General features: G+C 46.2%; 1 protein-coding gene, 2 long non-coding RNA genes and 1 other non-coding gene across 4 annotated transcripts, besides 6 other annotated features; all 4 read left to right on the top strand.

Annotated features, from left to right (window-relative positions):
- The first annotated feature begins 28,919 nt into the window (after nucleotides 1-28,919).
- On the top strand, nucleotides 28,920-49,501 carry LOC101927098 (uncharacterized). Its single transcript, NR_187686.1, has 5 exons — nucleotides 28,920-29,292; nucleotides 29,383-29,452; nucleotides 31,918-32,038; nucleotides 35,354-35,585; nucleotides 48,228-49,501. It is a non-coding gene; the product is annotated as an uncharacterized LOC101927098 (long non-coding RNA).
- Nucleotides 31,727-31,778, top strand: SNORD154 (small nucleolar RNA, C/D box 154). Its single transcript, NR_145814.1, has one exon. It is a non-coding gene; the product is annotated as a small nucleolar RNA, C/D box 154 (small nucleolar RNA).
- Nucleotides 39,931-40,808: an enhancer, noted in NCBI's record as "VISTA enhancer hs1086". NCBI's record gives its function as "enhancer in: hindbrain (rhombencephalon)[5/8]" and the evidence as "EXISTENCE:transgenic organism evidence [ECO:0001131][PMID:17130149]".
- Nucleotides 54,948-55,923: an enhancer, noted in NCBI's record as "H3K4me1 hESC enhancer chr20:39319067-39320042 (GRCh37/hg19 assembly coordinates)". NCBI's record gives its function as "activates a minimal SCP1, AML or CMV promoter by ChIP-STARR-seq in naive H9 embryonic stem cells {active_cell/tissue: H9 hESC(naive)}" and the evidence as "EXISTENCE:reporter gene assay evidence [ECO:0000049][PMID:30033119]".
- Nucleotides 55,924-56,901: an enhancer, noted in NCBI's record as "H3K4me1 hESC enhancer chr20:39318089-39319066 (GRCh37/hg19 assembly coordinates)". NCBI's record gives its function as "activates a minimal SCP1, AML or CMV promoter by ChIP-STARR-seq in naive and primed H9 embryonic stem cells {active_cell/tissue: H9 hESC(naive and primed)}" and the evidence as "EXISTENCE:reporter gene assay evidence [ECO:0000049][PMID:30033119]".
- Nucleotides 56,852-57,161: a silencer, noted in NCBI's record as "silent region_12910". NCBI's record gives its function as "represses an Ori minimal core promoter by ATAC-STARR-seq in GM12878 lymphoblastoid cells {active_cell/tissue: GM12878}" and the evidence as "EXISTENCE:reporter gene assay evidence [ECO:0000049][PMID:35858748]".
- MAFB (MAF bZIP transcription factor B) lies at nucleotides 57,114-60,502 on the top strand. The gene has a single exon (NM_005461.5). It carries the CDS (start codon nucleotides 57,500-57,502, stop codon nucleotides 58,469-58,471), a length of 972 nt encoding a protein of 323 aa, NP_005452.2. The 5' UTR covers nucleotides 57,114-57,499; the 3' UTR covers nucleotides 58,472-60,502.
- Nucleotides 57,182-57,251: a silencer, noted in NCBI's record as "silent region_12909". NCBI's record gives its function as "represses an Ori minimal core promoter by ATAC-STARR-seq in GM12878 lymphoblastoid cells {active_cell/tissue: GM12878}" and the evidence as "EXISTENCE:reporter gene assay evidence [ECO:0000049][PMID:35858748]".
- Nucleotides 65,684-65,743: an enhancer, noted in NCBI's record as "active region_17880". NCBI's record gives its function as "activates an Ori minimal core promoter by ATAC-STARR-seq in GM12878 lymphoblastoid cells {active_cell/tissue: GM12878}" and the evidence as "EXISTENCE:reporter gene assay evidence [ECO:0000049][PMID:35858748]".
- Nucleotides 67,611-69,118, top strand: LOC105372620 (uncharacterized). The gene is made up of 2 exons (XR_936721.2): nucleotides 67,611-67,937; nucleotides 69,068-69,118. It is a non-coding gene; the product is annotated as an uncharacterized LOC105372620 (long non-coding RNA).
- Nucleotides 69,119-70,628: the final 1,510 nt, after the last annotated feature.

Here is a 70,628-nt window from a genome sequence, read left to right as displayed (position 1 = left end):
CTGGGGTTCATATCCTCCAGCTCCCAGAGGAAATCAGAGTTCTGGAAAGAGAAATCTGGGATGGGGCTCAACTCACTGACTTGCTCTGTTATTAGGGTTGAACATGTTTGCAGAGGGCTGTTTGAGAACCATCTTGAAATCAGCCCACAGCCTTCTCAGCTGCAGGCTGATGCCCTCAGTTTATACCAGGTTTGATGCTTTGCTGACAAGTTTGGCCACATTTGCAGAAGGCTGCCTGAGAAACATCTGCTTGAGAAGCTCAGTTTTTTTCCTCTTTGGGCTAGAGATTCTCAACCTGCACTAGCTTTGCCTGAGGTCTGAATCCTAATTAGTGGGCTATAATTAGCATTGATTATTGCTACAGTGCCAGGCATGGTACATGGCACATTACGTCTTGTGTTGCAAGTTGTCATAACAACTCCAGGAGATTGGTGCATTACTGTCTCCATTTTACAGATGAAGAAAGTGGGGCTACCAGCTGTATGATTTGGTCCCAGGTCTGTGTAAATTCTAAGCTCGTGCGGTTTAATGCTGACTAGGGAAGCTGTACATCGGGTCCCTTCTGGAAGGATGTGGAGGATGCACTTGGCATTTTTGCCAGACTCATTTCTGTGGGCTGAGATACACATGTGCAAGGTTAGACAGCTGGACCCCAGGAGGTGTCACTGCACCTAGCTCTTCCTCCCAGCCCGCTCTTGGAATCTGCGGGCTCTACTCTGGGCCCTTTTTTCCTGCCCTAGTTGCCTTCCTCTTCTCTGTGAAGTCCTGGAGCCTCTCACCCAGCAGAGCTGACCTGCCTGTGATAAATACCATTTAATTACAGAACAAGCTTTTCTGCCATTTCTCTTAGCACGGCTTCTATTGCTGAAGATTAAACTTCATTCCCACACCACTGAATTACCTTTTTAAACCTATTATTTCAATGTGATTAACTTCACTTCTTTCATTTAGCTGTAAGCAAAATCTTGTTTACAAGGCAAAAAAAGTCTTTGCTTAATATCGGCAATAATAATACAAACGAACATTGCAAGAAAATAATTTATGTGAAAAACAGGAAAAAATGGCAGTGATACACGAGGTTCCTCTTTGATTAATAAAAAGGAGGAAATATTTAAAAACAATTTATCAAAGAAATATATGCAGTTCATACATCATGCATTTGTAAAGAATATACTAATATTCATTCCACAAATAGCTGTGTGACCCTGAATTCTAATTCTTTTGTGTGTGACAAAATTTGGGTTGTGGTTAAAATCCAGAGCTGGGTTTGGTTAACAGAGTGCCAAGACTGGCCAGGCTACTGATGGAGAAAGAGGCCTGTGTTCGCCAGACACCTGCCATGTTCTCTCTTTTGAATGTGGCCAAAGTGCATCGGAGGTTTTTAGAAAAGGTTATTACTGCAAGCCTGGGTGAGCAACCTGAAACCTAGGTTGGTTTTAAAGGCAGATTTGCATCATGTCAGTTGTGCCTCTTCTTTTCAGGATTGAAATCCAAACCTCTAGAAACCGTAATTTTATTAAAAATTGCAAAAGAGAGAAATGCTTGGTGATTTTTTGAATTGTTTTTATTGGAAGCAAACCCTGGCAGAATGTTTCCCAAAAGTTGTCAAGGCCGGGTGGCTGTGGGGAAGTGGTGGCATCTGTCACTGCAGTTATGCAAATCCTCTCCTGTTAGGGCCAGAGCTTGGAGGGGGGACACACGGCTGCGTGTTGGCAAAACAGACACCGTATGCTACCACCCGCGTTTCTCCCTAATTTATTTTTACCATTTTCTTTTATGGTCTTCCACTAGACACACTTCCCAGGGAGTTCCTTTACAGGGCATTGCAGAGAAATTAGCATTTACATCATATTTAACAGTTTACAATGAGTTCCTCCACCCACACATAAAACAACGTGCTTTTATAAGGAAAACATCAATGTGAGAATGAATATTTCCACATATGGGGTACTCATTTAGCTGACGTTTAGACTCCTTCATGGTTTAAGAGGAAAAATGGAGTTGGCAAAAGGCTTTCCAGCTCAAGCCAGGGTGCCCAGCCCTCTGCGCCCAGCCACGGAGATGCTTTTGGGAGAAGTGGGCTGAGCTCGATTTGCAGAGGCAGGGCTGGGGCAGCGGGAAGCTCCGACCCTGGATCACCTCTTCCACCTCTTCCTTCTGGTCTGTCTCTTTGTTGCTTACCCCTTATACCCCTCATCACATTTTCTTGACTTCTCCCTTCCCTCCCCGCTTTTCTCACTCCTTTCTTCTCTTGTCTGATTAACCGTGTCTACTGAGCACCTACATTGATCCAGGCTATGACCTGGGAGCTGGCATGACAGAGGAGAGTCAGACACTCTAAGCTTTTCTAACTCATGACTTTCAGGCATATAAAATATGCCCATACATACACAACCAGATGGACTGACTTTTCCCTCTTAAACTACGTAATGTTGAAATCATTCAGGAACCCCCGGTGATGGTGACCTGTAATGGCCCAGATGAGGGACAACAGACACTGACCTGGAGTCTAGCTCTGCCATCACCATGGTTAAGGCATCCTCTCTTTTCCCTGTTAGCTCTCGGTCTTGTTCTACCCAGAAGTTGTTGAGTACTGATTGTCAGGAACTTTGTTTACATATTCTCGTCTCATCCTCAAAACAACTCATATTATCGGGGAGAGAGGCAGAGCGGGAGTAGAAGCAGGTTTGGTCGCTTGCCACGCAGGCACTGGCCTGCTCCATGCTGGGATTTGCTTCACTGCAGCCCATGCAGACCTTCCCAGAGCTGCTCACTGTGTCTGTGGGGACTGCTGGGTTTACACCCTACTTCCTGTCTCAGAGAGGGGCTGTGTTAGAGGGGTGGGAGGCAGCAAAGCAGACAGAGCTATCAGTCCCTGAGAACGGGGGACCACTTTCTGAGGAAGCCACATCCAGGGATGCCCCAGTTTGCCCTCCAGTGGGTACCAGTAACTGAAAACCCAGAGAGTGCTGGCTTCTTCCAGGGTGGGGACACAGTCTCAGAAAGGCTGGGGGAAGTGCCAGAAACCATCAGGGCAGGTTGACAGATGTGTTTCTAGCATCTGCCTCGCTCCTGGTGCTTGGCAGATGGGGTGCAGGGACCAGGCAGCTGAAAACCTGGATCCATTTCAAACAGCTCCATTTCCCAGGCTCAGAGCAGAGCATTTCTGCAGGGCAGCCACGAAACCAGTGCCACAGGGTCTCCCCAACCAGAGAAAGTTTCACTAGAATGCAGCATAAGCCTGGTTTTGTTGAGAGGGAATTGTGGGGTCCAGTGAGCACTCTCTGGCTTATGAAATCCCTTGCTTCTGCACCTGTCCATGTAGCTCTGCAAGTCACATTTGGAGCCTTCAGACACCTGACAACTTTGAGATATGCCCACTTATCAGATGAGACTGTCAAGGTGAAGGCTGACTTGACCTTCCAGAGCCATGCTGTCCAATTAAGTAGCCACTATCCCCAAGCTATTCAGAACTGACTTATATTGTCAGTATATTTTAAATACTCACTGCATTTTGAAAAAAAGAAATAAAGTATCTCAACAATATTTTTATATTGATTACATGTTGAAGTAATATTTTGGATATATTGGGTTAAATAAAATTTATTATTAACATTAATTTCACCTGTTTTTACTGTAAGAAAATGTGGCCACCAGAAAATTTAAAATGACATACAGAGGTTGCATTCTATTTCTTTTGCACTGTGCCGTCCTAGAGGGCAGGCCTTGTAGCATCATCCTCAAAGACATTGTGCCTGTGTCACCAGCAAAATTTGCCCAGGAGCCCCTTATTGCGGATATTGCTAGGTCCTGGAGGCATGGGCCATCCCTTCCCCTGTTGCCCAGAATGTGAGAACTGTGTCCTCAGGGACCCTGGTCAGCTGTTTCTGAAGAGCAGTGACTGCAGATGCAACTTTGGTTACTCCTGGAAGTTTCTGCTGATCTGCTACCCCTGGCACCTAGATACAGCCCCTGTGCTGGGTCCCAAGGCTCATGGCTGCTCCCTCTAGACCCAAAGACAGGCTCCAGAGGAGCCTCTTGGGGGCATCCAGGGGCCTCTCTTCCTGTTCCTTATGGTGGCTGGGCTTGTTCCTGGCCGACCCACAGGAACCGGGCTGCCCTACCTCTCCTGCCTTGTACCTCCTCTGCCTTGATGGGCTGCCAGGTTTTAGGCAGGTGACCCTGGAAGCCGAAGCAACTTTGGGAAGCACAGAGGAGGTGACGTCTTACTGTAGCCACCTCCATCCTGAGTAAACCTAACCGCCCCCCCACCCCGCCCACCACCCACCACCACAAGGGGCACTTTTTCAGCTATGGGCAACATAAAACATCCTTAGGGCTACGGGAGAAGTGGGGACAGGGTGCTATCACTTTGTTCAGTGTCTCAGCCCAAACTCTCCCTTTAAAGATGAACTCATCCCTTTAGTTAAAGGTGCATCCTCTTTGGACCCTCCAAGGGCCCCCAGAATTCCCCACTTTCCAGGAAAAGCTCACCATTTTGGAGGTGGGTGAAGACGAGCTTCATCTGCATCCCCCTCCTTGAGTAGATATTTATGGAGCACCTATCTCCTGGCAGGCACCCTACAAGCACTGGCCACACAGTAGCAAACAAAAGCAGCTGCACCCTGGCCTCTCAGAGCTCCCTCTAGTGGGGGAGACACGTGCTGATCTAGAAATCACACCCAAGTCTCCTTACAAACACTAAGAGCTGCTTGCAAAGGATGTGAGAAACGGATCCAGTCTTGAGTGGAGGTGGTTGGGGTCAGGGAAGCCTTCCCTGAAGATGCAATATTTCAGCTGACATTGTATTTTGAAAGCTTTGGTTTTCTTCCCATACCACTCCTAGGAAAGGGTCTTGAGGATCGGATGAGGCTGGAGAACAACTACCAGGGTGGCCTGAGGCAGAATTTTCTGGAAGGAAAACTTTAATGAGAACAGAGAAAGAGATCCAGAAAATCAGCACATCTTAGCATTAAGCCTTAAGAGTAAGATCAGGCTGCAGCTGGGAAAGGAAGGGAGGGCTGAAATTCACAGTGGATTGAGGCAAGAGGTTCAAGGCCAAGGGGGGTGAATGGTGATGGGGTATGGGCCTCCCTCCCAGGTAGAGCTCCTGCTGTTGCAGTGATGGCTTAACAGATCTGTGCAGGGTTGCACATTGCGTATTTGGTGTTTTGATGGAGCCTCTGTTTTACTGGGTCTCATAAAAGCTTCCAATGATAGAGTATGCCTGATGCAGAACCCAATGCTGGAAAGAGCCCTGAACCACGAGACCTGGTTCCAACCCTGATTTTGCCCCCTACCCACTGTGTCACCTTGGGTGAGCCCTCTCCCCTCGCTGGAATACAACCTCCTCATCTATAAAATAAGGGGGCTGGACTGGGTGACCTACAAGCCCACATGCACATCTCGGGTTCAGGACTCTGGGAGTCAATGACGTGCTTGGCTGAGCCGTTCCCAGTTGTAGCCAAGATGTCGAGGTTCAAGCCTGTTATGAAGCTGCCGCTTAGATGCTGCCACTTCTGATATTAATTTCTTTTCTCCCCATGAGACATGGAGGGCTTTATGAATGACTCCAAGAATTGCCTCTGGCCTTGGGGACGGAAGCTGGCCCTGAAAGCCAGTGGAGCTGAAACCCTAGAGCACCTGTACCCCAGGCTTTTGGTGAATTGACCCAAATCATTTCTCCTATGAGCAAGCTGTGACTGAACTCTCGAGAACAGGGAGCTGGTGACAAACTTTCATTCTGATTGTCCCCAGAGCCATGCTCTGCTTCATTTGAACCTGGAGCAGAGAAAGCCCTGATTTTATTGGAAGTACAAAGTAATGGATGTAGGGTTGTTCTGTTGTGAGTTAGAATCCTGTAACCAGTGGACTAACTCTGGGTTACCTCCATGAGCCTTAGTTTCTTTATCCATAAAATGGAGACAAACAAGTCACCTATCTTCACCAAATTATAAGGAGATGAAAACGATCTTGTTATCTTATATCATATGCAAGCACCTGGTAAAATTTAAAGCTATATGAAGATTATCATTATTATAAAATAAAAAACAACATTAAAAATATCCCTTCCAGATTAAAAAAATGTATCTCTAGAGCTTAGAGATGTTAATGCTAATAAAGGTATCCTTCCTTTGCACAGTACTTTAGCTAATAAAGCAACACTCTATGTTCATTATCTCATTTTATTCTCACCAGGACTATGAGGCAGGTGTCATCACTGCTATGTTTCAGATGGGCAATAGCTCATAAAGGAGAAGTAGAATGCCTGAAGTCACAGCTACCTGGAGGGATATCAACCCTAATCTGATTGCCTCTAAGTGGGGTGTTTTCTCACCATCTGTGTTCTTTGGACTGGACATACAACTCCAGCATTGCCTCTCCCTTGCAGTTCTTGGCAAGGCCACTGTCCTTTACTGGTAGATGTTGGTCACTCAGACCTGTGACCCTTTGCCTAGAGGGGCTTTGAGAGTAGACACGCACCCCTCTTTTTACATGGTCAGGAGGAGCTGGCTTAGAATAGCTTTGTGGGAGACTGTTGTCCAGGAAGCTACATGTTAGCTTCAGGCTCAGGTGAGTGATGGCCAGAGCCAGGAAAGACTCTTCTGTGCCCTGCCTGGCCTGAAAGGCAGGTGTGGAGGGAGGCGGGCAGCCTGCAAAGGTGAGAAACTCTATGGAAGGATATCAATCACAGGCTGATGTTTCAACAAGAGGAAGATCCTCAAACAGGCCCCAATGCCACCCGACAGATTCTCCCTTATGTCTTCCTGCCATTCCCCAGGCCAAGGGCCATGCACTAATTCATGCTAAAACTTCAGCTCTGCTCTTTAGAAGCTCACAGTCATAGTATGGAAAAGCTGTCTGGGTGGCTACTGGAGATCTGCTAGCATTAAAGTTTCTGATTCCTTTCCAGCTAAAAATGAAAATGTCTTTTTAGGGGGAAAAATAAATAAATCCCTGGAAACAACACCTTATCAGAATAATAAAAATAAATTATAACAGGGCTGTCAGCGACACAATATCTGAGGGTGACAAGATGTAATCTCAGTAAAAACATTGGATCTGTCTGTTTATAGATCTAATAAATTATGTTAGAATTGTGCTCTTATAAATCCAGGCTGTCGAGGAAACCCAACAACTAATTTATCAGTTGCTCATCGAGAGGTCTGCTTCTCCGTTTCAATTGCTCACCATGTAGATAACAAGGAGCCTTACAGACTGGCTGGTTAAATGTCATTTGTTTCAGAGCTGTAACATGGCACGGATCATTGCTCACACATCGTCACCCAATTATATTAACCTGTGCAGCAATACGGTGTAATGACATGACATTAACGCAGCCACTTCAGAGGGGCGACAACTTCCCTCCTCACAGAGGCTGAAGCTGCCGGCTTCTCCCCAATCTCTCCCTTGTCATTTAAATGCAAAACAAAAGCTCTTGAATGGAAGGAGCAGAAAGTCAGTTCTCTCTGGATGAAATTTAAAATATTCTATGCTTCATCCTCTGTGAGCTATGAGGGGCTTGCCTGCTGAGTTTTTTGTTCAGCAGCTCAATTTTCCCAAAGGACGAGGTTTCCACCCTCCTCCTGAAATTCACAATTTTTTTTGTCTTCACGGGCAGTTCTGAGATTGCCCCCAAAATAAGAAATAAGGAGATGACTGAATTGGGGGATGAAAGGCACAGAGAGAGCCCTATTTACAGAGGTAAATTACAAGGCGCAGAACCCTTCTTGGATTATGGCATTTTGGGGTATCTAGTTTCTTTTTTCTTTCCTTCTTTCTTTTTTTTTTTTTTTTTTTTTTTTGAGACAGAGTCTGGCTCTGTCATCCAGGCTGGAGTGCAGTGGCATGATCTCGGCTCACTGCAACCTCTGCCTCCTGGGTTCAAGCATTTCTCCTGCCTCAGCCTCCTGGGGCATGCACCACCACCCCGGTCTAATTTTTATATTTTTAGTAGAGATGGGGTTTCACCACGTTGGCCAGGATGGTCTCGATCTCTTGACTTCGTGATCCCCCCATGTCAGCCTCCCAAAGTGCTGGGATTACAGGCGTGAGCCACCGTGCCGGGTTGGGATATCTGGTTTCTTTTGTCTTCTCAGAGATATAAGGAGAAGACGAACATGCCAGCTGATTTCAGAGCCTTGTGTTTCTCATTCTTGGCACTACTGACACTTGGATTACCGTTTGTCGTGGGGGTCTGTCCTGTGTTGTGGGATGCCTAGCAGCATCCCTGGTCTCTACCCACTAGATGTCAGTAACATTTCCCCACCAGTTGTGAAAACCAAAAATGTCTCTAGACATTGCCAATTGTCTGCTCGGGGGCAGAATCGCACCCTGTTGAGAATCATTGATCTAGGGCAAAACTTTTTACTCTATAAATCTCCAATAAATATTTACAGAGCACCAGATCCATGCTGGGTTTGGGACCCTTTAAGTTGCCTAGAAATTTCTTCATAAAAGAGAGGCCTGTCTCAGAACTCCCAAAGTCTCTCTCCTCTGCAGACAGAGAGGTGGCTATGCCCTTCAGGTTTTTCATGTTGAATCCCATCTCCGTTTAATAGCCCTGAAACTTTAGGACTCTTGCTTCATCTGTACAATGGGGATAATAACAGCACTGACATCATTGACCTGTTGTGAGAGTTAAAAGATTTATGCAGGCAAAGTACTGAAGGCCTGGCACATAGGAAGCCTTTGGTACTTGGTTTAATTTTCGTTAAAGTTCACTCATCAAGGATCCTGTGGATCCTGGGGACAAGGAGTTAGCCCAAACCTCGAGGACAGAACCTAGCCAGGGGTTAGGGACAGGCAAAGCAGGTCTCCATAAGCAGAGCTCCAATCTCAGTAAAGGAAATCAAGGAAGTAGCCCATGAGGACAGACTATGCATGCCTAGAAGAGGCTCGTAGGTACCAGTGCTGACCCTTTTAAATTAATCAATCATTTAATCAACCAATAGCATTTTTATGTGCCATGTGCTGTTATTAGTACTTCTCAAATATTATATCACTTACACCTCACAATAACTATCAGAGAGATTATATCATTTTACAGATGGGAAAACTGAGGCACAGAAAGATTTAGTAACTTGCTCAGTGTGGACCTTAGATTTGTACCCAGGCAGCCTACTTCCAGAGTCCACACTTTCAGCATCCATCTTTTTTATTTTTTTGAAGACGGGGGCTCACTCTTGCCCAGGTGGAAATGTAGTGGTTACGATCATGGCTCACTTCAGCCTTGACCTCCCCAAGCTCAGGTGATCCTCTTACCTCAGCCTCCCAAGTAGGTGGGACTATGGGGGCATGCCACTACACCCAGCTAGTTTTTGTATTTTTTGTAGAGACGGGGTTTCACTGTGTTACCCAGGTTGGTCTCAAACTCCTGGACTCAGGTGATCTGTCCACCTTGACCTCTCAAAGTGCTGAAATTACAGGTGTGAGCCACTGTGTCTGGCCCAGCACACATCTGTGATGGGGATAAGAGAGTCCCTGCTCTGCTCAGGGTTAACTTAGGGGTAAGACAAGTGACATGGTTTGGCTGTGTTCCCACCCAAATCTCATCTTGAATTGTAGTTCCCATAATTCCCGTGTGTCGTGGGAGGGACCTGGTGGGAAGTAACTGAATCATGGGAGTGGTTTCCTCCATGCTATTCTTGTGAGTAAGTTCTCATGAGATCTGATGGTTTTATTAGGGGCTTCCCCCTTCGCTTGGCTCTTATTCTTCTCTCTCCTGCTGCCATGTGAAGATGGATGTGTTTGCTTCCCCTTCCGCCATGATTGTAAGTTTCCTGAGGCCTCCCAAGCCCTGCCAAACTGTGAGTCAATGAAACCTCTTTTCTTTATAAATTACCCACTTTTGTGTATGTCTTTTTAGTAGCATGAGAATGGACTAATACAGCAAGGTCAGAGGTCTGGGAAGACTGAGGCAGAGAGCTGCCCATCCCCTATTGTAAGCTTGTCTCCCTGTTTCTCTTTAAGTTGGTCACCCCTGTTTTGTCTTCCCTTCCTTTCCACTGAAATGTTTATGGAAACACACAAATACTGACATGTTTAATAGCACCAGGATCCTGGAATAGTAATCTGTGATATGCATCTAATTTCCTTCAACCAAAACAGATGAAGTATTGAGGCAGAGGGTGGGGCCAAATAGGGAAAAGGCAAAAGGCAGCCTCAGTCTCCCCAACCCCAACCTGTATCTATATCTCTAAATGAGTCCTTCAGAGAGAAGGAAGCATTCCTCACCCCTACTCTGTGGGAATTATGTTCTGAGGAGGCCAGGGTTCTAGATTCCCTCACTCCACCCTAGCAATGCTCTTCCAGCAGTTCAGTGACCAGCACTCTAATGTCACTGGGGTGGAAGTGCATACAATAGGTAATGGCCATGTTGGGATGTGGGTCTGGCTTTGGGAAGGAGCTAATCTTGAGACAGTCACAGGCATTCAGGGGTTGGAGTTTGAATTTACTGTTCACACAGATTCTTCAGGAGTATGTGGCCTTCTTATAGTAACATGATCAGCCGGCTGGTTTCTGAGACAGCCTCACTCCCTGTGAACCATCGAAGTTATAGTAAATATTAGACTAAAAACACTGGAAGTTGTAGAGAGATTTGGAGGCTGTCACATGCGCCAGCTCTCTGGCATAATTTCTGGGCTTAAGGATTCAAATAGCACCCAGATGGCCAGCAAAGAAGAACCGAAGAAAGTCTTATTTTTCATTTAATTTTTTTTTTAGCAGAAAAGTCCTATGTCTAGGCAGACTTGTCTTTATTTTCTTTCTTTTGTTGGATCAGAAATGAGTAAATAGATGAAAAAAAGAAGCTCATGAGGCTTTACAGAAAATCTGCCTCATAAAACAGAGAACACGGTACTCACAACGTAGAGGAAGAACTTACTTTTAAAAAAGATTGATGATAGTAAACTGAAGAACATTTTAGAACACATCTGACTTGTCCTTTCTGCAAAATTCATGGAAATATGTAGTTTATGATTCAAGAAATAAAAATAAGATGATGATACGTCAATGGATGACATGAAGGGAGCAAGCTGAGAGGAGTTAGAAATAAAATAAGGTAAATGAAATTCATAAAGATGAAATATAAATAAGCAAAGTTAAAATCAATGTTAGATGCAGCACAGAGCAGAATTGGCAAGGTAGAAAATAGTCAATAATCACTTAATGTGTATGCCTCTATGCCTCAATGTCATCATCTGTTCAGTGGTGATAACCGCGGTGCCTGCTCACGGAGCTGTTTGAGTAGTAAATGACATAAAGCATGTAAAGCTCTTAGCAGAGTATCTGGGATGAGGTATGATTTTAATAAATATTAGATATTATTTTTATAATTAAAAACAATATAAAAAACTAATGTGATCACAAAAAAGTGAGTTTTTAGAGATTTTAAGTGTGCATTTGAACTAATAATAGTGAAGTGGGCATTGGACTTGGAATCATAAATCTTGGATAAACTTGAAAAACTCTAGCAGACTATAGGAGAAACAATAGCAAAGAGATTAGGTACATAGAGAACAGAGAATGGCACTTAATAGAGTGCCAGCATAGAGATCACTGCTGTTCCTAAAAAGGAGACCAGTGTGTATATTCTTTTGTGTATAATAAATACTTTAAAATATTTCCCTCCAAAATTTCAAAATAAAAACAAAATTTTAAAAGAGATCAGAACAACAAAAGAAGTAACAGTGGAAGGTGAACTAGGAGAGAACTTTCACAACCTTAAGAAAAATTTTAATATTTTATTGAAAGGTCAGTCATACATTAGGAAAAATAAAAAAAAGAGATCAATGTTTAGCAAAACGAGTGTTCTACAAGTATTTTATCCTGCTTTATTTTTCATTCATAGCATTTATCTCACATACATAGGGGTGTGTGGTTTGTTATCCACACATTGATGAAAATTCCATGAGGGCAGGGACTTTGTTTTGTTCATCATTGTATCCTCCATGCCAGATCAGTGCCTGCCATATAGTAGGTGCTCAATAAATATTTGTTGAGTTCATGGGTGAATGAATACTGACAGGTCTACTATAACGGGATTCCATAGACAATTTAATTTGGGAAGCTTTGCTTATCATAGCTCACTCTTGGAAAGTAGCAATGCTCAATGTGTGTTTTCCCTGGAACCCCAGCTTGGGAAAGGCTGACCTGTGTACACATTGGTTAACAAGATTCTCCATGATCTGATCCTCCATTATAACTCTCATCTCATCAGTTTCTTCTTTCTCTCTTGCTCATTCCTACTCCAGCCACAGTGGCCTCCCCATTATTCCTTGAACATATCAGGCAAGCCCTCAGTTCAGGATCTCTGCATATGCTCTTCCCTCTGCCTGGAATGCTCTTCACCAGAAAGCCACATGGCTCACTCCTCAGTTCCTTCAGGTTTTTATCGGAATGTTACCTTATTAAGTGTTCCCTTAGGACCCTATTTAAATGGTCATGTGTCCAACTCCTTATGCCTTTCTTCAGCTTTAACCTTCCTAACATGTGTTATCATCAGAAATTCCCTATAATAGATAGTCCACGTCATATTTATTCATTTTGTTTATCGCCTCTCTCCCCCGCTAGCCTGAGAGGTCCCTGAAGGCAGATCTTTTTCTCTGCTTTAATTCTCTGTTCTTTCTCTCTGCCTTGATTCTCTGTTCTTCATTCTCTCTGTTCCATTCATTGCTGTGTCTAGGTCAGTGCTTTGCACACAGTAGGTGCTTGACAAATATTTGTTGAATACCTGTATTAATAAATGAATGACCTCTACAGGCATCTAGGAAGGAAACGATTTTCCCATAAAGGACAAAGATGAGATTGCTTTCAGACTTTGCCACAATTCTGAAAACTGCAAGATGATGGGACGATGTCTACAGAATTTTGAGAGGAAAAGGTTATGACTCAATAGCATACAATTCCCAGTCAAGTTGTTCAATTGTGAAGATAACAGAAAGATATATATGCAAAGTATATCATTTATGAGCCCATCCTAAAATACAAAAAGCCAAGCAAATAAAATTCTTGAGGCTATATTACACATGAATGAAATGAATCAAAGTTGAGGACAGAGAAATGGGTAAATCAACATAAAAGTCAGAACAGTGAACATTAAGATCAGTTAAACATATCTATTATTTTAATAACCATAAATAAGGTTACCTAGCAATGCAATTATCTGAGAAACAATTCCTGGAATAGTGGAACATAATATAAACAAACATAAAATTAAATATTAATAATCTGGGTCTAAAAATTCTAGATTATATTAATGAAAACATGTAAGTGGGTTAGGAATGGATTGGGGTAAATTTAAAAATGCTTTTTTACTCCTTTTACAGAAGAGTCATCAACAAAAATGATTTAATTCATTACATTAATGAACAGAAAAATACAGGTTCAAGTACAGTTTTTACCAGGAAAAGACAATCATTTATGGGAATATAAGAAGGTTTTATACACTGCAATCAGCCAGAGAAGAAAAAAATCAAAGAGAACAGAGTTTATGGGAATATTTTTGTATATTATTTCTAGTGCTTTTTATATTTCAAACTTTTTCAAAATTTAGAAAAACAGTCATAGTCTTGATGAAAAACAAAACTAATAGCAAACAAGCACAAGAACAGTATAAAATAACAATGCAGCAAGATCTAGAACTCTGGGTTTTTGTTTATTTTTATTTTTTATTTCATTTTTTTTTTTTTTCTGTAGACCTCCTCTGTGGACCTGGGTCTTTAAATAGAATAAAATTTAATGCAAATTATAAAGACTTTCAAATTGGATTAAAGTAAGCAAGCAAGAGAGTGAGCAAGCAAGCAAACAGAAACCACCTACAAACATTGTACATGATTTAGACCTAAGTCAAAATGGCATACAAGGACAAGATAGACTCCAACGTAAAAGACATTTTTTTTTTTTTTGAGGCGGAGTCTCGCTCTGTCGCCCAGGCTGGAGTGCAATGGCGCTATCTTACTCACTGCAAGCTCCGCCTCCTGGGTTCATGTCATTTGCCTGCCTCAGCCTCCCGAGTAGCTGGGACTACAGGCACCCGCCACCATGCCCGGCTAATTTGTTTTTGTGTTTTTAGTAGAGACGGGGTTTCACCATGTTAGCCAGGATGCTCTCGATCTCCTGACCTCACGATCCGCCCGCCTCAGCCTCCCAAAGTGCTAAAGAAGGCAATTTGGCCAGTCACAGTGGCTCACACCTGTAATCCTAGCACTTTGGGAGGCCAAGGCAGGCTAATTGCTTGAGCCCAGGAGTTCAAGACCAGCTTGGGCAATATGGCAAAAATTCATCTCTATAAAAAATAAAAAAAATTAGCTGGGTATGGGACATGTGCCTGTAGTCCAGCCACTTAGGTGGCTGAGATGGGAGGATTACTTGAGGCTCCGAGGTTGAGGAAGCAGTAAGCCATGATTGTACCACTGCACTACAGCCTGGACAACAGAGTGAGACCTTGTCTTAAAAAAAAAAAAAAAAAAGAAAAAGAAAAAGAAAAAAAGAAGATAATTTTACTTTGATAAGGAAGCAATCCATAAGAAAAATAATAGTCATCTCCTAATGCTATCCGTCCCCCCTCCCCCACCCCACAACAGGCCCCAGTGTGTGATGTTCCCCTTCCTGTATCCATGTGTTCTCATTGTTCAATTCCCACCTATGAGTGAGAACATGCAGTGTTTGGTTTTTTGTCCTTGTGATAGTTTGCTGAGATATACCTAATGTTAAATGGAGAGTTAAGGGGTGTAGCATGCCAACATGGCACATGTATACATATGTAACAAACCTGCACGTTGTGCACATGTACCCTAAAACTTAAAGTATAATAAAAAAAAGGGGGAGGGGAAAAAGAAAAATAATAGTCAGGAATCTTGATGTGCCAAATAACATAACATTAGGAAAAAAGTGATGAAACACAATAATAGCAGAGCAATTTAACACAGACCAAAAATATAAATAAGGATACTTAGGAGTTCAGCAATATGTACTTTGACCCTTGGAAATTTAGGCAAAATTTTTCCAATTTACTCCCACTTCCATGGCTCAGGGCTGTCAAATGCTCCCTAAAACCTCCTGACCTCACCTTCTCCTGCTTCTCTTGACTTCCTTTTTGTTTCTGTGATGTTTAAATAGGAGGTAGAGTCTGGTCCCACTGTTTTGGTAGATTATTTTCAGCCTAGCAGTCCCTATGAATCCAAATTAGTTTCCCTGCTTTCCTTAGAATTCTGATAAACAAAGGCTTTCTATCTCTTTAGGAAATTATTGTTGATAATGCAATTTTTTCCAAACTTTTTTGAATGTGAATCCCAATATGTAGAACATTTTGAGCATAGAGTTTAAATATAAATATATTTGTTAATTATTTAGACATACCACTGAATTAAAATATTGACTTCTGTGCTTTTTAGACTGATAGTCTCTATCACTTTCACTATGCACTTCTCTGTTTAAAACCTTTTCAAGTATATGCTCCCAATAGTGCATATTATTAATAATATTAATCTTCTATAATACTAATATAAGATACATGAAACATATACAAAAATAGAGAAGGGACATGATGAAAATAAATATTGAATGCAAGTTTTAATGTTTTCCTTATACTCTATTGGATAATCCTGTGTTCCCTCTGTGATGCACAACCCAGAGTGGAGACTATATTCTAGAGAAGAAGCTTCTTTTCAAGAACTCTTGATATATTAATACAAATTGTTTACATGATAGCCAAAAAGAAAAAAAATCAACAGTTTCCCCAAATAAAAGTTATATGTTAAATTCTCTAACCACCATATAATAAAAATAGGAAACAATAAGAAAAGGTTAGAGGGAAAATATTTAATTAATGGAAAGGAAAACAAAACCTTTGAGTTAGAAAGAACTTAAACCAGCAGACATGGGATAGTTAGACGAAAAGAATGAGAACATCGTTTAGCAAACTTTTGGGATATGGCTAAAACTGGACTCAAAGGTAAATACATTTCCTTAAGTGAATTCACTGTTAAAATGAGAAAGAATAAAAAAAAAAGAACAATTTACATAAGAAATTAAGAGAAAATGTATATTTTCAATAGGTAAAAAGCAATAGGTAAAAAGGTAGACAATAGGTAAAAAGCAATATTCAAGGACAAATGCAGGAAGTGATAATTTAGAAATGAGAGAAAAAGGCTGAGTGTGGTGGCTTACGCCTGTAATCCCAGCACTTGGGAGGCCGAGGTGGGTGGATCTCCTGAGGTCAGGAGTTCCAGACCAGCCTGGCCAACATGGTGAAACCCCATCTCTATCAAAAAACAAAACAAAACAAAAATTAGCAGGGTGTGGTGGTGCATGCCTGTAGTTCCAGCTACTTGGGAGGCTGAGGGAGGAGAATCACTTGAACCCGGGAGGCAGAGGTTGCAGTGAGCCGAGATGGTGTCACTGCATTCCAGCCTGGGCGACAGGGTGAGACTCCATCTCAAAAAGAAAATAATAATAATAGTAAGAAGAAGAAGAAATGAGAAACAATACAATTTACAACTAAACGCAAGAGAAGTTCCACAGATGTCAATAAAATCTCTTGCACAACTAGCAAGATGGTCAAAATATTACTACAAAACATTGGAAGTGAAAGGGGGTATTTAACTTTACAGAGTGAGTTTCTAAGAATGATAAACCAATAACCAGGTAGTTTTATAGGTACATCTTTTCTAAGTTATAATATAAATATTTAAATTTCATGATAAACTGCTTTAGAACATAAAAGGGATAGCAAAATTCTTATAATTTCATACCAAAATTATATAAAGACAGAAAACTTGAGACCATTCTTACTTTTGAATGTAGTAAGAATGTTGTATATTTAAAAAAAATTTAGGATACTAAGTCCAATCTTAAGATAATAATTCACCATGAGCACACAATTATTTCAGGACTGAAAGATAGCTTAATATTAGGAAATCTATACTAAAAATTAAGTTTCTGTTTTTTACTGTGTCATGCAAACATGCCTGAGTGAATTTCCCCCAAATTGTGAGGGTGTGTTTGAAATTGTTTGCCCTAATATTGTCTGTTTCTGTGGTGTATAAAAAAAATCACTTTGTGGGAGTGAGAATCTAGACAGACCTCAAAGAGGTTATCAGTCATTCTTCAGAGCAGCTGAGGGCAACGAGAGGCTCATGGTATCCATATTTAGCCGTTACAACTCAGAGGAAACAAATGGTAGCTTCATATATGAGTCCCCATTGAAATCCACAAGGGCAGACACTCCAAATTACTGGCATTAATTTGTAATCAAGCTGCTTTTCACATGGGCAATTCCTTACAGTGTGTGACAGGGAGAGAAACAGCAGAGATATGCTTATTTAACAATGGTCAATGATTTTCTAAAGTAATGTCAGTGGAGCCAAGAAGTCAACTATTATAATGTAAGAATAGGACAAATGTAAAAAGCAATATTATCATCTTGATGAAAATTATAAAATAATTTGATAAGACTCCATATGTACTTCTGATTTTAAAAATCTTAATTAATATGGGCTTAAAGTCTCTACTCATCAAAATTCCTGCCTTACACTAACAGCCAAAGCCATAGATACTAGTTAAATACAAAAGGCATTTTCATTGACATTAAGAATGCCCCTTATCCACGAGAGGCCTCATTTCCCCAGTTGTGATAATCAAAAATACCTCTAGACATTACTGAATGCCCCCTAGGGGGCAAAATCATCCCTGCTTGAGAATAACAAATCTATGTTGAGAATCACTGTTTTAGAAATTCTAGTAAGTGCAATGAGACAAGAAAAAAATTACAACTTGTAACTACTGAAAGAGAGGATTATAATTACTTTCAGAAGGTGTGTTTATCATCTTCAGAAACTTAACAGAATTAACCAGAATTGGAAGTAATAAAAAGAGTTCATTAAGGAGGCTGAATATGGAATAAATATACAAAAAAAATTTATCCAAAATTCAAACAACAACCAGTTAGAAAATATAATGGACAAAGATTTTATTTCAATAACAAAAAATAGAAAATCCTAGGTAATAAACTTACCAGGCTATGTTCTGGAATACATATGAAGGAAACATACAATTTATCAAAAAAGGTGTTCTTGGATCCACCTCCAAGAATGATCTTTTCAAAATGAAAACATGTTACTGATTGCTTAACACTGTCAATGGCTTCCCATTGTCTTCAAGACAAAGACCTAAGTTTAAAACATGTCTCTTCTGGCTCCTGCTGACTCATGCAGAGCTTTCCTTCTGCTCACTCCCTGGGCTTCAGAAGGACCCAAAATATTTGAACACAGCATCACATGCCATCCAATTCTGCTGTTTTTCAGGTGTATGCCCCAGAACTTTCATCTTACACAACACAGTTTTCAGCTCCATGACTGCCCCATCACTCTTCTCTCTATATATTCCATTAACCAATCAAAGTTTCTCCTTAAAGTAGGGATCTGGATCTGAATGCAGTACACTGAGTATAGTTTGACCAGAGCAAAATTTTGTCCCCTCCTTAATATTTTACCTATTTATTAACATAGAAATACATATGGACCTATATTTCATTCCTGGCTGTACCAATTATTAGCAAGACATGTAACCTCTTTGATCCTCAGTTTCCCCTTCAATAGGATGATGATAACAGTACCTTCTAACAGGGCTGTGATATTAGCTATTACCTAGCACATGTTCTTTTCGCTTTTTTGTGTCCCTATTAGTCACATTCCGAGTCTTCTACCTTCTTTTTTCCTTCATCCCATGGCTATTGTTCATGACAATATGACATCCTGGCTGGATTGTCATTGAAGCTGACTGGCTGGGCTCCTTGCCTCCATCTGCTCCCCTCAAATCCTATTTGCAGAGTGATCTTTGTAAAATGCAGGTTATATAAAATAACTTCCCTTTCAATGCATTTGATGGCTCTTCAATGCATCCCAAAAGTTATCTGCAGTTGGGCTGCATCTACTTTTCTGGCATCCTCTCCCACTCTCTCTCTCTGGGTATCCTATACCCTAGTCTGGCTCATCAGTTCCTTCTCTTGCAAAACCATCACCTGAGAAAGGAAAATATTTCCATATGGACATTTCTGCTCCAATTGCCCTCTTCTAGAGGATTTCTCAACCAAGACAGAAAAGAGTACAGCAGAATGTCTCCTATTGGAGCTACACCAGAGAGAGGGACCAAGGAAAGGCAGTGGGCTGGCCAGGACAACAAGCTGGATTCAGGTGGGCTTCTCTCCCAGAGCCAGGGAACTGGCCCTGGGGCTCTGGAGGCCCCATTTATGAGCACAACAACCTCCCCTCACCTCATTGGTCACGGACACTTCCATTTCATGGTCAATTGACCATAATTTCAATTATGTAGGAAGCTTTTATTTTGCATGCAAATTCCAAAATGACTCAGAAATCTGTGGAGAGGCCTATGTATAAAAGACTAGGAGTTTAAGTCTGAAAGGTGGGAAATGCTGCATTTTTTACATAACCATCCTTACCAGCCCCAGCACACTCAGAGGGTGTAGTGAGTAGCAATTATTGAGAGAATATCGCAGGTAAAATGTCTGGCACATAGCACATACTAAATATTAGTGGGTCGAATGGTTTTTATTTATTTTAGCAAGGTCATTTAGCTAAATGTATATCTAAGACATGTTTATATCTTAAAACACTTTGCATATTAATGCATTTACAAATTAGAAAAAATGGTTAGACTAAGAGTCTTGAGGGTTTAAAAAATTTTTATTTTACTGTGATAAGATCACATAATATGAGATCTAACTTCTTAACAAAATTTTAAGTGTATAATACAGTATCGTTAACTGAAGGGACAAGGTTGTACAGCAGATCTCTAGCACTTATTTATCTTGTGAATCTCCAGTTTTGATTTGGAAATTCAGACTCCAATTTAAATAAGAGGATTTTAGCCTTAGATGGTGTAAGTTTCTCCCTCTTCCTCCCTCTGCCATGGCTTAAGCTGACAAAGCAAACTCCAAGCAGAATGGCTGCAAAGCAGGCTGTCCAAGGTCTGACCCCATGAGCGGCTCAATAAATGGTAGAGAGGCCCTATGGACAAGAGGTTCTCAACCTTGATTGCTCATTAGGATTACCTGGGCAGCTTTTAAAAGCCTTGATTCCCAGGCAACCTTTCAGGCAAATTGAATCAGAACCTCTTGGGGAGGTGGGGGAGAGAAGACAAAGGAGTTTTTCAAGCTCCCCAGGAACTCCAATATGCAGCTGAGGTTGAGAATCATCATTCTACTGGTGCCAAGACACTATAGTTTTCCTTTTGCTTATAAGGCCCTTGTAAAAAAAGACTTCCCTCAGTGTCCAGCCTTCTGCCTTCAGCCATGTTAGGACACAGTGTTCCTCCCCTCAGGAACACTCCCCTCAGAAGGACACAGCATCAAAGCATCCTCTTAGATACAGAGAACAGCCCTCATGAGGCAACAAGCCTGCTGGTGCCTTGATCTTGGACTTCCCAGCCCCCAGAAATGTGAGGAAAAAATTTCTGTTCTATTTAATTCTGTTCTATGTAATTTCTGTTCATATATAATTCTGGTCTATATAATTTGTGTTCAGACATTCTGTTATAGCAGCACAAATGTACTAAGATGACCACTATGACACTGTCTTTAAGGAGAAAGAAGGGACCTAAGGTATGCCAAGAGCCGGCTATTTATCAGACTCTCTGTGCTGGGAAATTTCCCTACACTGAATCCTCATAACCACACTGTAGGTATTATCATGTCCATTTTCAGGTGAGGAATCAGCAGCTCAGAGGGGTGAAGTGACTTGCCCGGGGTCACTTAAGCCCCATTAAGTGGTGGAGCCAGGAGATGAAGCAGGTTTGTCTGGCTCCAAAGCTGTGGTCTTTTAGTTCCATCAAGTTGCCAATCATGTCATGCCTCAAGTGGGTTTTTGGCTATTAGTTCCCTATCCTAAAGCTGAATGGAATGGTGTTTATGCTCTTCTCTGTTTCCAGAGGGGAAAGCGTGAGATAAACAAGAGCTGAGATAAAAGGACTATCATGCATCTTTGTTCCTGATCTTAATGAATCTTCTGTAATAACTTCAGGACTCAAGACATCCACATTACATGCAATCCGGCATGTATACTCGTGCACAAACACCTTCACTCATACACAGAGATGTGCACTCACATGCACAGATACCTTCACTCGCACACAAACACAGGTATACATATATTTACATGTGGTCATTAAACAAATTCCTATGGAGAACCTATGATGTACCAGGCACTGAACAAGTATATTTACCTGATTATACAAGGAGATGGCTTGTTGAAGAAAAGGTTAAATGTATAAACTCTGAAAACATATGACTTGGATTTTGAGTCCAGTTTCCCAGCTGTGTAAACTCAGTCAAGTCACTTAACTGGAAACTTTTTCTTTTCCTGCCATTATTATTATTATATATAAGAATTTTTACATGCATCTCTCTGAGTGTGGAGTGAGAGGGAACAGTTTTCAGGCCAGTGTCCTCAGCGTCTCTCCCTGAAGTCGGTTGAGGCTCCCGTGGCGGCAGCGGTGTCTGCCCTGATCCCTCTCATGCTGAGGTGTCAGCTTCCACAGGGATCAGGTATCAAGCCAGGACCTGCCAAGGCCAGCCAGAGGAGACCTGGAGGCTGGGGGTGTTGGTGTGGGTGTGTAGCAGGGTGCAGGCATGAGCTTGAGCTGCCCCCACCTCGACTCTTCCTGATTCCTTGAGCAGCAGGGGCAGGCATGGGCATCCTTTCTTCTTCTTGGAATTTGCCTTGCCGCTCCCAGGGCTAAGGACTTGCCTGCAGCCTCCTAGACAGACAGACAGACAGACAGATGGACAGCCAGCCAGCCAGACATCTCCAGGGAGGTAGCCCAGTGCTATGGTTAAGAGCATGGGCTCTGGCCTTGGACCTACCTGGGTGACTCTCAGCCTCCCTCTATGCTTAGCTCACAGCCTGATGCACAGTTACAGATCTCTGATGTCCAGTGATGGGCATACATTCACTTGCCTTGTTTTAATATTGAGGCTTATTCAGTTTTCTTGGCTTTAGTCCTTAAAAATAAATCAAAACTGATTTAGAGAATGTTTGGGCTTATCAGAAAGTCATTATCCCCTGGCTGTCCTTAGCAAGACCTCACAGCATCACAGTGGAAACAAAGTATGCTAAATTGAACAAACAGATGGACATGGGCCCTATGCCCGGAATCACCGGAGACCCTTAAGGAACCCCTTTGGTGGAAGAGCTGCACCAGTGTTGGGCTGAGGAGTCAGCAGACCTGGATTTGAGTCTGGACTCCAATACTGTGCAATCCTGGATAAGTTACTTAACCTCTCTGAGTCTCAGCTTCCTTTTCTCCACTTTGAGTAATGGTCTCAAACAGTGTGTTTTAAACCACTTACTTTAATCTGCTGTCTCATGTCCGAAACAAGGTCAAATCCCCCTGTTGGGGATGTTCATCATAATTATTCTTTCCTCTATAGGCCTCATCCCTATTGTTGTCATATATTTGTTTGGGGGATCATTTGATTACAGTTTATTTCACTTGAATACAAGCTCCATGAACAAGAACCTCATCTGACTTGCTCATTGCTGTAAATCCAGGCTAGCCCAGGGCCTGGCACATAGTAGGTGGTCAGCAAATATTTGTCAAATGATGAATTTAGGAGTGGCCAAACTCATCATCCAGTCAGTTACAAAAAGTAGCTTGTGTCAAGAGTCACTGGGGACATCATGTCACTAGACAGCCCAGTATAACTGCCTCTGTGCCTCCAGGCTGAGCTGCCTCAGACAGAGCAAGAGAACGCTAGGGAAGTCAAGCTTCTTCTATCCTGTAGGGTCATTCCCATGGTGCTTAGTGGGAAGTCTGGGCTTGGTGACATTATGTGTGGGCTCTTGTCTTCCTATGTGAGCCCTGCAGGGAAGGCAGTGTTTCCAGGACAGAGCCTGGGTCTGGGAGTTGGGAATCAGAGCCTTGCTGACATAGCTTCAGGACCTAAGGTGGAAATGCAGACATCTCTGATAATAGTGCCATACCACCCAATTGTCATGAGGATTCAATGAGATCATGCAACTGAAGCATCAAACAATGGTAGCAATGATAGGGATTATAGCACATTGAATAAAAGAAGAATCTCTGAGCCCATAGTGTTAGCGATAAATAAATAAATACATAAATAGATGGGGAGAAGGGAACACTCTCCTTTACAGTATAATGTCACTCAGAAATGTAGAAGATGTGATGGATTTGGAAAAATCACCATTTTGCAACCATCCTAGTATAATTGATTTAGGCAAGAATTATCAATAGAGACTAAAACAAGTGCAAGGATACTTATATCATCTCACAGTATCTTCCCACAAATCACTGATAAATCACAAAGGGAAAATAATCTTTTTATGGTGGAGAAACCAGGGATGACCACCTTAACCAAGTGATTGAAGTCAACATCACCAGTGGGACAAGTAGAACACATTGAGAAGGATACAATATCACTTTTGTGTTATGTAAGCCAAAAATGCGTGACTGGAATCTAATCATGAAGTATCATCAGACAAACATAAACTGAGTTATCTTCTATGAAATAACTGGCTTGAACTCTGCAAAAATGTCAAGGTCATGGAGGGCAGAGAGAGGCTAGGGAACAGTTCCAGAATGGAGGACTCAAAAGAGTGATCCTGAATTGGACCCTAAACTGAGAAAATAAATGGCTATGAGGAGCATTCTTTGGAGAACTGGCAAAATTGGAATATAAACTGTGAACTAGATAACAGTACTGCATCTATGTTAATTGCCCTATCTCCATCATGGTACTGTGGTATGTAAGAAAATGTCCTTGTTCTTGGGAAATTCACCCTGAAGTCTTCTGGGGCTGAGGGGGAAATGAGATAAGCCAAGGCCTTGGCTCCTGGCTTAACTAGAGACTGATACAAACAAAGCTACCTTCTTGGGTGTTCCTAGGAAATATGCCCCTCCTAGAGGAACTCAGCCATTTGAGGAGAGATGAGGTGCTGCTATGCTCTGCAGACAGAGGTGAACTGACTACAATTAGCCCTCAGAGCTATGCCACCAACTTAGTATGTCTGGGGAATGGGGATTCTTGGCCGTGATAATCCACAAAACTTCCCTCCCCGGTGCCATCAGCTCCCTGTCACTCAGAGAACGGGCCAAAGACATAATGTTCTTCTGTTTATGTACCAACCGTGCTCCCAGTCAGAACCCGCTAGAAAATACATCCAAACAAAATTAACTTGACAGGGAAATGGATATTTGAATGAAGCCTCTGCTTAAAACAATAATTTATCATGTTGCATCGTACATCTCTACAAAACCAGGATCACGGGTGGCTTAGCTGAAATGAGGGAATTCATTACTCCCGAAACATCTCTGGGACTCATTTCACAGGAGTCAGGGGTTGTGGGGAATGAATGAGGGAACAGACATCGACCAAGCCCCCCACATGTGCCAGACAGACACTGTTGAACTGTTTTCATGTATAGCCTCATTGAATCGGCACAGTTATCCTGAAGACAATTATCCATGCCCAACCTCATGAATAAGGAAATGGAGACTCTTTGGAGTCTGAGGGCCCAGCTTGAGGTCACCCACCTAGGACATTATGGGCCAGTGTTTTGAGGTGGTAAGAGTCACCATTACCCTTATCAAGGCCAGGATGGGATACCTCACTCCCTGCATAGCTTTCTGACCTCCTGAGCAAGCCATATTTTTATTTGTTGGTATGAGAAACCACAAACCCTGTCCTGGCCCCAGGACACATACACCTCCTGGATGCTTTTACAGATGTCCAGCAGATGCTGGATAACCACAAGTGAAGTGGAGTGGAGTGAGGAGTCCCAGTTAGAGAGCTCAAGAAGGTAGTTCATGTTATTTACTCAATCATTTACTCATTCATTCATTCATTCTGCAAACACAAATTGAGTTCTTATTATGTACTTAACACTGGAGATATAACATGGAGCTTAGAGTCTAGAGTCTCAAAGTCTGGTCCCTGGACCAGCAGCGGCATGTGAGAACTTTTAGAAATGCAAATTCTCAGGCCCCACAGCAGACCTATTGAGTCAGAAGCTCTGGGAGGTGAGGCCCGGCAATCTATGTCTTAGCAAGCCTCCACGTGATTCTGATGTTAAGGTTTGAGAACAACTACACTCAAGGGCACATAAGACGACAGGTTGTGATAACAATTGGGACAGAGGTACTTGACAGCTTGGGGCTCTGACTGTTGTAAACAGAGCCCAGAATTGCATAGAGATGTCCTTGTCACTTCCATCATGTCTGGGCATCTGGTCTTTTCTTGCCCCCCAGACTATGCAAAAAGTGACTCACAGCCTAATTTAGCCTGGGTACCCTGGTCTTGCTAGGAGCCCAAGGATGCCTTGTGGGACTATGGTGGGGACAGCTGACAGGAAGAGAGTCAACTGGGCCTCAAAATAGCAAGTTCCTTCTTAGGTCATATCTCCCCTTCATTGAGGAAGGATATTTGTAAGTCAACCAGAATTTGCAATAATCAATGTTTCAGTTTGGTGGCATAAAAAACTGGGCATGGGGTTTGAGAAATACTTGGGATGATAGTTCACAAATTTTAGTGTGCAAACAAATCTTACAGGGAGTTTGTCAAACAGACTGCCAGGCCACACAACCAGATGAGTCTGGCAGATCTCGGGGATGCCCAGAATCATATAAGCCCCGGGTTGATCTCAGGGCAGGTGGTTGGAGGAAGACCCTTGGTGAAATGTAGTCTTGTGAGATATGCTCACAGGGGCCAACTCTCAGCTTGAGCTACATGCCCAGGCTTCTAACCCGACCACCCCTGGATTCTGGACACCTGGAGACACGTTTGTGGTTCAGTACGGTTTTCTCGGAAGCTGATGAGTAACTATTCTCATCTTATGGGTGATATCAGGGATTAGAAAGGACTTTAGCTTGGCTGGGGAGCGGTTAATAGCCCTTTATGCAGCAGAAAAACAATGAAGGCATTCTCGTTTTATAAAAGTCGCTTTGAAATCTAATTAGAATATGAAAGTTGAGATCTTAGTCTATTTTTAAGCAGAGCATGAGTTCAGCAGGAATAATCAATGCTGAAGCTGTGAGCCGCCCGTCAGCCTTTCACTGGGGCAGGCAACAAGCTTCCTTCTGGAAGTGTCCTTGGTAACGGGACAAGTAGATAGAGAAGTAAGGGACAAGAATCAGAGACAGATGAGGGCTCTACCTATGCGGGAACAGCTAGGGGCAGAGATGGGGAAGGCCGTGAAATCTCCAGACCCTCTCAAATGTCCCCTCTGACACACCTGAAGGCAAAGAGTGGGTAGCTAATGTGTGGTTGGTGTGTGGACTCCTCTGTTGGATTAGAGGAAGCAAATACATCTTATTTTGACTGTCAAGGATAGCTGTGGGGGTGGTTTTGCAAAAAAATGAATTGTTGGAGGCAGATCCTAAATTGAAGCTCAGCCCTGCTCACTGACTGTGTGATTTGGCAAATCTTGAAATCTTTCTAAGCCTCAGTTTTCCCATCTGTAAAATGATGGTACTAATACTGACCTTAGGAATGCTTAAATGAAATTATAATAGCAATCATAGCTAATATATATTGAGCATTTACTATGTGCTTTATGTGCACACATTATTTCAGTTGGTCTTTACAACAATCCTATGAGGTTTAGGGAGGTAGAGGGACTTGCCTTATTAATGCAAGGAAAGCATTCAGGATAGTGTCTGGTACAGAATAGATACTCAATTAATATTCATTTCCTTTCCCCCTCCCAGGGGAAGTTAAGGAGGCTCATTTTTGGAGAACTGAGAACTCTCTGCTGCATTTCCCCAGCAGGCAGTGACAGCCAATTGCTTAAGTCTCCTGAGCCATAGCAAGGGTTGCAAAATCACTGGTGGGGTATTTCTGATCCTGGGACTGTCAAAGGCATAGCAGGCAGATTTGTTGGCACCTGCATGAGCCAGATTGCATAGAACCCAGAGACACTCATGTGACAACTGTGGGGACTTGTCCCAGGAACATCCCACCCAGATTTGCCTTCCTTGAAGAAAAGTAATGCAAAAGGCCATTTTTCACTTTTAAATAGCTTTCATTCTACGTCTTAATAAATGCACGTTTGTTGATTTGTGTAAGCATGATGTGGGAAGTCTGCAAATGGATGTAATCTGCACCCAGGGCACATGTAAGCACCAGCAAGCACTTTTGAATAATGAATCCCTCCCGTAAAAGACGGACGCTATTCATAATAATTCCTTGCTTTTCTCATTTTGCTGCGTACAGTAGCGATTAATCAATTTGCAATGTTATGTCACCCGCAACAAATTGCTAGCACCAAGACAAATTTATTGCTTTATGATAAAAGAACTTGTTTAGGTAGAAATAAATTAAATTTGGGGGCTTGTGATTTGGGTTTGATGTTCATATAGATGACCCATGGAGAGTGGGCTGGGGAGGTGAGAGGTCCAGGTGATTCCTGCCTTGACCTGGCACCCAGGAGAGGCGTACAAATGCAAGAGGGTGTTTGCTCAGTTACGGACCCAGAGACAGTGCAGCTCTGATGGGAGAGAGTAATGCCGAGAGCTTGCGGTAGTTCTCGGGAACGTCTGCCGGGCTCTCCGTGTCAGTCAGTGTAATTTACAGCTTTTAACAGAGAGATATGGACAATCAGCAGTGCTCAAGGGAAGTAACCCTCTTCTCCTTCTAGGCTTCTCCTGAATCCTAAGATCCCAATTTACCTCAAAGTGACAGTGAAAGGAACCTACATGATAAGAACTGGGAATGAGGATCAGAGGTTAGAGGGTCAGAGAGGTCCTGATTCCTTTATTTATCTATGCTTCTGGAATATTAAATATCACAGAAAAAGAGGCGCAAATGGTATTATCAAAATTGTGGTGTAATAAATATTACATTTAGCCAATGAATGCTTTTAACACACGCACACAATTTAATTCTGTATAATTATTGCCGACACTGTCAAATCTTCAATTTGAGGCCTTTCCTGGTTAAAAAAAAAAAAAAGCTGGACTGAATGGATGTTGTGGTCCCGGCCATGGCAAGGGGGATTTGGGGACATGCATTCCCATTCCTCTATATCAGATTAGTAGGAAAGCAGCTCAGGGAAGCACTTTGCCTGAGGACCCAGAATCAGGGGGTGTCACAGTAGCACTGGGCTTCCAGGACGCCACACACGTTTGTCATTAATTTATACTCCATTAATTTGGAATCTGCAGTGGAATCAAGGGTGGATGCATTAATTCTGCCCTCTCCCAATACACACACACACACACACACACACACACACACACACACACACATCACTCTCAGGACCAGGGCTTTTTCTTAAGCCATCTGATAGTCTAAATGATTTGTGAAAAGCAGGTTTCAGTTAGGAACAACATCAGTTCCATTGCCCATGGAAATGGATTTCTCTGCCCCAGCTCATCAAAATCCATTCCTTTCTGTTCTTAAAGCAGGCCCTGGGATCACCTCCCTAAATGCCTTGATACACCCTGTCCAACTGCCAGGGAGAGAGCCCCAGTGAAATTTTAGGGCCATGGACTCTGTCATCCTAGTCTGGTTTCAGCCTCGAGGGAGGGGGGTGTGAAGGCCTGCTGCCTGCAGAGGCTTCTGCAGCCTTTCTACAGGATCTGGGCAATCTCTTGGCCGCTCTGAAACCCGACGTCCACATCCAGAGCTTCGTGAACAATGCGGGGCAGAGCACTGAAGCCCTCTGGCAGCACCCTTTCCACTGCCTTGTGGCCAGGGGGGCCCACGGCAGCCTCCGAGGGTGCTGGACTCACCTGATGACGGCTTCTTTTATTGTCTTCCCTTCTGCCTGCTTGCTGGGCTCCAGCCAGCCCAAGTTCCCTCATGCGCCTGTCTGGGCCTGCCCAATCCGTGGCCACCTCCTCAGCTGGTCCTGCACAGGCTCCAACCCTGTTGGGGTTGCATATCCCCTGTTTGTGCTGCCCGCCAGCTGGCTAATTCTGATTATTTCTCCTTCTCCTTGCTCTCTTGGGCGCCTTTATTCCTGATTGTGCATTTTCTCTGGACTCAGGATTAAAAAAACCCACGCTGCTGATATCCTTGTCAGCCTTTTCCTGAATCATTGCTGTGCAGCTCCAGGGAGCCACGGGCCGGTGCCTTCTGACCGGCAGACTCCGTCCATGGGCCTTCCTGTCCTTGGGGTCCTGGAGCTCTCTGTCTGAGCCTCCTTGGCCACTGAAGCAACACCCAGAGGCCTGCATCCTCTAAGAAATGCCAGCCAGGGTTGCAGATGGAGCCAAGAATTGAAAATCTGGCCGAGTCTTTCCATCTCACAGGTGATTTCTCTCAAGCACCAGATAATTTTTAAATTTTGAAGTGCTTTTCTCCACGTGATCTCATTTGCTGTTATTGTCCCTGTTTTACAGATGAGCAAGCTGAACCTCAGAGGGCTTAGTGATGTGGTTGAGGCACAGCCACCAAGGATCAATGACTGAGGTATGGGGGAAATAATCATTTCTACCTGACAGATGAGGAAACTGAGGCTCACGTTGCTCAAAGGGCTTGTCCCAAATCATACAGCAGTAAGAGGTGGTGATAGAAGTGGGTTTCAGGCACTGCAGCCTCCAGGCCAGAGGTACAGAGTCAAGCTCGGTTGCCCACACCAGCCCTGGTCACAGGGGCAGTACCCAACTCTGGACAGGGTTCTGTTCTGCATTGTGCATAAAAAATCAGGTCAGTCCAGCAGGGAAACACCCACCAGGCAGTATTCAAGAGCCCCAAGTCCAGGAGTCAGAGGTGGCCAGGGGCTGTCCTGGTTACTCCCATCTCCTCCTATGAACACAGGGCTTGGTGGGGGGTTTGTGTTTGTATTTCGGGGGAAGAGGCTGGTTAACTCCTCAGCCCATCATGCTGCTTGGCCTGTCTCAAACTGCTCTGGGGACGACAGAATAAATATGACTGGGTGGTAACAGGGGTTTCCACACATTATGGTTCAGGTCCAGCCCATGAGAGACTCAGGAGGAAGGTTCCATGTAGCAAATGCCCCTTCGTCCAGGCAGCCCTTCCTGACTCTTCAAGACAGAGCAGATCCTTCCTTCCCGGTCCCCCGGAACCTACTTCTGTGAATCATGACATTCCCACTGATGGGACCAACTGTTCCCCCATCATCCTTCACCTCAGCTGAGTCATAGGCACAAAGACCTCCATGGGTCCATAGATGCTAGTCCTGGGACCAGCCATGGTCACTCATACACATGCCCACCCACCCTCATCCTCACAGAGAGACACAACTGCAGAGAGACACTGTCCCACACATCACTCTCAGATGCTGTGTGGGCACATACGTGCACATGCACACACACACACTCACACACACCCCTGCAGACAAGCACAGACCCACTTAGAGACAAAGTCTGTCCATGTCTATGCATAGACAGACATCTGTTCCTACACCCGGTATTCTGTGTGTCCTCCTTAGAACAGAGGCCACGGCTGATGGCATGGCCTATGGGGATTTGGGATTTGGCTTGCTCAGGTCTGAAGCTTCTTGGGTGGCAAGCTCTAATGCTGGGAACTTCTTTCTGGACTGGTAGCCTATTCCAGCTGGGGCCTCTCTTTGCCCTCTCTTCCCAGACAGCCCAGCCGCAACTATCTCTAGGTAGAATCTGCCCGCATGCACTCCCAATCAGATAAGCATCCTTCTTTTAGGCCCCTGGGGCCCTGTCACCACCAGCCTTGCCACCTCGGCACTTTCTCAATAACTCACAGAGGTCAGCTGTTGCTCACTTGGGGATTTTTTTCCCCTTCTCCTCTGATGCTCTGCTTTCCCTGAGAACAAATACCTGTCCCTGGGGCTCAATGGGTCAACTGGCTAAAAGAGGAAGGATAGGTCAGGGTCCCTGCTGACATCTGGCTTGTGCCCTGCCACAAAGGTGCTGTGAGTCCTAAGAGCGGGGCACAGTGATGGAGCACGGATCCTAGAGTCTGACCGGCTTGAGCTTAAACCCCAGCTCTGTCCCCTCTCAGCTGTGTCACTTTGGACTGCCACTTGACCTATGCAAGCCTTGATTTCTGCTTCTGTAAAGTGGGCATGGCCATTTGAATCTTACAGGATTGCTGAGAGGCTTAGATGAGGTTAAACACATGTAAAAAATACTTATATGACGAGTACTCAAAAAATGTAAGTGAATGACGATTATGGCAACTGAAGTGTAATTGAATTGTTGTTACAGGAATTGCCCTACCCCTATCTTCATGGCCTCTTAGGCCCTGTGAGACTCAGACAAGTTCTGAGCAGTGATTCAAAGAAGGTACAGCCTCCAGCCTTCAGCAGAGGAGGCAAATGAAAGGCTGGCAAGGGCCTGGGCCTCTCTTGCAAAGCAAGAAAGAGCTGGGACGGGAAACAGCTCCCTTTACTGACATGGGCTGTTTCTAGGAAACCTGTCACCAGTCAGTTACTGCCTGTAAAGCCCAAGGGATCACTCTTTTTCTATGAAACCAGGAGGGAGAAAACTCATGGATAAGGAGCCCTATCTAGATAAGAGCTTCATCTGCACTGATCATTTTCACGTATATTATCCCATTTAATCTCAAAACAATTCAGCAAGGAGGAATTATTACAATGAAGGAAGCTGAGGCTCAGAACAATAACATGGCCTGTAAGTGACATGGCTGGGGCTTGAACCCTCAGTATCTGACTTCACATGATGGGTTGTTCCCCAGCGTCCTGGCCACCTTTAGAAAGTGAACAGCAGAAAAAGTGAACAGAATGGAAATGATGAAACCAGCTTCCTTGTCCTCAGAGGCAAGATGCTGAACAAATCCATCCTGTAAGCAATACTTAGAGCGAATCTTACTCCACAAAACAATTTAGACAAAGACCTAGTTTATGCAGCTGAATATGAAATATGGCTTGTGTCTTAAGACATTTGTATAAAAAGACTATTTCTTTACTGTCACAGCCTCAAAACCACCTCTTCTGAGAGTACTGCTTTCTTACCCGAGGATGGCCCATCAGGGTGATCTGGAAGGCAGAAGACGGGAGTTTTTCTGTGAACTCACTGTGGTGGGGGTGGTCCTTGGGTAAGTTTCATTCTGTCTGCACCCCAGTTTCCTCTTCTATAAAAGGACATGGTTTTCTGGGGTGATTTCTCTGGGTAACTTCTAATTTCCCCTAAACCATGGCTATATTCTCCAACGCAGAACTCATATGAGATCAACAAAGTATGTTTTTCCAACTTATGAATTTCTTTACTAGAAAATCCTAATGAAGGCAGACCACGTAAATAGCATTTGGTTAATGCATTTAGAAAATCCAAGAATAAATTCACATCGGGTATAGAGGCCTAGGTATAAATGGCTGCCCCCTGTCTGACTCTATGACCATCAGAAAAGAAGAACTTTTGGTTTCTGAAGCCTGTGTCCTTGTCACTGATTTAAGTCCTGGCTCTCCTCCATTTAGAGAAGGCAGCAAGGTTCCTGGCCCGAGGTGAACTATCCACCTTTATCCCTGTCTGTGGTGACTGAAAACTTTTGCAGGATTCTTCCTTCTTTCAGAAACAGAAGCACTGGGGGTGGGGAGGACATGGGCAGCAGGTGTGGCCCCCTGGCTGTCCCATGAGGACTGCTGCTAAGGAAGACACAGGCCTGGAAGTGGATTCTTATGGCACCTTCTTTGGTGGGGGGGCCACGGGAAGGAAGGGCGTCAGCATCTGGCTACTGCTGCCAGCAAATCTGTGTGTTGACAGAGTTGCTCCCACATGTGTCCTTTTAAACGCTGATCCCTGCTAGGGATTTGAGTTGACCGACTCCGTTTGCCAAATGCAAATGCATTAACCTTACAATTGGGTAATCTAATAAAAAGGATCAATGGTCTGATTCGGTGCTTATGGAGTCATTTACTGCAAGTGAGAGCAATTGAGCCAGGATGAGCAGCGTTGGGGAGCCCAGAGAATGGCTTCAGGCGGCCATCCCCGCTGACTTCCCCAGGCGAGGCCCACTCTGCCTGGAGGGGCTGGGCCAGGTGGTCAAGGGAATGAGGAGGGTGTTATTCATTCATTACTGCCACTTTAATCACTTAGAAGTTCAATTAAGTATAAATCATTAGTGGTATTTCAAGTTACTTTATCCAGGCCTGTGCGTAACACACTTGACTGGCGGTGGGGAGTTTTCTGTGACTAGATTTAGCGTGCGACTGAACAAGGCAGTCATATGGGTTTTTCTGCTATGAAATTGATAAATGAAGCGGGCATTCGAGGTACAGCAGTAATTTCTGTGGTGCAGTCAAGTGCTCGCTCCCTTGTCTCCTCTAGCAATGAGGGCATGGGCCCCTTTAATATGGCAGCTTTCCCCTGGGGGTCCAAAGGCCAGGCTGGGCTGCAGGCCTAGGGTTTATTTCCTTGCAGAAGTTCCCAGAGTGAGCCCTGGTTCATTAGCAGGAATATACCTGGGAAGGAAAAAAATAAATAAATAAAAGGAGAAGGGGAAAAAGAAGGTTCCCTCACCCTCGTTCACCAGCGCTGATGCTGTCATGATTTTTTTCAGAGTAGCAAGCAGGTAGTGCTGGAAGGACGGAATCGGGCTATCTCGGCAGCTCGTTCCGACTTCCCAAGGATGCAGTTGTCCCCAGTGGCCAGCATCCCTGTCTGGAAAGCATATTTTCTCCTAATCGGTTTTACAGCTCTTTTAAGGTAATATGTCAGATCATTTTCCCCATATACATAGTTAATGAAAGTAACCCTACAAATTCATTTTAAATAGATGGAAGTTGTTATAACCCTGATCCAGAATTTATTACGTTCATTACAATCTTGCTGAAGTAGGTAATGTAATGGACTATTACTTTTATTATCTTTTTAATCCCTCAGAATTATTAGGAACTAACTAATATTTGGCATCACCCTGTTAATGTTTAAACAGAAATTGATACTTTAATTCGTCTAGTAAATGATGGAGGCACTTTGAGTGGAAACAAAAGCCTGATGGGATTTATCTCGATCAGTCCCAAAGACTTTTAAGTGGGACTCAGGGGTCTGAATGCAATTATTTCCAGGCAGGGTATCTTCATCAAGTACTCAGAAAGGACAGAGGAACAGAGATGGCGATAGTGACAGAGAGACCCAGACGGACTCTCTTGTCAGACAGCAACAACAACAAGGCAGAAAAGAGAAAGAGAGAGAAATTCCACTCATACATTCACGTGTGAATTCTGATTCACAAAAAATTAGAGTTCAAGCTCTGATTCGGGCTGATAACTCCAGCAATGAGCTCTATGTATCTTTTCCTCCTTGCCCTTCATCTTCCCTTCCCCTCCTCCCCAGATTAAAAAGATTTTTTTCTTTATAACCATCCCTCTCTTAGTAATCAGCTTTATGGCTAAGAATTCTCAAGTGCTCTAGAATTCGTGCGTTGCCGAGACAAATGATTGGGCCACATTCTCCTAGTGAGGAGTGGAGACCCTGTTTGCTCCTTAAAAAATAATGATGGCTGCTCAATTTGCAAATTACCAAATCTCACTGTGCAATGGGAGGGGGCGGGAGGGGGCATACTGTTGTGTCTATTCCAGAAGAGGCTGTGTTTACCCTCTAGAACTCCGTTTCCTGCCGGGCGGGTGACAGGTAGGATTTAGGAGAAATTGATCTCTTGCACTTTCTAGCTTTTATAGGGCAAAATGCAAAGCTGGTTACTAAAAGAAAATTATTTTTTAAGTAATAAAAATCTATTAGTTCTAACAGAATGAGAGGAATAAAGTACTTCCCTTTCTGGTTTGATAATAAAAGACATTCGGGAAAGGAAAAGCTGTCATCTTGAAAGGCAAGAGTGTGTTTTCTAACAAAGAAAGCTTCCAGTTAGCAAAGTCATTAATTAGCACAGAGAAGCTCATTAGAATTTAAAGCTGCTTTACTGCGTAGTGTGGCTTTGCTCTCTCTAAATGCTCGGGGTTTCCAAAGCAAGAAAAGTATTGATTAAATTGACTCAGCATGAAATGTACCCCATTTGTGCCGACCCATAAAGAGGTGGGCTTCTCGGCTTTCTTAGCAGAAGAACCTGCCAGGTGTCCTGTGAGCTGGGCCCAGGTGGGTGGGCTGGGGACAGCATCCTGCCTGCCTGTACGCTTACTTACTTTGAGGGACCGACCGACTGCCCATCATTCGGCAAAAACCCGTTTTGATCAATGGAGGGGAAACCTGCCCTTAGTTAAGTTTATTCCCGATGCCTTACAAATCTGATTTTGTAAATGCTGATTGCATTCGTCAACGCGGAGTTGACAAGGGCTACACGTCATTTGGGGCTTGATAAAGAGACTAAGAGGCAGCTTCTCAGCATGTTTATTTTTAATAGACATAAAAAATGAAAACAAAAACAGGCTTTCTCACTCCTTGGAACTCTCGTTGACAGAAAAGTACTGAGTACACAGAAGTGGCGACGGGCAAATGGAGATCCTGGAAAAGGAGGTTTTCTACCAAAATATCCTTGTGAACATGAGGACAGCTTCCAAACTGAGAAAGAGTGGGCTCGAGAAAGCTCTAATGCTTCTTTCCCTGACACGAAGTGCTTCGTGCAGTGTTTGGCATCAACATGTCGGAGCCGTGGCAACGTTCTCCGTGCATCCCCGCTTGGGCGTCATTTTGTGAGTACGACAAACCCCATCAATTCTTACCTCATCTATTAGAAATGCAGCATTGTGAATGGAAGCAATGTTTTCTGGGGCGCATCATTGGAAATGAAAACTACTTCATTTTTCTATATCTTTACTGAATAGACCTAACCCTTCCCTTCAGCTTCACTGGATGTGGATGGCCCTAAAATACTCTCATGGAGACCATCAAGAGAGAAAGAATGTTGCTTTAAAAGCCAATTAGAAAATATTCACAACATATGTAGCAAAGGGCTAATGTTCTTCCTATAAAAATAACTTTCAAATGGATAAGAAAGATATTAAGATCTCAACAGATAAATGAGAAAAGGGTATGAAAAAGAATTTGCAAAAGAAATTCAAGTAGCTAATATTTAGTGAACACTTACTATATGCCAGGTATAATTTACAAGGGATTTCTCATTCATTCTTTACAAAGACCCTATGAGTTAGGTGTTATTATTCTCATCCCTATTAAAAGATGAGAAAACAAAATAAAGCTTTGAGAAGTTAAATAATCACCCCAAGATCACGCATATTGTAAGTGAGGGGCCAGGATTCAAAATCACTCAGCTTAATCTAGCAGGCAGGGGCTCCTAACTGCTTTGCTGTAACCTCACAAATCCACAGATACAATTGTAAAATAAGGTTTTTTTTTTTTTTTTAAAGTTCATGCTTACTAGTAAACTAAAATATGTTAATTGAAAACAATCAGAAAAATTTCATTATCAGAATAACAATAAAAAATGTTAATATTCAGCTGGGTGTGGTGGCTCATGTCTGTAACCTCAGCGCTTTAGGAGGCTGAGGCAGGCAGATCACTTGAGGCCAGGAGTTCAAGACCAGCCTGGCCAACATGGTGAAACCCCATCTCTACTGAAAATACAAAAGTTAGCCAGGTGTGGTGGCATGAGCATGTAATCCCAGCTACTAGGGTGGCTGAGGCATGAGAATCACTTCAACCTGGGAAGCAGAGGTTGCAGTGAGCTGAGATCGTACCACTGCATTGCAGCTTGGCTGATGAAATGAGACTCTGTCTCAAAAAAAAAAAAAAAAAGGTTGAAACAGATATTCTTAAATATGAATTACAATTTGACAATATCTATCAAGAGTCTTAAAAATGTACAAGTCATTTGACACAGTAATGCTATTGTAAATAATTTATCCCAAAGGAATAGAAATGTAAGCAAAGATTTAGGCACACAAGTTTGTGCCTGCGGACATTAAATGCTCCCACATGAAGGGAGTGGTTAAGGACCTTATGGTCCACCCATTCAACAATATTGGTAACAATAAAAATGATGTTTAAGAGTTTCTAATAACGTGGGAAATGCTTATGCCAGGAGTTAAAAGCAAGATATAAAATTCCATGAATAACATAAACTGTGTAAAATATGGTTAGAAATAAGAATGGGAGAAAAGGAGCAAAAAAATGTAAACCAGGAGGTGTTCTCTGTGCAATGGGATTATGTGTGACCACGTCTTTTTGTTATAAATATTTTCCGAATTTTCCACGGTAAACATGTTTTATTTATCATTGGTGTGGGGCAGCGGAGAAGAAATCCTTTATGACTTTTAGAAGTCGACGTCTTAACTTGAATCTCAGACCTAATGGGAAGGAACCACGGGACCTCAAAGTATCAAATTAACCTAAGACACTGGACGTATTTGTTCTCTGAATCAGCCCAGGATGCCCAAAGACAGCCCTATGTGTTCTTCAACTCTCTGAGCCTTCCCCTCATCTGTAATGTGCCTACTCCTGGGGTTATTGTGAGATTACAATGTGGGTAAAGGCCTTAGAACAGTCCCAAAGTGTAGGCATTCAAAAGATATAAATGGTAATAATAAAGTAATACACTAATTGCGGTCACTGCAGCTGTTGTTTTGTTAGTAGGAAGGAAGAGTTGAGCATCTTGCAGGCACCAGGAAGTGTATACAGACTGGCTTGTCCTGAGAGTGCTAAAAGCATCTTTTACTGACACAGTTCCAGTCCTAGATCTGAGCTCTTGGTGCCACCCAGTCTTTTGTCCGCTGCTGCGTGGGTGTTCTTTGGATTCGGATGTGCGCAGACTTATAGGTAGACCCTTCTTCAGCCTGCCACATCCTGGGCACTTTCTTGGGGCCAGGAACTGTGCTGAACCTTCTCATATACGGATTTTCCCACACATAACTTTGAGAAGCAGGTTTCGTTAGCATTTCTGCTTTATGGCTCAGAGACTACTAGACATCAGTATCATGGGTCACAAAGCCAGAAAGTGGCAAAGCTGGAATCAGAACCTATGTTGATCTGAATTCAGAGATGTCAGAGATGAAGATCAATAATGGCTGAGAACACAGGTTCTAGAATCAGAAAGACCTGGAGTTTGGACTATCTGTGTGGCTTTGAGCAAGTAATAAAAGTGCCTCAGTTTGCTCATCTATAAGATGGGACTTAGAGAGCTTGTATGTTGCACCATTATTTTATGAAACACTAAAAAACAGTCAAATCACTGCCAGTGAAACCATGACATAATACTTTCTTATCACTTAGAATTTTATTTTTATACTTATGAAAAGAACTTTCAGGTTTATTTAAACATAGGTGTTTGTCACAAGACCTTTGTATACATACATGAAAAGGAAAATATAAGTGAAATAATTGTTTAAGTTATTCCTAAAACTTCCTCATATTCAGAGACGAACTCAGCATTGTCAATGTCCATGTTTTTCAACAGACTATCATCTGCTGTCACATTGCAGGCATTTGTGATAGCATTTCTTTAAAAATCACTCCTCTATTGTCCTCAGGATTTTAAGCTGCAAATACTTGTTCCGCAAGTTTTGATGTGTGTTCCCAGATATGACAGTGACATCAAGACTGCTGGCAGGCTGATAGTGATTTTAAAAAGCATCTCAATTTCAGAGGTGTTAAAATGGGAAAAAGAAAATGTATGTCTTAGAATTGATGAAATACAGTAGCTACCATATAGCGTTGTTAGGAGAATTAAATGAGGTCATGCTGGTAAAGAACTTAGACATTAGACTGGACACAGAGTAAATGTTCAATATCATCATCATCATCATCATCTTTATTATATTGCTATTATATTCTGTTCTCTGAGATGTATTGGATATATATGCAGCTCTGTAGGCTCTGTCTCAGAATTCTGAGCCAACATGCAGTACCAAGACATTGGACCCTGAACCACTGGGGTCCTTGCAATGGCTGGTGATGGATGAGACACTGGACCCTGGGGTAGAGCCTGCCCCCTCTCCTTCTCTGTCTCCCTCTCTCTGCATGCTTTGCGAACCTTCTCTCTCTCTCCCTGCCTTTCCCTCCTTTACTTATTTCTCTGCTCCTTCTCCTTATCTCTGCTTCCCTTTCCACCCCCTCCCCAGCTCTTCTGCAAATAAATGGCCCTGTCACTCTGGCTTTCTTGTAGGTTTAGAGTGAATGGAAGTGTCTTTTTGAAAAGCTTGTTTCGTCTGACATTCCTTACCAGCTCAGGAGCAGGGTCCTTTGCACTCCCCTCTCTTCTGCTCAAAGATCTACTTATTTAGTTAACAATTTACAGGGCTGCCACTAGGCCTTGAGAGCTCCACCCCACAGCAGAGGCAGCTGGGCTGTGCCCTCTGGAGGAGGCCTATTGGCAGGCTTGGAGGGGTGCTTCCGTCCTGCCTCTAGTGGTTGTAGGTGAACTGGCTTAGGACCTGCCTAAAAAGAAACCATTTATTCCCATTTATGATTCTTTAAAAAAGAAGTTCACAGCTTTTATGATGAGCCTTTATGCATTTAATGACATTAAAGTATTTGATTATGTGCATTAAGAAGAGGTCTGAGAGCTCTCTGGTGTCCTTAGTTTTAAGTGTATTTTAACTGCCTACAATGAAAGGAACAAGACAAAAAACGAGCTGTGGCAGCATCCTCATAAATTCTGAGCCATAATTGACATACTTTTGCTGGCACCAGGAATGGTCCAGGCAGGTAGACACAGAGAAGAGGAACAACAGAATTTCCACTTTCTCACTGGCCTGAGTACCAGAGGGAAAGCAAGATCAGCCATCCCTGCAATACTTTCTCTTCAACCAGCATCTCAGCCAGGGATGAGCAGAGACTGGGACTGACATGAACTGAAGATCCCACTTTGTACCCAGCCTGTGCCAGGTTCTTTACAATTACTTCTGTGTTTCATCTCCAGATGCAGGTGTCTTTAGCCCCATTTTCCATATGAAGAAGCTGAGCCTCTGCAAAGTAAAATGACTTGCTCCAAGTTGGCAAATGTCAGACCTATTATCTAAAAACAAGTCTTTCTGATCCTGGGGCTTCAGCCCTTTGCACAGGCGCTGGATCTGGAGCTCCAAGTGACACACATTTGGGGAATAGTTAATAGACAAGGAGAAGGGAATAGGTACTGAGGCCAGGGAAGCATAGGCCTTTACAGAAAAGCTTCTTCCTCCCGTTCTCCAGGCCCCAGCCCCTTGGAGGCGTGCATTGCAGTGGAAATGGAATCAGGACAGAAACAGCCACTTGAAATGAACTGCACCCAGACAGGCCGCCATGGTGGCGTGATTGATACTGGAGCATGTAGGTGTAATGAAACTGATGCTGGCTTCTCTGCACCTGTGATTTATTGAGGACAAATTTAAGATGAGAAAGGGCCCCATACCAGGAGCTGCATCTTCCCCTCCAAGGGAGGGTGGTCATCCATCACCAGCCATTGCAAGGGCCCCTTGCAAGCGGCTCATCAGATGAGCCAATAGTCTCTTTGTTGGGGTTCCTAACAAGTGTTGGATCAGCAAAAGTCTATTTATGCTGGTGGACCTTTCAGGACCAATTTGTAGTGGGTCACTGATTCTGCTGGGGTATTATCTTCTTTACTACTCGGGCCAGTTGGGGAATGCAGCAAAGATTAATGGTTTTGGCTGCTGACTTGCTGCCGCAATCTACTGCTTCTGGACCAAAGATTAAGTTTTTTTGTGTTTTACCAGAAAGGGCCCACCTTGTGTACGAGATGCACTTTGATTTACTGACTTGCTTACGGAGAAAGGAGTCGTGGAAATGTACCTGGCTGTGGTAAGATTTTGGAAGATGGCTGTGAGGTCTGGCATCCATGTTGTTCCTTACCCCAAGGACCCATACAGGGAATGGGTGGCTCCTGAGGCCAGTGTGGGTCCTGTGGCCCTGGGGTCTGTGGACTGAGGAAGCTGACTTTGAGCTCACACAACATCTTTGCCTTGCCTGGCACCCAGCAGCTGCCTCTGAATTCAGAGAGGCAGACAGCACCCTAAACTTTATCATGTAAAAATTATGTTATGGAAAAAAATAGTTACAGCTTTTCCTTTTTATTATGAAAATAGCATATGCTCTTATAACACATTTTGGAAAAAAAATTCAAGAAGCAAATAAAACTACACATAAGCCAACTGCACAGTGATAGGACTGTTAATATTTGGCTTACATTTTAATCTAGAATTTTCACAGTGCACAAATATATGCATGTTACTTTACACTATTAAATGTATACTGGATTTTTGTGGGACTTTTTTTGCTATATGATTGTATCATCCACTTTTTACAATGAACATTGTACCATAAGCTTATTTTAATAAGCCATCCTTTTGTTTTTTCTTCTAAAGTTGGGTTTGCTGCGATATCTCCAATGCTAAAGGTCTGTTCCTTTATTCAGCAAACATTTGCTGTGTGCTTCTCTGGATCAGACGCTGTGCTGGGATCACAGAGCTGAGTCAGACACAGCACTCCTGAAGTGCAGCTGCTGGAATCAGCTCACGGGGCTATGCATGTGCCCTGAGGGGTGCTTCTGACATGCATTTCTTAGAAGGGCCCAGGACACTGCACATAGTTTGGAGGCAGGGGCCTGATACCACTGACCCCTTCCAGGTCCCTGTAGAATCACAGTTCCAGAGGAGGAATTACGCATTTTGTTCTGCAGGAGAGGGACCTGCTATTGGCTTTGGATACACCAGCTTAGCTTTTTAGAGTGAATTGAGATCTGAGGGCTAAATCTTTCTGCAGGGGCAACAGCAGCCCCATCTTGGAAAACTGAAGAAAGAGCCCAGTAGCCCCCAAGGGACTAGCCACCCAGGGCAGTTGCAGAAACTTCCAGGGAGATAGTAAGAAATGCCAAAAAGAGTGTGGCCTTGCGACTCCAACAGATCTGAGTTTGAATCTCCTAGCTGATGACCTTGAACAAGTTTTCTTTCTGAGAGCTTCATTTTCCTTATCGGAAAAATGGGGCTTTTCCCCCACCAGCTACTGGCCTCTTGTGTGTGTTCACCATGTGGAAAGTCCCACGTGAAGAGCTGGTGTTCAGCCCGGACCAGGCCCATTTTCCAGATGCTGTGCTGACTCAAATAGATGGATGGGCTCTAATTGTTCCAACAACACGTCTGAGTTTCGCAGGGCCTTTCCTTGGGAGCCTTTGTCTTAGGGCCATAAATCACTAGGCACCTGTCCCCACAGTTGGCTACGACTTCCTTTCCCTGACTGAGGCTGGCTGAGGGAGGGAGGGCTGAGCTGAGCACAAGCCTGCTTTTCACCATTGGTTTTTAAATCTCTAATTGGGAGTATTACTTACTCAGCGATTCTGATGGTTCCCTTTGTAGTAGCCTCTTCTCTGCCCCAGGGCCGCCTTCTTCCCTTCCCCTCCACCCTAGTCCCAAATTAAAATTCTTTCAGGAAGTAGAACATTTTCTCTAGTGCTCTGACATGCACACGCACTTCCCCCATACCTGTCTTGATAACTGGTGGAGCATTTGTCATCTGGCCTGAGGCCTCTTGTCTATATGACATGTTCTGTGTATGGGAGAGACATTTCTCTTGGTTCAAGAGCAGCAGTTAACAGCCCCAGATGTCCCCCAGCCTGTGAGTCTCGCTTCCTACTCTGCTGTACCTATTGTATACTGAACACTCCTGAAAATCCCTGGCTCCTTTCTGCCCCAGGACATTTTCTCTCGCCTTTCTTTTTGCCTGAACGCCCTTCCCTGGGCTCTTTACATGGCTGTCTCCTTTTCATCATTCAAATCTCAGCTTAAATGTTATAGAGAAAGCTTCCCCGACCTTCTCTGACTCTAGAACAAGTCTTGTTTGCCCATGTTAAACTTCTTGATGGCATGCAATCCACTTCCTACCTCAGACTTTTCAGGGTTTGTGAAGCTGTATCTGCGTAATGGCAGATTTAACAAGCGTTTGACTCTCCTGCCTTCACCGTAAGTGCCAGAAGGACAGGATGATCACCTTTGTATTCTCAGTTTCTGGTACATCTCAGTTTCTGGTAGGCTCTCAACAAACAGGTGTGTTGACTGCACAATGAACCGATGGATGGATGATGGATCAATGAATTGGAGAGTGAGTGAGTGAATAAACAAATGAATTCCAGAGTGGTGTGCAAAGGCTTATTTTCCCTCAGATGACCTGAGAATGCATGAGGGGCTGAGTGCCTTCCCAGTCCCATCTCTGTGGGGCCAAACCTCACTCACTACCTACCTAAATGTTTCTGAAACCCGTACCTACAACTCTTCATACTTAGTGATCTGCCTTCATCCTCTGCCCTCCTTTTTAGTTTAAACTTTTTATTATGACATTTTCCAAACATACAGAAGAAGAGAAAATCACTATAAACCTGCATGCACCCTTGACCCCCACCCCCTTGCTGGAGTATTTAAAATAAATCACAGACATCATCTCATTTCATGTATAAACATTTTAGGAGGTATTGTTAGTAGATAAGGACTTACAATTTCTTTTAACATAACCACAATATCATTATCACATCTAACCCAATGAAAAAACCAATTCATTTAATATTTGGTAGAGATTCAAATATTCCCAATTGTCTCAAAACCTCCTTTTTACATTTAGAGTCAGGCTGTAAACATTGCATTAGACTGATATGTCTCTTAATATTCTTTATAACAGTCCTCCCTTTTTCTCACATTTAAAAATGTGATTTATTTCTCTTTTCTAAATGCCATTTGTTTCTTGATGAATTTTGGTCATTCTCCTGTAGATTGTTTCACATTCCAGATTCAGCTGAGCGCCTCCTTGTGGTGTTGTTTAACGTGTTCCTCCATCCCCTGTGTTTCCTGGAAATCAGTAGTTTGATCCAGAGGCCTGATCAGAGTCGTATTCGATTTTTGGCTAGAAGCCTTTGTAGATGGTGTTGTGATGGTTCTTGTTGTATCACCTGCTAATGTCAAGTTGTCTCTCCTTTAACAGTGTTAAAATTGATCTGTGGCTCACCCTGCCCTAATTAACTCCCAACTCCCTTCTCTATTTCCATTGCTATATGAAATTGTTTTGCAAAACAAGTCAGTGGAGAACATTGATCATATTGAGCAGAAGTGGGAGCAGCAAGGTCTGATGGCAAATGCACTAGCAGAGAGCATAGGGACCAGGTAAGAGGGTTAATTTCTTTGCATTTCAGTTTTCTTGAGTGTAAGATGGGGCTAATAATAGTAGCTTTGAGAACTAATACATGGGAGAAATGTTTGATACATAATCATCAACCCTCAACACTAAGTGCTTAATGTGTATCTACTCACTTAATCCTCCCAACAATCCAATGAGGTAAATGCTACTATTAGTCCCATTGTACACGTGAAGAAGAGCAGACAGAAGGGTTAGGCAACTTGCACAAGGCCATATAGGTAGTAAATGACAGAGCTGGGATTTGAACCCAGGGAGTCAGGCTCCAGAGCCTGTGCTCTTAAACACAGTGCTGTGTAACATCTACCAAGTCAATGAGGAGCTCCCGGTTTTTCTCCATGCAAGATGCTTGTCAAGTCCTTCCCAGGAATGAGTACCTGTTAATTCTCACCTTAAGATATGTGCAGGGGTGGAGTAAGGCAGTCCCCAGTGGCTGGAGGGGTTACTGTGCTTTATTCTGAGTTTTCTTACAAAGTCATATTGTCCCCCACCCCCAACTGCTGTTGGATGGGCCAGAGCCAGCTTCATAAGCTCACATGCTGGAGAAGGGTTTGGGGAACATAAGGTCTCACCCTCATTTGGGAAGGATTCATGTCTCCAGAAAAACTCTCTGAAGCCCAGTGAAGTTAAGTGACTTGCCCAAGATCACACAGTAAGTTTGCCACTGAGCTAGGGTTAGAACCCCAGACTCTCTCAAGCCTTGGGTGATTGGGTCTGGATACCTGGGTCCTTCCATGCTTGGTTAGAGGGAGTTGTATGTCTACTCCCCATTCCCAGATCCTCTGAGTCATTTTGGCCAGAACTCCTCTGGTGGTACAAAGGGACAAACCTGCCTGCTGAGATTGTGCAGCCATTCAGGGCTTGCCTGGCATATCACAAGACGTTCCCTTCTTGGTCACTATTGTAGATGTCTGGGCCTACTGATCTCATGCTTCCAAAGGCATTCTGGAAACAGCCCTTTCCTCTCCCCTGGCTTCAATCTTGAAGCAAAATCAAATAAAGGTGCAGAGCAAGAATTCGAACTCAGTTCTTCTGACTCCAAGTTTAGAAGGCCAGAAGTAAAGTAAGTCCATGATCACTGATGCCAGTGCATCTGCCATAACTACAGCTGTACCTTCCAGATGGGAAAGTGAGGCTAAGAGAGGGGTAGGTAATTTAATGTACTCACATAGCTTTACCTACAGCGTGGGCTGCTGCAAAGGAGTCAGGTGGTTCCTTTTGTGACCCAGGAGGTTCAGAGAGTGGTCTCTCGTTGGGTTGCATGTACATCCTGGCCTGGAGAGTACCTGGTGAGCTCAGGGTGCCAGAACTGGGGCTGGAGGGGTTTCTGAGCCTAGGAAAACAGCCTATGGTCTGTGGGCCCAGCTTGTCTGATTACAAAGTCCAAGACAATAATTGAAGGTGGCTTTGGGTTCCCTGAGTAGGATCTGGCGCCGACGCCTGGTGGCTCTGTTGGCGCCTTGAGCCCTGAGCATTCGCTAATGGATTGTGGCTGATCCCAAGACTGATTGGCAGCCGGCCCCAAGGTCCTCAAGGGAAACCTGGAAACTATGGTCTCCAGCTTGGAGACACTCTCCCTTCTGGGAGCCACAAGGGGTGTGGGGGGAGCTTGCAGAAGGCCTAAGGCAGAAGTTCTTCTGAGCCCACGGGATGATCCCTCTCTTCCCAAACACTGGGGTAGAATACGAGGTGAGGTTCCCACAGAGTGAAATACGGAAAGCTGTCAAAATGCCAACTGCTCATTTCATCTCCTTGCTGCTTCCCTGCCCCACTCTCCTGGGCTGGCCAGCACTATAGCCCCCCACCCCTGTCCAAGCAATAGTGGAGACAGTAAGAGTGCTCAAAGGTTTTCTAAAATAGCACATAGGGATGGGAGTGGTCTCAAGACAAGGGGGAAAACCTTTCTCAGACAAGCCAGGCTACCATCATTCCCAGAACAGAGGAGAGAGGAATTAACCCTTCTGGAGAGCTCAGAAGACTGAGGGCTTTCCTGCTGTCCGGGAAGGGCTTTCCAGATCAGGGCACAGCACAAACAAAAGCAGAGAGGCAAAAGCTTGCAAGAAACAGCACAGGAGAACTGGAAGGTAGAGTGTTAGTGAAGGGAGGATAGAGGGGCAGGCCTTGAAAGCACTGAAAAAATCTCAGACTTTACCTGGTGGCAGTAGGGATCCATTGAAGGTTTTAAAGGGAGGGCAGAGGAGAGGAACCTGGAATCTTTTCATAGTCATGGCTCTCTTGTGCCTGATTAGTCAGGGCAAAAGGCAAATACAAAACGGATGCATCTGACCTTTTTCTAGGACACCCAATATTTATGCGCTTTGTGCATCACCCAAATTTTATTCATTTACCAAAAGAGTGTGAAAAAGGCACTTTAGGAAACTGCTATAAATCCAGTGCAAGTCACCATGGTAACCTGATTAGCAGCTAAATTAAGTTCATGATTAAGAAGAAATAAATAAAAATAACTCTCCTCCTTGGCTGGGGCTACCCACTGTGCCACTGGCAGCCAAGCAGATGCTGAGGCTTTGGGAAGCAAGGGTATAAGCCTGGGCCTGGCCCCCAAGAGAAGTTGAGGCAAGGGTGGGAGGTGTTATCTGCTGCAGAGAAGCGAGAAGCTCAATTGTTAACACTGCCTGGGGGTTAGTGAGTCCCCTGGCAACCAAGCCAGGGAGTGCAGGCTACACATCTGAAGGCTAAAGCAATGGCTTTCCTGACAACAACCCATGCTCTCTAAGGGTGTCTTCTTGATGCCCCTGGGACACGTTCCTTTGTCCAAGCACCAGGTGCATGTATTGCTGTCTCTCCAGTGCTATGCCCTCCAGTGCTGGGTGCTGACATGACTCAGACCTGGTTTTGGTCCTAGAGAGGCTGAGTTTGGTGGTGGACACAGATATAACAGATGCTCTGGGCAAAGTGTCTATATAAGGTGCTATGAAAACATGCGCCAGCCAGCAGGAAGGCTTCCTGGAGGAGGTAATGCCCAAGAGAAAAGCACATGTGTGGCTGCTGGAAAGTGCCTATTTCAGGTGAGCATTCTGGGCCATCTGCTTGGGGCTGACTGGCAGACCAGCCTGGAATGAGCTGGCATCAGCCCTGATGAGACCAGAAAAGCCTTGTTGGGGGTTGTGCTGAAACACATCCCAGGGCCCATAAGCAGGAGAGATGGGTGCAAAGAGAGAAATGAGCCTCCCACTTACCCTTTCCAAGCCTCCTCCTGGCCACAGCAGTCCAGAGCAATAGTTAGAGTCAAACAGCCTTTGAATCTTTCCTCTGTCACTTGTAACTTGTGCCCTCTGGCAAGGGACTTAATTTATTTAAGCCTCAGCCTACAAAATGGGGTAATAATGAAGATAGTACCTGTCTGTTAAGGTTATTGTGAAGGACTAAGTGAGATGATGCAATCTAAATATAATCCAGTCCCTCACATGTAGAAAACACACAAGAAGATGTTTGCTTGGCTAATTTCATTACCTGGGGAAGTCTGCCATGACTGGGTGGCATGATCCTGGTTGCAACTTTCCTAGAGCAGTGCTGCAGTCTAAGACTCTTCCTTCCACATCCTCCTTCCTTCCCCCTCTCCTTTCACAGGGGCAAGACCAACATCACGGTCTGAAGGCTCTCCCTGCCTCCTCTTGCCCTTTTTTCCTTTATACTTCACAGGTGTGTCCCCCAATCAATCTCTTACACATAGAATCCTGTTTTGGCTTCTGCTTCTCAGAAGACCCCAAATGACATAGAAGGTCTTGGAGAAGAGTCCAACAGGTGGGTGGTAGAAGAGGTAGAATGGAGCCCCAGCAGCAGGTCACAGAGGTGTCTATAGGTGGGGGGGTGCAGGCCTTCAAGGACTCTGGTGAAGAAGTGCCCAGTCTCTTTTTGTGTCCTGCCCTCAAATGTGGGTGTGTGTTCCTGAGTGTGCACAGTCCCCGAGCATGCTCTCTTGTTGCATTGGCCATAATGTAGTGAAAAAGATCTGTTTCCATCAGAAGAGGATGAGCACTCAGCCCTGAGGAAGTCCTTGGGCATAGTAGATGCTCAGTCAAAAACAAACAAACAAACAAACAAACAACCCCAAACCCTGAAAAACTGAGCACTACTGGGACCTGTACCAACCTTAAGTTTTGCTTTGGACCAATTTTGTTTTCATTTCCTCGTGCTTTGAATTGCATAATGTTAGATCATTTAACCTTTTTAACCCTTTGTTTTTGTGACAGAGACATATATTCACAGACACGTGTACATCTTTATGCCCACACAGAAGGGTAACAGCAGCCTTGCTTCAGAGGCCACACCTTCCAGGAAACCCTTCAGCCTGCCGTGTCTTAGCTGATCCCTCTGCCATCCCCTTGCAGAAGGAGCTTGGAGTCTCTCAGCTCAGCTGGACTAGATGAATCTTCTCAGGGTCGTCTTCTCCCACCTCTGGCTCCCAGTTCCTTCCCCCAGTCTCTCCCTCCCTGCTCTGTGTGATCAGGGAAGCTGCAAACCCAACCCTTACATCAAAAGGGAACTTGAAAAATACTTGGAGCAAAAACTGCTAACTGTGCATCCTTGCTGTATGCTGGCGCTGATATTAAATCAGGAAATGGCACTGAACAGCCGCTCCGAACACAGAAACAGGGGTTGTCAACACAGCAACCAAAAGCAATCTCTAACGGGCAGAGGTGAAAGGGACCTGGCACAGGGCCAGGAGGGGGGCTGCAACCCAGGAAAGAATTCCTGAGCTGAGTGTGTCTGTGCCACCTCTCCAGTGTCCAGAATGAAGCCTGGATCTCAGTCCCTGGCATGGAATGCACCTTGTCTCTCTCCATGAGGGATGAAAGATAATTAGATAATTAAGCATGTTGCTTAAATACCTTTGAAATTCTCCTTTTTATTTCCATACATGTTTACCGAGCACCCACTATGTGCCTGACAGTCCAATAAAAAAGATGCCTTCCCATGTGGAGATGACCTTCTAGCCCTCAGGACAGAACTCTGACCCTTTGACATGGCATTCAAGGTCCTTCGAGTGTTGGCTCCTGCAGAAGCTTTCATCTCTGTTTCCAGCCTCCCTGAAATAGCTCCCCAAGGGCACGAGGCAGTACCTTTGCTCCATGCCTTTGCTTGGACTAGTCCTACCACCAGCAATTCCTGCATTTCTGTGTTTGGCAAGTTTCTGCTCAGCCTCCAAAGCCTTAACCAAGTGTCACCTTTTCTCTGCAGCATTTTCTGCCACCCTCCCCATTTCTTCCAATAGAACCAGGGATCTTTTACTTGGGATCCAGAAGCACTGTGGACATATTGCCATCACAACACCTTTCATGTCACAATGGCAAGGTTTGCACTGTCTTGGAGGAGAGGAAGGAAGCCATATTCATCCCTGAACCCTCATCTCCCAGCACTGGTTGTAAAACTGAAACAAAAATGGAAAACCTTGATGAAATTCATTGTTGGTGTGGCTATGGGGAAACAGATTTTCCATTTCTGATAGTAAATGAAATAGGCACCATCTTGTTAGAGGCTAATTTGACATTATTAACACTGAAAATGCACACATCTTTCAACCCAGCAATTTTATTTCTTGCTTTCTAGAGGAATGTTTGCCCATGTGCAGAAAGGCGCATGTAAAAAGCTGAGTTGCAGCATTGTTTGCAATAGTAAAAGATTTGAAATTGCTTAAATGTCGGTCAATATGGCCTGGATAAAAAACTATAGGGCATCCATTGGATAGAATGCTATGCATTAGTTAAAAAGAAGTAGATTTCCATGTATTGACCAAGCATTTGCTGAGTAAAAATCAAAAGCAAGCTGTAGCTCTAGACATAGATGTTAAAATTACATTGCTGCATTTTTTCACAATGAGAATGTGATCTTCTGTAATTTGTTTTAAAAAGAGATTGAATGACCACAGCAGCTCCTGGCTGAATGGAGACTGGGCTTTGACACAGCCAATCAGCATTATTTCCTCCACCACTCCCACGCAGCAGGTCCCAGGGCAGTGGGAGGGTGCCATCTACTTCCCCTGTACCTGAGAAGTTTGCTCTCCATGTGGTGATGAGCATGTAGTGAGAAGCTGGAATTCTGGGCCCTTGAAGAGCATCCAGACAAAGGAGGAAGAAAGCGAAAGCAGGGAGGCCCATGGGGTGGGATAACTCAAATCATGCAGATTTCTTGAGTTAGTCCTTGGCATCAGGAGGAAGAAGGAAGGATTGGTTCAGGAATGACTGCTAACTCAGGGAGAGGAGGGGGCTGGAGGGTGTGCAGAAAAGGCCTGACAATTCACAGACCTCACACTGTAAGGAAGATCAGCCTTTGCCTAGTTATTAATTTCATTTATTCATTCATTTATTCCACACTTGTAATTGAGTTCCTCCTGGTATGGGCATTGCACTGACTACTGAGGACACAGAGACAACTCCACCTCCTGGAGACTTCCTCTGGAGCTCATGATCAAATTCCATCTAGTTTCTCAGAGTGTGTTTCTTGAACTCCAGGCATCAGAATTACCCAGAGAACTTATTAAAATGCAAATTCTTGGGCTCTACTCAGACCTATAAAATCAGACTGTGGCTCACGAATTTGTGTTTGTAACCCATTTTCTCAAGTGTAAAACATTTGGACTAGCTGACTATATCATTTCCTTGAATGTCCCTGTGTTATTTCCTAAGGCTTCTCCCAAACCTGAGGTCTACCCTGATCCAGGTTGAAGAAAGATGGGATGGAGGTACAAGCTTTGCCCTATGACTCCAGTGTGTAGGATTTCCCTAGAATGACCAGGACCTTGTCCTTGCTAATAGGCTTTTCACCCCACTCCCATGCCTAGGTACACCCAAGTCCCTCCAAGGCCTGGGAAGATCCATAAAACATGTCTTCTAAGTTCCTCAGAAACAAGAGATTGACTCATTGTAAGCAGGGGAATGGCATATGCAAAGGTCCTGTGGCAGAACACAGCTTGGGCTGTGGAAGAACTTAAATAAATCAGTGTGCCTGGAGCATTGTGATGGGGGATGCAGCAAGATGAGGTGGGAGAGGGTAACAAGGGTAGACCATCCATGGCCTGAAGGCTATGCCAAGGAATTTGGTTCTTTTTCCAAGTGTTAAAGTGATTTGTATTTAAGCCAGGGGGTGGGAGAGGGGGAATTATCAGATTCATATAAAAACTATCTCTACTGCCCTGTGGAGAAGCAGAAAGTCTACAGCCAAAGCCTCTGCAATCCTCTAAGGAAAAGATAAGGGTGGCTTGGATGAAGGTTAAGGTACCGGATGAAGGTTAAGGTACCAGATGAAGAACCAGAGAGATCTGGTGGATCTCTCTGGTGGAAGGATAGAGAGGCGATAGTTAGACTATGGGAGGTGAGGGCCTCAGCCCTGGGGAGCAATAATGAGGTTTCAGAATTCCTGACACTGGCTCTGGGGTCATGGGTGGGGGAGGTGTAGTGGGAAGGGAACTGTCCTGGTTATCATTCACTGCACAGTGGCTTTGAGTAGCAGTGAGCTTCTCATCAGCACTGAATCATCTCTCCCCTCTCTTTTTCTCTGTCTCTTTCCTTTGATATTTAGGGATGTATGAATATGGACTGAAGGTCAAACTCAGACCAGAGGCAGGACCCAGGATCAGAGGCCAGGCTGATGCCAAGGGTAAAGGACAGGATGAGAGGACTCTGCAAAATTGTTCTCCTTTGGCCGGTACCCCTGCCTTGGTTTCTCTCCAGCCCCACACAGTCAGGGAAGAGAAAAGGGAAAAGAGAAGTTTGACTGCCACTGATAAGAAGGCACATTAAACACTGTCCTCATAATCAAATTATTGGCAGGGACTTGACACTTGGTAAAGGTTCAGCTGTGAACTGAACAGTCACTAATCCTGTGGCAGCTGAAAATCCTGACCCAGAGAACAGGTGGAGAAGCACCGTACTGACACCAGAATCCCCAGGATGCTATTCAGTTGACACAGAGACCACACGCTTCATAGTATTCAGAGCACTGGACTTGGGACCAGAAGTTCCAGCTCATCACTGCTGTATAACTGTAAAGAAATCATTTAGCCTCTCGAGCCTCATTCTTTGTGTGAGATGGAGATAATCCTACTCATCTCATAGGGCAGTTGTGAGGACTGAATGAGTTTAAATGCAAAATGCTCTTAAGACACTGTGATATATCTGCATCCACCCACTTATCTCCCTGCTTACCTATCTCTGTAAAATAGGGATAATAATAGTTACTACTTCACAGAGTTGTAAGAGTTGAGTGAAAAGGTGAATGATGGAGGCTGAGGTGGGCGGACCATCTGAGGTCAGGAGTTGGAGACCAGCCTGGCCAACATGGTGAAACCCCGTCTCTACTAAAAATACAAAAATTAGCTGAATGTGGTGGTGTGTGCCTTTAATCTCAGCTACTTGGGAGGCTGAGGCAGGAGAATCGATTGAACCCAGGAGGTGGAGGTTGCAGTGAGCCGAGATTACGCCACTGCACTCCAGGCTCCAGCCTGGGCAACAGAGTGAGACTCCATCTCAAAAAATAAAATAAAACAAACCAACAACAACAACAAAAACAACAAAACAAAAAGGTGAATGACAAAAGGCTTTGCAACTCCCTGTACAAATGAGAGTGACTATTATCAAATATCCCATCTGTGTTGGAAGCAATACTGCCCAGTGGTTATCTAATGCAGGCTTGTCCATCAGAAATAGAATGTGAGGCACATGTGTAATTTAAAATTATTTATTGGTCACATTAGAACACAGTAAAAAAAAACAGTGAAATAGTTTTAATAATAATTTCCTACCCCTAAGTGTGTGTGTGTGCTCGCGTGCACATTTCTGCATGTATTGGGGTGTTGTCCCTGGTCCCCAGGAGAGACAGCCAGGATCTTCACAGTCAGTGTAACTCTGGCTCCCTACTGGGACCCTCTGAATCTTTTGGTTGCCTAAAGACCACCAGGACCCAGAAACCCAAGAATACCTTTTTAGAAGCACTGGGTTGGAATCTGACAGCGGTTGTATGGGGCAAGGGAAAGTGGAAGTGATAGCTGCCTTTGGGAAGAGGAAAAGGAAGAGTAAGGGCAAAAAACAGAAACAAAAATCCCCCAGAAAACCCTCCTGTCTCTTTTTGGGTTCCATAGACCTTGGGAGGATCCCACGGAATGGGAGCAACATAATACTTTTCCACTGAGCCTCACAAAAGGTGGCAGAGACCTGAGGGCTCCTTGGAAAAGACAGGTGACACTACATCTGGGTGATGCAAAGGCAGAAGTCAAGCTCCTGCGGCAGGCGGGAGGTGGGGGTCCCCTGATTCAGGACCCTCCCTGGCAGAACTTGCCTCTGAGGCCCTTGAGACCACTGGCCTCTGCTTAGCGACTCCGCATAGTACGATCCGGAGCCCACCGAGCTTTGAAGCTGGAAGTTTCCCGCTCCCGCATCCCGCGTGCTGCTGCGCCTCTCCACCAACACACACGCGCGCGCAAACAGCACACGCACGAACACACCCCTCCCGCACGCCTCCAACAGCACCCATGCGTGCACAGAGACGCCTCCTCGCTCACCAACCACCTGCAACCCTCAGGGAAATAACGCCGAAGGTGAACGGCGCACCTTCGGGCTGAATGAGGATGCCAGGAATGCCGCTCTGGTTTCCAGGCGTACGGGAGGACACGCCGCCGGGCCTCTCTGGAGTTATTCCCTCGGCTGAGTGGGGGCCAACGAGGGCAGCGCGGCAAACCTCACACCTGGCGGCTGGCTGTGGGCTCCACGCTCCCTTAGGGAATAACCTCTTCTCTTACTCCTACCCCGAATGCTCCAAGGCTCTGCAGCGGCTCGGACCCTGCAGAGCTTCCTCCATCACCATTTGTAGCTAAAGAATCCCGAGGCGGTGCGTCCCAGAGGCATAGCCTCTGGCCCAACCTGGCGTGGGTAGAGAGGAGGTCACTCTTGGGTAAACACCTTAAATGGGAGTTTTGGCAACAAGCTGTTCACTAGAGGGGCTGTGGCTGCCGCAAAATCCCCGACTTTCCTTCAGTGTGCCTTGGGACTCCGTGCATTTCCTTCAGTGTGCCTTGGGACTCCGTGCACTGCTCGCGTGTCTCCTGGCCTCCCTTTACTTCTCCTCGACCCTTCACTTCTTCCACCGTTCCTTCTTTTACTTTTTTTCTTTGAGCGTGTCGGACTCCCAGTCAATAGGTATACAGCAGCAATCCCTCACCCTCCTCACCTCAACCCTGCCTACGTTTTAGGGATAGGGTGAAGACTGCGGGCACTGCTGTGTATCCATGACGGGGAGCCGAGCCTGGCATGCTGATCCAGAGACCCCAGAGATGAGAAGCGGCATCCCGCGACAGCAGTCGGAAGTTGGAGGCTATAGGGCCTGGGGCTCCAAGTCAGCGCAGCAGTAACCGGGGTGGGGGAGGCCAGGCCACGAAGTGGGGCCGGCTGCGCAGCAGCGGCCTTAACTCCTCGGCCACCTGCATGTCTCCGTCATTCACCCACAGCCTGGCAGGGGTAGGGCTGTTTCCAACATTTTTTTTTGGTGGGGTAGGTTGTGGGGTGTGCAGAGGAGGGAGTGGCTAAGCTGGGAGAGGGGCAGAGAAACGGATTTGGGTGGGGAAGTGAGCCTGGGGATGGACAGAGATACCACAGTCAAAGCCCAGGCGAAGGGAGTGACCACAACAGAGACAGAGGCACAGGGACAAAGAAGAGCGCGGTTGCCCAAAGCCCGAGTCCAAGAGACCCTGAGTCGGAGGCAGGCCGCCCGCAGGAGAAGAGGAGGTTCGGAACCGCAGACCTGGGGCCTCAGGAATCCCCAGGGCCTTAATGGGCCACGGAAGTCTTCGACGGCCAGTGTCAGGCAGAGCCGAGGGGACGTATGGGCGGGGGTGGAGTGGGTCACAGCTTGGCCTGTCCATCTTGGTGCCCGCGCAGAAGTCCACAGTGGCAGAAACACTCTGGGAGCCACAGGTCTCTTAGGACCCTGAGGGAGGGTGCTACCAGCTCTAGTCCAGTCGGGACCAAGAGAGTCAGGCGTGCTTGTCCCGCCCTGGCCGCCTGAGGCCGGAGCCATACATAGTCTGCACAGATCCGAGACACCCGGTCCCGAGTGATCTGGAAACGAGTGTGCTCTCACTGCGTTCAAACAAGACGAGGACATTTACAAGGTGCGAGTCCCCAACCCCCAGCTACTGGCAGGGGCTGCGCAGCGGCACCGCCCAGGCTCTCTCTCCAGGCGGCCGACTCATTTCTGCGGAGAGCACGCTTCTCGAAGAGGGTTGTAGACGCGCTCTTCCAGCATTTAATTTGCCACCCCACAAGATTGAGTTAAGTTTTAGTTAAAATACACTCATTTTATTAAAAATAGGCGGCCCAATACCACGCCGTACCCCAGCCTCTCCGAGGGCGCAAGAGAATAGAGAGTTTTCAGATTAATTGGAGGCAAATATTTTACCTTCTAACATTTAAAAATAATCTAGGCGCGTCTGCACCGGTGTGGCTCACGCGACCCCTACGCGCGAGGTCAGTCGGGCTGGTCCAGCGCAGACAGCGGCCGGGACTCACTCACCCAGTGCGCGCCTCTCCTGCCTTTCGCTGCGCGCGCCCAAAGCTAGAAAGAAGAAGGTGACGCGGGAGGCGGGTCGGGTCTCCGGGTCCAGCGAATTCGCGATCTATCCGGTTTCGGCGCCTGAGCCGAGGTCTCAGAAAGAACCCGTTAATTCTAGCCATCCTGGATCTGGGTAGGGAGGGTGCGCGGCTCCCAAGCCCAGTCTGGATGCCTAGTGCGGTGTGCTTCGGTCTCCCCGTCTGCCCTCCGGGGAGGTTTCTCACCCGGTGGCCCTGGGCCGCTTCACTGTGGCGCTTCCACTTTTGGCTACCGGCCTTCCTCCGCCCAGGACCTTCCGGCCCAGGGAGCAGCCGACGGGCACCCCCGAACGCTGGGGCACGGAATTTCAACGGGGCGACCAGAGCGGAGCTCGCGGCTCGAGGCTCGCGGCTGAGTACGAAGACGGGACCCGAGGACCTGTACATCGCTCGAGGGGAACCTGTCCTGGGCTCTGGTGCACACATAGTATGCGTTCTGGGCTGGCTTGGGTTGGGCCAGGTAGGGGAGACCTGGCTGGGTACGAGGCGCCGTCCAAGCCTTCCGGCCGTGGGCCGGGCGGTCGCGGCGCCTTTGCGCACAGTGGCCACTTGGGGTCGCACTTTATGCCTGTTTGAGCCTCTCCGCGGCGGGCTGACGCCGGGATCTGCTTAATCGTTACAAAACGTTCAAACAAAAACAGGGCCGGCTCCCCAGCAGTGGAGAGCTACTCGGAGCACCGTCCCGGGCCGGCCTCGGCCCCGAGGCTCCGGGGGCTCAGGATTCCGTGCGTGTGGCGGGGAAGAGGAATTCAGAGCCTTTGGGCTGCTGCTTTTCCCGTCGCCTTCACTGTGAACATTGTGCGGTGGGGTGAACGCGGGGAGCGGCGGGGCCAGTGGAGTCGAACCTCAGGGCTCTGCGACTGCACCCGCCAGGAGGGGCCCTCGCTTGGCCTGAGAAAGGTCCCCTGAGGTTAAGAGTTGGGTCTGAACACAACTCTCGGAGCCTCGAGCCCGCCCTCCCCAACATACAAATACGCGCAGATCTCCAGAAACAGGAACGCACGACACACACGGCCAGAAGCCGCGAGGACACACAGAGCGTCGCCCACTGGGCGGGGGCCGCTTGGGAACAAAGGGCCCAGGAGGCGTTGTCCCGGCGCTCATTCTGAGCCTCCTTGGGGGTGACACGGGATGGGGGTGGGGTGCAAAGGGAACTGAGGGAGGAGAGTGCGCGAGGAGGGGAAAGCGGTGATTTGGCCTAGAGGTGGGGCGCGCACTCCAGGCGAGCGTGCGTGGGCCGGGACCTGCAGGGTACGGGGGTGGGCCCAGGCTGGCCGTCCCACTCCGCTCCAGCGCTCCGCCAGGCCTCCGCCGCTCCGGGGCCGCTCGGGCCGCCAGTCAGCTGACGCGGGGGGCGGGGGAGCTGTCAGGCGCGCCCCGCCCTGCGCCGCTGGGCCGCGGAGGCCGTGCAGCTATTGGCCCGCGCACCGGGCCGCCCGGGCCCCCGCACCCCAGTGACATCAGGAGGCGATAAAAGGCTGCGGCGCCGCCGGATCCAGCACAGCTGCACCGCCGAGCTGCGAGCGGCTGCGAGCGAGAGAGCGTAAGAGCAAGAGAGCTAGAGAGCGAGCAACGGGCACTCGCCCCACGCCTCCCCTCAGCCCCACCGCGCGCTCCGCTTGCCTCTCCACCCCGCCCGACTCTACCCGGCCCGGTCCCTGCGCGGGCACAGCCCAGAGCTCTGGGGCGGTGCAGGCAGCCTCGGGACTCTCCGGCGCGCCGCCGCGTCCCCAGACAAAGGCTTGGCCGGCGGCCCCGGCCCGCTGCGCCCTCGCTCCCCGCCTCCCCAGCTCTTCTCCGCTCTTCCCCCCCGCGCTTGGCTCGGCGCGCTCCGGCCGGCCGCAAAGTTTCCCGGGCGGCAGCGGCGGCTGCGCCTCGCTTCAGCGATGGCCGCGGAGCTGAGCATGGGGCCAGAGCTGCCCACCAGCCCGCTGGCCATGGAGTATGTCAACGACTTCGACCTGCTCAAGTTCGACGTGAAGAAGGAGCCACTGGGGCGCGCGGAGCGTCCGGGCAGGCCCTGCACACGCCTGCAGCCAGCCGGCTCGGTGTCCTCCACACCGCTCAGCACTCCGTGTAGCTCCGTGCCCTCGTCGCCCAGCTTCAGCCCGACCGAACAGAAGACACACCTCGAGGATCTGTACTGGATGGCGAGCAACTACCAGCAGATGAACCCCGAGGCGCTCAACCTGACGCCCGAGGACGCGGTGGAAGCGCTCATCGGCTCGCACCCAGTGCCACAGCCGCTGCAAAGCTTCGACAGCTTTCGCGGCGCTCACCACCACCACCATCACCACCACCCTCACCCGCACCACGCGTACCCGGGCGCCGGCGTGGCCCACGACGAGCTGGGCCCGCACGCTCACCCGCACCATCACCATCATCACCAAGCGTCGCCGCCGCCGTCCAGCGCCGCTAGCCCGGCGCAACAGCTGCCCACTAGCCACCCCGGGCCCGGGCCGCACGCGACGGCCTCGGCGACGGCGGCGGGCGGCAACGGCAGCGTGGAGGACCGCTTCTCCGACGACCAGCTCGTGTCCATGTCCGTGCGCGAGCTGAACCGCCACCTGCGGGGCTTCACCAAGGACGAGGTGATCCGCCTGAAGCAGAAGCGGCGGACCCTGAAGAACCGGGGCTACGCCCAGTCTTGCAGGTATAAACGCGTCCAGCAGAAGCACCACCTGGAGAATGAGAAGACGCAGCTCATTCAGCAGGTGGAGCAGCTTAAGCAGGAGGTGTCCCGGCTGGCCCGCGAGAGAGACGCCTACAAGGTCAAGTGCGAGAAACTCGCCAACTCCGGCTTCAGGGAGGCGGGCTCCACCAGCGACAGCCCCTCCTCTCCCGAGTTCTTTCTGTGAGTCGTGGCCGGTCCTGGCCCCCGCCCTTGCCCCGGCCCGGACTCCCTGTCCCACGTCCCTAGTCCCAGACTACCCCGGACCCTGTCCCTGCCGCGGCCCCAGCCTTGACCTGTTTGACTTGAGCGAGAGGGAGGAAGGGCGCGCGGGCCGCGGGCGACGGGCGGGTGCGCGGGCGGGCAGGGGACCTTGGCTAAGGCGAGAGTAGCGCACGCCAGCGCCGCCTCCTAGACTCGAGCAGAGCCGGAGAGAGAGACGAGAGGGTGGGAGGTCCCGGAGTAACTTCTCTCCAGGCTGAAGGGCGGCGAGGCATAGTCCCGAGAAGTCACCAAGGCCATCTGGAGACTCCTGGCTTTCTGAACTTTGCGCGTTAAGCCGGGACAGCTGCTTTGCTGCCCGGAGAGTAGTCCGCGCCAGGAAGAGAGCAACGAGGAAAGGAGAGGGACTCTGGCGTCCCGGCAGGCGAGAGGCGAGGCTGAGCGAAAGAAGGAAGGACAGACGGACCTGTCTGTCAGAGTTCGGAGAACACTGGCTCTCAGCCCTGAGACACAGGCCTCAGTTAGGACGCTCGGCGCCCAAATCTCATCAGTTTTATTGCCTGCTCGATTATATAGAAAAATACAAAAAATCTGCATTAAAAATATTAATCCTGCATGCTGGACATGTATGGTAATAATTTCTATTTTGTACCATTTTCTTGTTTAACTTTAGCATGTTGTTGATCATGGATCATACTCCCCTTGTTTCTTTGGGTGAGAAGGGATCGCAGTTTGGAAACTCCGGCGGCTGCGTGCGGGGTTTCAGTCCCAGCTGTAGGCTTGTAAATACCCGCCCCGCCAAACCGCATAGAGAACGTGGCAGCAAGCTGAGGGTCTTTGTTTGGGTTTATTATTACGGTATTTTTGTTTGTAAGTTAAAAAGAAAAAAAAAAAGAAAAAGTTCCGGGCATTTTGCATCAGAAAACAACTTTGTCTTGGGGCACACTTGGAAGTTGCATGTTTTCTTTCCTTCCCTTATCCCCATTCGGTCCTCTTTTTCCTCTCTCGCTTTAGTTTTCAACCTTGTTGGTGCTGAGAGAGAGAACCGAGAGGTCCCAGTACAAGGGCAGGGCAGGGCAGGGAAGCTGCCAAGCTCCGCACCCCAGAGGAGTGTTCTGGACTACAGCCTTGTCTTATGGTCAAATTGATACCCTTAATAAGAAAGGAAAGGAAAGGAAAACAGATCCTCCCCTCTGCTTTTTATTGTAACCAGAATCACCCTGAGGTCCCTTCTGAACCCTCTGGGCCTGCGCTAATTGTAGGAGCCACAGCGCTCCTAGGGTGAGAGGCTTAGCCATCCCTGACCCTGGCAGTGCACTGGTAAGCAGACACTGCACTGAACCAACTGCTATGCTCAGAATGTACCAGAAACCCAAACATTGGCAAGTAATTTTGCAACTTTCAAGTGCGTTCTTTAGACCAATGCATTGCGTTTCTTTCCCTGCTTTTGAGATAGTAGGAAGAGTTCTTGGTGGTGTCCCCCCCCTTCAATTCTTCAGTTGTATAGTAGTTATAGGGAAGATATGGGTGTTTTTCTTTATTATTACTTTTTTTTTTCTGCAGGTCAGTAAAAGGATTTAAGTTGCACTGACAAAAATACCAAAATAAAAGTGTATTTTTAAGTTCCCATTTGAAATTGCTGGCGCTGCTGGCCGGATGCATTTTTGAGTTTGTATTAGTTGATAAATTAACAGTAATAACAAGATTGTATGAACCGCATGGTGCTTGCAGTTTTAAATATTGTGGATATTTGTCCTGCATCAGAAACGAGCTTTGGTTTTTACAGATTCAACTGTGTTGAAATCAAACCTGCCGCAACAGAAATTGTTTTTATTTCATGTAAAATAAGGGATCAATTTCAAACCCTGCTTATGATATGAAAATATTAAAACCTAGTCTATTGTAGTTTTATTCAGACTGGTTTCTGTTTTTTGGTTATTAAAATGGTTTCCTATTTTGCTTATTAAAACCATGGAAATGGTGTTTATTTAGAGGACTCTGCGTTCGCATGATTTTGACTTTCTTCTCTTGCTTCCTCAAGAGTCGCATCAACTTTGGGTTACTCTCACCCCATGGCCAATGGAATAGCAAACCAAGCCCTAGCAAATCCCTTCCTTGAGTGTCTGAGTGTGTGTGTACATGAGCCTCAAATGTGTTCTCTGCTTCCCACCCTAGGTACAGACCCTGGTCAAGAGAGCTGGATTATGAGCTGAGAGGGCGCAGGTCCAAACAGCCTTGGAGTCCCTGGGTGTGGGGCACACGCCACTTTTTCAGTGCTTTCAGGCTTGGCCACCAGAACTGACTTGCTAGTCTGTCTGCTCTGAAATAGTGATTGATGGAGACTAGGAAGCCAAGAGCTGCCACCTTGATGGGGAAGCTGGGTCTTTTTGGCGCTCTGGCCCAGCTGACCCGGGCCTTTGCCTTCCTGCCTGGGGTGCAAGTCTCCTTTCTCCTACCCAGCACATCTCTCTGGGAGCAACTGGAGCTGCCCAGAGCCAGATACCTTCTCTGAATGGGGCCTGTCTCCCTCACCCCAAAGCTGATAGAAGCAGGTACAACCCAGCACTGGATCTTGGGGTGCAAAACCCTCCAGGCAGGACACCTCTCTGTGTGGACTTGTGTTTTTGACGGTAGTATGCCTCGGGTGCACTGGCGCTGAGGCATGGATTCCTCAGTTCTGCAGATGGGCACTGTGTGGCCGAGTCTGAATTTTAGTGGCTCCTTGAATTGGGTGTTGGAGGGGTTTGGGTCATCACTCCAGTGCAGCAGCTTTGGCTGCAGCCTGGAGATCCCTGACTGGGAGGTGGCCCTAGAACCTTTCCTTTTCCGTATTCTTGGAAGAGTGGTGCCCACCTAGGTCACCCCCAACCCCTCTCAGCCTCCTTGGAGTCCTGTCTATAACTCAGGGTTGGCCTCAGACACCCCTGGGACATGGAGTAGGATCTCCAACCCCTGTAGAGTTTTTGTGATCCTTTGGCAATGGCTAGCTCCGAGGGGCTCCGGTCTCCTTAGACTCATTATCTGCAGTCCAGGAGGCTTAGCGTTTAGTTCCTGGGGTTCTCTGGCTCATGGAGTTTCAGAACCCAAATGGGGAGGTGTAGGAGACCCATGAAGTGGAGCCCCAGCTGGGAATCTGAGCTGGGAGAAGGAAAAGGAGAGTGAAACTAACAGGGAATTTTGGCCTGGATCCCTGGAAGCCTGGAGGTAGTGATGGCTGAGGTCTAGAGAAGAGGAAGGGGACCTAAAAATTTGGGATACAGATAACATTAACATTCATGTACATTTATATAGTGTGTTGGTGTTGTTCAATAGGAGAGAAGCTTGGAATTCTAGCTCGAATTTAATTCCTAGGCCCAGTTGATTTCACTGGCAGAAAGATGAAAGATGTGTCCGGTGGGGAAGGCTTTGGCTGTGATCTGGGAGGAGAGGGCAGCTGAGCCTGGCTCTGTGGAACCTTTGTCCCCATGTGCATGAATGAAGGAGCAAGGGGCTTTGATTAGTTGGGTAACTGCATACACACATGCTCCTGCACAGAATGTTTTCACATGTACACATGTATCCTCTTTGTGGTGAAAGAGGCTTCGCTCAGGTAGGGTGCCAGAGGAAATCCCACTGCATGGCTCCAGAGACCAAAAAGATCACGAACTCCTGGCTGGTGGAGACCCTAAATCCGGCGGCCTGACTCCCTTTGGAATCGTCCCAAGCGGACTGACATTCTCCATCCTTAGCCTCTGAGCTGGGGAGGGTTGCAAACTCCAAAGTGTTGGCTTTTCTTCCCCAGAGCACAGAAGCACAGACATCGACCCAGTGACCAATACCATCAACATTGCATCCAGAAGACAAAGTGGTTCAAGCCGGTTTGGAGTGACCAGCTGCCTCTCGGAGAATCTGACAATCCCAGAACACAGTCTTAGTGATACACTGACACACAGATACACAGACACATCCTGCACACATTGATGCCCTCATTGATACCCACATTGATGGTGCGGGGACTGACATTGAGGCACTGTCAGTCCCCGCATCAACCCTCCAAGTGAGCACTAACCGGCCCGGGGCGCAAGCAGGCGAGAGTCAGGCGGAACCGGCAGCTCCTTGGAGGAGGCCCGGGCTTCCGGAGCCTCCAGGGCGGACTCGCACATCAGGCAAGCCCCGGCTGCGTCTCCGCCTGTAGCCTGTCGTCCCGACCCGCCGTGATGCCCCAGAGCCCACAAGCCCAGGAAAAGAGAACCGAGTCCCAAGGCCCTCGGGCACGTCCCACCCTAGCAGCACCCCGCCACCGTCATCCTCCTTTTCCGTTCCCACCGCTCCCTGCGGCTCGCGGGCTCCTTGCAATCCTTCACATCCCCGGGGGAAAATCCTCCAGGGCCGGGAGTCTTCCAAGTCAGCACCCGTCCCACGTAGACAGGCTGGCGCCTGCACCCGGAGACGCACTCAGAGACAGGCACGCTCAGACACCCGGACGCACGCACGGGGCACAGCAGGCCCCCGGACGAGGGCTTCCCTTCGGACCGCGCCCGTGGCTGGAGCAGCTGCAGTCTAGTCCGGCGCGAATCCCGCCTCTTGCGACCCCGGATCTCTGGGGGGTGTGCGGGAGGCTGTGCGGACTGGATCCGCCGCCGCCACTTTCAGAGAGGCGGGTCGGGGAAGGCGCTCAGCTGGGCTTGCCGGGAGCCTCGGGTCCTTGTGCGCGGGGACGGGTGGGAGCCTAGGCACCATTCCCTTGCCTCCTGGCATCCTTTTTCTTTCTTTGACATTTCCCATTCTTTTAGCCCTTCCTTCGTAACCTCTTTCATTTCAGAAAACTTTCTCCTTCTGTTTTGATTTCTCTTCTGTTTTTTATCTCGGCGCTGCCTGGCGGGGAAGGGCTGCCGAGCGGGGTCCCGAGGTGGCTGGAGTGTGCGGCGCGGGGGAATGAGACTCTGGAGTCCCCCGAGCCACCGCGCAGCACTAGGACCAGGGCCCGCTGCTCCGGGCTCTCGTCTTGACCGCTCCAACTATCCCGCTTTTCCCTTCCAGGTTCCCCCAGTGGCGAGGTTCGCTGGGGATCGGCGCCCCGCTGCGGGGGAACCGGCACCAGTCGGTTCTCCGGGAAGGGATCTCCGGGGAAGCTGAGCCTGGGCCCTGGACCCAGATCCCTCTTTCAGTGAACCAGGCAGGCTTCCCTCAGTCCCGGGTCTCTGGGCATTTCTGTGGCAGGACAACGCCCCTGCCTGTCAGAGGGCACTCGACTCCTACCCACTGCTTCAGCCTGTGCCCGCCCAGAGGCCTCTTGGACCCATACTGCAGTGGGAGCTGCCAGGAACCACGCCAGATCCACCAGGCTGGTCACTTGGCTTTCTCTGTGACCTGGAGTTGCAGCTTCTGCCACACCAGGCAAACCCCCTACTCTCTTGCTCTCTCATCCCCACTCCCCAAGCTCTTCCTGTCCTGGCTTCTGGAGACAGTGGGTTTAGAGTTTCTGGTCATTCCCTTGCAGGCTTTCAGGTGCAAAATCTGCACTCCAGGCCCTTCTGTTTTCAGAAAGGAAAACTCTGAACTGGCTTCTTGCGTAACCCTTCCCTCTGCAGCCTGCAGTCTGCTGGCCTGGCCTCCCATCCCAGAGATAGTTGTGTTTGGATTTGTTATGTAAGGAAGAGAAGATTAGAGGTTTGCTCTGCTCTTCCTCCCCCCCAACAAAATAAAAGTCCTCAAATGGCACATCCATTAGGCAGCATGGTTTCCAGCAGCCCTCCTAAAAGAAATCAATCTGGTTGGTAAAGCTGCTCTGTGCTGTTGCCTAGCCCAGTACACTCAGAAGACAATCCAGCTGCAGTGAAGGGACAGTTCTGCGTCCAGGGAGTACCTGGTCCGTGGAAGTAGCCCTTACTCGGCTTCCCAGGCTGGGCGTTCCCGGCCTAGAAGCCTAGCCTTATTTTGGCGAAGGCGGCAGCTACTACTGCTGAAATTTTATTCTTTCTATAGTTCCTGCCTCTTGGAGCATGTGTCCAGACCATGGAGAGCACCTCTTCCAACTGGGGAGCACATATTCCGTATCTCCTCCGCATCCTCCGTATGCCTCCTTCATTTCTGAACACCGTTACCACGTTCTGTCAATTTCCTGTGCCTCACACTTAGTCTTCTTAATGTCTTTCTCCGTTGTCTTACACATATTATCCTAAAAGATGCATACTAAAAGATGCATCTTATATTATCCTATCTTTTAGGATAATAAAAGATGCATTATATACATTATCCCAGAATGCCTCCTAAAAGATGCATTTAGATAAGAAAATCAGAGCTCAGTGTTCTCACTTGGAAGAAATAGAATACATGAAATAAGTTACTACTTCAATGTGGAAAATCACCTATATTAATGATTTGTTATGAAGCCAAACTCAGTTTTAGCTGCCTCTCTGCATTCTTTCATGTGAAGTTACTTTCATGAAATATACCAGCCACTCATTACACATTCTTTCGTATTTGTATCAAAAAGGGATGTTGTCTTTGGGCTGGAGGGACAGCTTTGGAGGCAATGGGAGGAGCCCTGGTACTTTCTGGAAGAAGCCAGTTTCAGCATAAGAAGGGAGATGAAATCCACAAGTCCAACATTTATATTGTTGTGTTTTCTTTTTTGGAGATCTGTATATCTTACCTAGGCTTGGACTCCTTGCAGTAAATGGACAGCAGGGTGGGAGACTACAAGGTGCCCATTTCAGAGCTTTGGAGCATGAGGCAGACATTGATCATAGCCCAGGACTCCATCGGATTCAGGAGCCACAGCTGCCCTTAGCTCACTCTTGGTGTCCCTTTGTTTCTTCTCTGGATCTGGCACCTTCACTTCCCTGCTTCTGCTGGTGTTACAGGTACCTGAGCTTTACTCTAGAGAGATCATGGACCTGGACTGGCCTGGGGGCTCACTTCTGCCTGTCCTGAGTGGACAGAGAAGGGATGTGCTTCCCATTGCAGGGCTTGACACCCATCCTCCTTTGTGTTCTGGGAGCCAGAGCATGGCACAAATGTCCCTTTCTGTGGACAATGGGCAGGAAGGTCACAAAGCAGAAGTGTAACCAAACTGTGAGATTAGTTTCATTATTACATTTCACTTAACTCTATGAAGCATGGGTTACTATTATCTGCAGGTCAGAGATGAGTAAAGCCCAGAGTGGTTACTATTTGCTCAGTGTCACCCTGTGGAGGAACTAGAACTTGAGTCCCCACCTATCTGGTGCTGAAATTTGTATTTTTGTCACCAAACTTCGTAAGTCCACTATGCCTTATCTGAAACACTCGGGTGGGGGGAAGTATGGAGGAGTGGGACATAGTCATCTTTGATGACAGTTTCCTCTCTAAATCCCTCTGCAGAGGGTAGTTACATTTACAAGGGTGTGCTTCATGTTCTCCAGCCATAAGATGCTCTCTTTGCATCCCCAGGCAAAGAGATGGGTGATGGGAATTTGGAGATGCACAAGTACAAACATGATGACAAGGGTGTCAGAGAGAAACTGCAGCTTTGTTGCTCATTTCAATCTCTGGCAGAGGAGTATGGTGGTGGGAAGTGTGTGTATGTGTGTGTGTGTGTCTGTGTCTGTGTGTCTGTGTGTGGTGGAGGAGGACACTTTGGGCATCATTGTCTTGGGACATTGGTACTGTTTGCAATTAATGAACAGTTAGTTCTTTCACCTTTCATCTGTTCTCAATTGAACTTACCAGTAAATATATCATAATTACCAGAACAAGTGTTTATAGAAGCAGCAGCCTCTAGGCGAGGCAATTTTTATGGAATCGCCCATAGTTTAATGAAAGCTATTTCTGGGGTAATGTTGAAGCTCTAGACCTGCACATAGATATGCATATGTTCTCAGAGCAGGTGCATGAATAAACATGCATGTGTATACACTCAGGCTTACACATATGGAGGCAGGCCTGCATACACATTGGAGCACAGAATCCACATGTGCTCATTTGCTAGATACAAACTCTCATATTCATGTGCCCACATACATGCACACAAACATATACACATACATTATACATGTATGCATATGTATGTATCCATGCCTATATGCATGCATGTCTAAATATTCATGCACATGCATTTACAGTGTGGATACAATGTTCACAATTATGTGCACATAAGTGTATGTATTTATACTCACATTGAGATACAATTGATTACACATGCTCTCCCAAAATGCATAGGAGTCCATGTACATCCTCACACGCACATGCATACATGCATGTATAACTGAACACGGGTGTTCACATTCATTCACAGACAAGCACCATGTAACAAGTGAAATGTGGTACTGGTAGGGTTAATGGAGGCCCCAGACTCCCATAAATATTTATATGAAGCACTCAAGCTCTCAAAGTGGGAGACAAAACCTCTTCCCACAAGGCCTTTTAAATCATGCAGCTGCTGCGTGTTACCTGTCAGATCCAGGGCTGTGCAGTCCAGCATTTGCTCCATGAGGGCGGCCACATACGTGCTGGAGCACACGGCACTCTCCTTGCCTAGCCAGGCATCCCAGCAAATGTGCCAAGGTCGGTCCCCACTCCTCGGATTCGCGAGCAGCAGAAGGAAGCATTTCAATGCTGCCGCTGCTGCTGCTGCAAGCACAGGACTGAAGGAATGAAGAGACATTATGTGAATATCTGAGACTTGGCTTCTCTGGTAAAGACAGATGCTATGCTGTTGTTATCCTGGAGGGACAGCATGTGGGGGCCTTGGTGAGAAGGGGGTGCAAAAATGATTAAGGGTCCTGAGCTGAATCCAAGTTTGGTGCAGTAGGGACTCCAGCCTCTGGAGCTGCTCTCACCCAGCAAAATTTTGGGTCCCAGGAGCCTACTGAATCACAGTTCTCCACAGTGCTATAACCTTTTTTTTAGTGAATACCCTGCTTCTAGTCCTACCACCTAAAACCATTCATTGGATCGTTGAACAAATTATTTGTCCTTCATACGTCAGGCCCTGTGCTAGGTGCTGGCAATATAACAATGAACCAAAACAGAAACAACGGAGTTTAAAATGTATTAGGAGAGAGAGACATCAGTAAGATATTGTACTAATGAGCATACAATTTCTTCCTTCTTCTTCTCCTCCTCCTCCTCCTTCAATGGAGTCTCACTCTGTCATCCAGGCTGGAGTGCAGTGACCATAGTTCACTGTAGCCTCAAGCTCCTGAACTCAAGTGATCCTCCCACTTCAGTCTCCTGAGTAGCTGGGACTTCAGGTACAAGCCATCAAGCACTGCCAATTAGTGTACGATTTCACAAAGAGATAACTGATACGAAGGAAAGCCACCTGGCTCTCTGAGAGCATGCATAGGACAGTGGAGCTGATGTACAGGAAGAGTGGTCAGAAAAGCCTTCCTGGAGGAAGTGATGTTTGAGCTGTTAAAGTCTGAATAAAAGTTAACCAAGCCAAAAAAGGAGCCAAAACACTCAAGGTCAGTGTCATCTGATAGAACTTTCTGTGATGAGAGAAATTTTCTTATCTGTGCTACCCAATAAGGTAGCCACTAGCCACAAGTGGCTATTAAACCCTTGAAACATGGCTCATGCAGCTGAGAATCTGAATTTTAAATTTCATTTAGTTTTAATTACATTTAAAATAAGTGATCAGAATCAGAATCTGTCTCCTCTGATTTTCTCTCCCTCTACTTTCTTGCCTTGCTCACTCTGTTCCAGCCACACTGGCCACCTTACTGTTTCTGGAAGAGGCTGGTTATGGCCCTTGCTTAGGGAATTTGCTGAAGCTCTTCCCTCTGCCTGAACCACTCTTCCCCCAGATAAACCTGTAGTGAACTTACTCACCTCCTTCAAGTTCTTGCTGAAATCTCACCTCCTTCATGAGGCTTATTTTGACTACCCCATTAAATTTGGGAACCTACCCCCTTCCCCCTCCCTGGGCACTGCTGACATGCCTTATTTTTCTTTAATATTTCTTTTCTTGTTTTTTTCTTTATTTCTTTTCTTATAGCACTAATCACTTTAGAATTTATCAGATTATTATTCACTTCTTGCTTATTTCCTGCTTTTGCCTGCCAGCATATAAGCTCTGTGAGATCAGTGTCTGGTGACTGTTTTGTTTACTGATGTTCCTAAGAACGATAAATGGTGCCTGGCACTTAGTAGGACCATAACAACCCAATAATTGGTTGAATGATCATGTGTTGTGTAAAATGTGCTTAAAAAGGAAAGGGGTAATATCTGTGAAAGCATGGGTTTGAGGTCCTGGCTCGCCCTATCAGTCAATCATTAATCTATCTGTCAATCATATCTATCAATCATCTATCTGTCAATCATTATCTACCTATTATCTATCTGTCATTCATATCTATCATCTATTAATCATCTCTCTGTCAATCATATCTATCAATCATCTGTCGATCATTATCTACCTATATCTGTCATTCATATCTATTATCTATCTGTCAATCATATCTATCTATCTATCTATCTGTTATAGTCTGTCTATCTATCTCTGTGTTTTTTGGTACTCTAAAAAATACGTACTGCTAAAAATTTTTTTAAAGCTTATTTGTATGTCAACCTCCAAAATCTTGTATACCATCAGTGGTGCACTTGGGGACACACTGTGGCGTCTGTGGAGAGAAAGAAGAAGTTGACACCTGATATGAGAGGTAGGTGGGGAGCGCTGGGGTGGGACTGCAGGGGAGGGGGAAAGGGAAAGGGAGGGGGCAAAGTAGAGCTCAATCTTGTTTTCTCCTAGATCCTGGTGGGTTTTTGAGAGAAAAAGGTGAGGGAAGGAGCAATCAGAGAAGGGGTTTGGGATTCCGAAGGCAAAGAGCTAACCAACATCCCACCTGCTTTCCAACTGCCCCTCCTACTTCTCCTACTCCTAGCTCTAACCTCATGCAAAATAAAAAATCCCCCCCCCCAAAAAAACCCAAAAAACTCCAAAACAAACCATTCCTCCTCCCTATGGCTTTCTGAGCTGAGAAGAAAGCCTCTTAAATACTTTTGTCCCCTTGACAAGTTATTTTTAAAAGGAAAGAATGTCTCTAAATCCAACATTTACGGCGATATTTTTTGAAAAGAAAACACTCCACAAATCAGCAGCTCTCTTGTTTTAAGCAGTTGCTAGGGTTTGGAGAGTGGCTGCTTGGTAAACACACTTTGTAAACACCCAGAAAAGATTGTATTCAGTGTCCTTAAGTCAAAATCAGCCTTCCCAAACTCCTACTTTCTGTTTCATTGACACAGGAAGAGGCTCTCTAAAAGCAGAACCCAGATGAAGGGTGGCTCTCAGGCTTCTCGGATGATATTTCTCTGGGTAATCAGGGCTGGGAGCCCAAACGTATCTGGGAGCAGCCATGTCCCCCTACTCCCCTTGTATTCCTCTAAAGATCTTTGGCTCTTTACCTCACACTGGAAGGGATCAGGTATAAATGTCACTAGGTCCATTTCACAGCTAGGTAAATACAGTCAGGGGAATCTGTCTCCAAGCAGAGCCGGGAGAGATTGTGTCTCCAGGTGCCTGCTAATACCACCAGCCCAAATAACCTCCTTGAATCCTTGTTTCAGTTTTTGAGAAACAAGCTGATTTCTTGGGGACAAATCTGTTTTTGTATCCCCTCTCAGAAGCACCTTCCTGTCTGTTTCCACCACCACATCTTAGTTTGGAGTATCCCCCCACTTCCTTCTTGGTCAATTCCCAGAGTCTTAGAACTCACCTCCAGTCCCCACCCTATTCCTCTAAGACTACCAGGGTCCTCTTTCAAACATGGATCATGTCACTGCCTTGTTTGCAAAATCAACAAGTCATTGGTCTTTGCCCCAGAAAAGAGCAATGCTTCAAAATTCAGTTCTGTTTATTGTCTGAGAGTCAGATTCCCCGACTCTATTTACCTAGCTGTGAAATGGACCTAGTGACATTTATATCTGATCCCTTCCAGTGCGAGGTAAAGAGCCAAAGGTCTTTAGAGGAATACAAGGGGATAAGGGGGACGTGGCTGCTCCCGGATATGTTTGGTTTCCCAGCCCTGATTGCCCAGGAAAAATGTCCTCCTGGAAGCCTGACAGCCACCCTTCATCTGGGTTCTGCTTTTAGAGAGCCTCTTCCTGTGTCAATGAAACAAAAACAGAACTATAGCTTTGGCAGTCCAAGATGCTGA

The sequence above is a fragment of the Homo sapiens genome, chromosome 20 (genome assembly GCF_000001405.40).
Source record: "Homo sapiens chromosome 20, GRCh38.p14 Primary Assembly".
NCBI lineage: Eukaryota > Metazoa > Chordata > Mammalia > Primates > Hominidae > Homo > Homo sapiens.
Note: the sequence above shows the minus strand (reverse complement) of the source record. Positions and strands in the feature narration are given on the sequence as shown.

What these genes read in the sequence shown, in the direction of transcription:
- MAFB (NM_005461.5), top strand. Translation starts at nt 57,500, where the DNA reads ATGGCCGCGGAGCTGAGCATGGGGCCAGAGCTGCCCACCAGCCCGCTG.